At 37.4% G+C, this 72,089-nt stretch overlaps 1 long non-coding RNA gene across 1 annotated transcript; it reads right to left on the bottom strand.

The window, feature by feature from the left end:
• Positions 1 to 37,512: 37,512 nt before the first annotated feature.
• LOC145796786 (uncharacterized) lies at positions 37,513 to 42,657 on the bottom strand. Its single transcript, XR_014337298.1, has 3 exons — positions 42,348 to 42,657; positions 41,850 to 42,145; positions 37,513 to 37,833 (listed from the first exon to the last, which is right to left on the bottom strand). It is a non-coding gene; the product is annotated as an uncharacterized LOC145796786 (long non-coding RNA).
• Between the last annotated feature and the right edge of the window lie 29,432 nt (positions 42,658 to 72,089).

The following is a 72,089-nucleotide window of genomic DNA, read 5'->3' as shown; positions in this document are numbered from 1 at the left end:
TCCTCGTCGAAAGTCGAATAAATTAGGATGTCGTCCACAAAGGCAACTACAAAATGATCCAAGCATTCTCTAAAAATTCGGTTCATCAAGTCCATAAAGGAAGCCGATGCATTAGTCAGCCCAAATAGCATTACAAGGAACTCATAGTGGCCATAACGCATATGAAAGGCCATTTTCTGGATGTCCTCTTCCCGAACTCTCAACTGATGGTTCCCCAACCCCAAACCTATCTTCGAAAAGCAACAAGACCCTCTAAGTTGGTCAAACAAATCATCTATTCGGGGTAAGAGGTACTTGTTCTTAACGATAACTCGATTCAACTTACGATAATCGATATACAACTGCAACGACCCATCCTTCTTCTTTGCAAAGAGAGCTGGGCTAGGGTGAATAAAGCCCTTGTCTAAAAGCTCTTGGAGTTGAATCTTCAACTCATGCAATTCTACGGGAGCAAATCTATACGGTGCTATTCCAGGCACTAAGTCAATGGTGAACTTGATCTCCCGGTGGGGTGGCAAACTGGTAAGATCCTCAGGAAATACGTCCAAGTATTCACAAACTACCCTTGGCAACTCAACATGAGTCCTGTTACTCTCACTATCCAAGAGAGTAGCAAGAAGGCCACTGAGCTCGTTCCTACTACGAGGGTCAAATACTGGTGATAAGACCCTATCAACCCGGTCCTCCAGAAGGTAAAAATAATCACCACCCGAGGTGCACACTGTGACCCTCTGATGAAAACAATCAATCACTGCTCGATACGAAGACAACCAATCCATGCCTAGCATGACATCAAAACTCGACATGTCTAGCAACACAAAAGCAAATGGGAGTCGACGCCCGAAAACCTCTATCTCACAACCACAACACCCTCGATCTAAGTCAACTGTATCCCCAACTGGTGACTCTATTATGAGCGGAGACGTTAATCGTGCCACCTCTAATCCCAATGTAGACACAAATGTAGTAGATATGAATGAATGAGATGCACCCGTATCTATCAACACATTAGCCAAAGAATTACACACAATAAAAATACCTCTCACAACTGAGGATCCCGGCAACTGCTCTGGCGCGGTAACAGTATACACAAGCCTCTATAGCCTCTGATCGATCTATTCATCTCTCGGAGCATAGGCCTGCTACACTGACTGAGCCGAAGTGACTCCCTGATTAGCTCGCGAAGTCCGTACTGAGTGAGCCTGCTGCTGGCTCTGAGTCTGCCTCGACCTTGATGCACCAGATGCGCCTCCCAACTGCGAGCAAGCTCTCTTCATGTGCCATGACTAACCGCACTGATAGCAAGTAGGCCCCTGTCCCCTACTCTAAGACTGACTCTGAGATCGGTTAGGTGGTGGTGGTGGTAACATCTGTTGTCCTCTCCCCTTCTGTGGACATACAAAGGCCTTGTGACCCGATTGGCCACATTTGAAGCAAGAGAAGCCACTCGGTGCACTCTTTCCCGGGCCTGCGCTAAGCAAGGGAAAGGTAGATCTAGATTGTTGCGGTTGGGACTGGGATGAAAACGTGTTCCTCCTCTTCTTGTTAGGCCTATAGTCCCCTTGTGACCCTTGACCCCTCAACCTCGAACCCCGGATTCTCTCCTCTCCGGCCTCCATAGTAATCTCTACGTGTGCCGCCGCTTCAACAAGACGGTCATAATTTCGGATCATGTTCCCGGCAACCTTGAACAAGATCTTGGTTCTTAGTTTCTTCTTAAACTCAATACAACGATGCTCTTCCGATGCCACTAACTCCGGTGCAAACCGGGACAAACTAGAAAAGGCCACTTCGAACTCGGCCACAGACATGTTGAGTTGCTTAAGGTCTTGGAATTCCTGCCTCAACCTCTCCCTAGCAATGTGAGGTAGGTACTTGTCTTGGAAAGCCACCACAAATGCTTCCCACGTCGGTTTTATTCGGCCCTTGGCGTATTTCCACCATTGGCCCACGTCCCCCTTGAGGTAGTAACTTGCAAGAGTCACCCTAAGCTCACTGTCTTCGATGTGAAGCATCTTAAATGTCTTTATTGTTTGTTCAAGCCATTCATCTGCTTTTTTAGGCTCGGGGCAACCATGGAACTCATCCGGCATGGCCCGCAAAAACTCCCTCATGAGGAAACTCGCCCTCTTCTCTACGACGTTCTCCCTAGCTTGGTTCTCTGCCCTTAGTCTATTCATAGACTCCCTCAAGGCCCTCGTCATTTCTCGAGCTAAGGCCCTCATTGCAGCTTGACCCGCTTGTCCCAGTATCTCAGCTTGCCCCACTTGCTCGGCCATATTAGCTTGGCCCAACCCCTCCTCTTGCACCGGAACCTCATGGACTGGTGCCTCATGCACACCCCAGCGACCCCTACTACACCTTCCACCTCTACCACCCCGGGTTTGACCCCTTCCTGACATACTAATTTTGGAATCAAGATAAATGATTTGGCACACAATTCAAAATGTGCTCGCAACTTGCCTTACACATTAGACTACCATAATGATGTACATGATCTACCATACAAACAATTTAATTCACTCCACATAAACACTTAGTCACGTAAACACATACAGATTATCCTTCTATGATGAGATTCGTCCCACGAAAAACCAAGAATTCTTAATAGAACGAGTATTGATCAAGTACCTTTCTAAAAAGACCTCCAGGAATTTTATAGGCGCAAATAACATCCCAAAAGTCCAATCCCATTCCCATATAGCCACATAAACATGCTATCACATCATCATGAAAAACAATTCGTAATCATGCGAAATGAACCCATTGTGGCAAAACAATCACTTCCCGCGAGCCCCAAGTATTCAAACCCAGTAGCTCTGATACCAAGTTGTAACACCCCGAAATAAACCAACACCAGTGAAGTACATTAACCAACATTCATTAAGGAAAAAAGATAGATCTCCAACCTTTTCATCATTAATTAATGAAGTGTGTACAAAGTTCTACATGTGAATTATACATTCAACGGTATAAAAACACATGAATCTATAGCATGTAAAGCATCAAATCCCAAAATAAATAAAATGCCCTTAAGGGCTTACATATTCCAAGGCTTGAGCTTGGTTACACAAAAATGGTTTCACGAACCCATACATTTAAAGCCTTTGGCTAGCAAATAATTTACAACAAAATAGTCATTTACTCTTCACAAAAATATGTCCACGCCCTCAACTCGACGGGACCACCACATCTTTTCCTGCACCAAAATCCTGTAGGAGTGAGTGTAAAGCCCAGTAGAGAATCCTTACAAAGTATATACGGTTATGTAAGATTTCCAATATTAAATAAAAATGCCATGCAATGCCAATTTAAAGGGAATTTCATTTACTTGCTCTTTTTGAATTCACCATGTTCAACAACAGTTTGAAATCTCAACAATTCCGAAACTTACAATTTTTTTCAATAGGGACGGTAAATACGACTCAGGTAATCTCTAGGTTGGTGTCTGCAAGTAGGCTTATCAAGCACTACCAAAACCCCACTTTACCAGTTGCTAACCGGAAGGGAAGTGGTACCTCCTCCGCACGTATTTTTGGTCTTTCACCTTGGACACTCAGGCCAACTTAACCAATTACATCTACACCTCCTATCCGGACTTACCAACGTATTTACCCCTTAAACATTTCCATGATTTCATTTCACCATATTTCATTTTCAATGAAAGTTCCAATTCCGAATCAAAAGTCATGACATGTAAGGTTTTAGAGAAGCCAATGCAACAATTGTCTATACTATATCATATTTCTCAACTTTCAACATAATTTTAACAAATATTCTATGATGATCAAAATTTCCTTTTTCTCCTTTCAATGCCATTCCACAAATAGCCAAAAGTTTGCTACCCTTTATCAATAAATGTAACAACATGTCCACAATTCATGCACTTCCATCGTTTTCATCATTTCAAAGCTATAGCAAAATTTGGACAACAATCTCCAATCTCAATAATTCTCATGTGTAGAGAAACCCATCATCAATATATATGCATTTGTAATAAAACAAGGAAACTCTCCACTTTCTTTACTTATCAAGGTACACAGCTATGAATTTATATATATATATATATATACATAATATGACCCATAAACCCTCATCTTCTTTTATTCAAGGAAACCTCCAAAATTTCTAGGTTTTCTGCTTTACAAACAACACACACACACACACACACACACACACAAACACACTCTAAACACTTGAAAGGGACTCTCAAGAACACAACATTTTCTTGCCTAAGATAATTTCAACCCTCAAGATGCTATCTTAGAAAGATTTAAGATTTTTAAAACCCACTTTTGAAAATCTCTACTTTTTGGGTCACAAAATCAAAACCAACATAATAACTTCAAGAAAACCTTTAAATCAACATCAATATTGCAAAACATGTATATATAACTGAAAGAAGTCCCTTCCTCAAGCTTGATAAAGAGATTTGATGAAACCCTAGAATCCAAAGGTGAAGAAATTCGATCTTGCTTTGCTCACCGACGTGGAGTTCTTGCTTTGCTCACCAAGATTTGTGGGAGAAGATGGATCAAAACTCAATGGATTGAAAGAAATCAAAGGTTCTTGGAGTTTGGTGAAAGTTTTTTTAGAGAGAAGGAGGAGTAAAATGACGTTTAGAGTGAGAGAGAAATGTCCCAAAAGTGATACACACAACACAAAAGAAGAAGAAAAACAGAGGCCCTCTGACTCAGGCCGGCCGCACGTGCGACACTTGCCCCCGTACGTTCGGAGCGTCCCTCCTGCACGTGCGACATCCTCTGCACCTCCTCCTCCGCGCCTGCATATAATGTAGTGTGCGACCCTCCAAAACTCACCCTTCCTCTCACATTCGGCCTCATCCCCGCACGTACGACCCTGGCGCACCAACCCAGAATTTTTTTGGTTTGCTCCCAGGCACTCCGGACTAGGCCGTGCACCCTTCAAAACAAGTGACGCTCAACTCGGAGTTAGACAAGAACCGAAATTTGAAAGAAAGCTCTCGAACACCGCAACTCAAAGAGGACAAAAATGAAGCGACACGCAATAAAACCGGTCATCACATTTTGTCTAAAGTTACACCTTTTGTGAAATACCTTTTTTATAAAATTTACACCTTTTGTTGGAACTTACACCTTTTGTGAAAACAAAACTTACACCTTTTGTGAAAAGACTTACACCTTTTCTGAAACGTTATGCCTTTTTTTCAAAAGTTACGCCTTTTGTCAAAAGTTACACCTTTTGTTGGAACTTACACCTTTTGTGAACTTACACATTTTGTGAAAAAATTTACACCTTTTCTGAAACGTTACACCTTTTGCGAAAATTTTTCTTTCATAAAATTTACACATTTTGTTAAAACTTACACATTTTGTGAAGACTTATATCTTTTCGTGGAAATACTTACACCTTTTGTCAAAAGTTACACCTTTTGTGAAATTACTTAAAGCTTTTGTGAAAAAAAAATAAACTTTTTCTGAATAGTTACACCTTTTGTGAAATAATTTCTTTCATAAAATTTACATATTTTGTTAAAACTTATACCTTTTGTGAAGACTACACCTTTTCATGAAAAGACTTACACCATTTGTGAAATACTTTTTTTCATAAAATTTACACTTTTTTGTTAAAACAAAACTTACACCTTTTGTGAGCTTACTTGCACATTTTGTGAAAAAACTTACATCTTTTCTGAAATGTTACACCTTTTGTGAAAAATTTTCTTTCATAAAATTTACAGATTTTGTTAGAACTTACACATTTTGCGAAGACTTACACCTTTTCGTAAAAATATATACACCTTTTGTGAAAACAAAACATATATTTTTTGTGAAATTACTTACACCTTTTGAGGAAAAAATATACACATTTTTTGAAAAGTTACGCCTTTTGTGAAATAATTTTTTTTTATAAAATTTGCACATTTTGTTAAAATTTACACCTTTTCGTGAAAATACTTATACCTTTTGTCAAAAGTTACCCCTTTTGTGAAATATTTTTTTTCATAAAATTTACACTTTTTGTTGGAACTTACAACTTTTGTGATAACAAAACTTACACCTGTTGTGAACTTACTTACACCTTTTGTAAAAAAAACTTACACCTTTTCTGAAATGTTATACTTGTTGTGAAAAATTTTCTTACACAAAATTTACACATTTTGTTAAAACTTACATCTTTTCGTGAAAATATTTACACATTTTTTGAGAAGTTACACCTTTTGTGAAGTAATTTATTTCTTAAAATTTACACATTTTGTTAAAACTTACACATTTTGTGAAGACTTATACCTTTTCGTAAAAATACTTGCACCTTTTTTCAAAAGTTACACCTTTTGTGAAATACTTTTTTTTATAAAATTTACACCTTTTGTGAAATTACTTACACCTTTTGTAAAAAACTTGCACATTTTCTGAAACATTACACATTTTGTGAAAAAAATTCTTTCATAAAATTTATACCTTTTGCTAAAACTTACACCTTTTGTAAAAATTTACACATTTTCGTGAAAATACTTATATCTTTTGTCAAAAGTTGCACATTTTGTGAAATACTTTTGTTTATAAAATTTACATCTTTTGTTGGAACTTACACATTTTGTAAAAACAAAACTTACACCTTTTGTGAAATTCCTTACACCTTTTACGAAAAAACTTACACATTTTCTGAAACGTTACACCTTTTGTGAAAAAAAATTTCTTTCATAAAATTTACACATTTTATGAAAACATACACATTTTGTGAAAACTTACACATTTTTCTGAAAATATTTACATTTTTTTTGTCAAAAGTTACACTTTTGTGCAATACTTTTTTTCATAAAATTTACACATTTTATTGAAACTTACACCTTTTGTGAAATTACTTACACACCTTTTGTAAAAAAAACTTACACCTTTTGTGAAATAATTTCTTTCATAAAATTTACAGCTTTTGTTAAAAGTTACACCTTTTTGTGAAAAAACTTACACCTTAAGTTTTAAGAAAACGAGTTAGTTTTTTCACAAAAAGGTGTATGATTTCACAAAAGGTGTAAGTTTTTTTTTACAAAAGACGCAAGTTTTTTCACAAAACAATAAGCTATAACTTTTCAAAAAATGTGTAAATTTTCACAAAATGTGTAAATTTTTCCACAAAAGTTGTAAGTTTTTTCACAAAACAAAAAGCTATAACTTTTCAGAAAATGTGTAAATTTTCACAAAAGGTGTAAGTTTTTTCACAAAATGGTATAACTTCTTACAAAAGGTGTAAGTTTTAACAAAAGGTACAAAAGTTGTAAGTAATTTTACAAAAGGAGTAAGTGTTCACAAAAGGTGTAAGTAATTTTACAAAAAAACATAAGTTTTCACAAAAGGTGTAAGTAATTTCACAAAAAAACGTAAGTTTTCACAAAAAGGTGTAAGTAATTTTACAAAAAAGCGTAAGTTTTCACAAAAGGTGTAAGTGTTCACAAAAGGCGTAAGTTTTCTTGAAATTATTTACGCCTTTTTATGAGATTACTTACGCCTTTACGCCTTTTGTGAAAACTTACGTTTTCTTGTGAAATTATTTGCGCCTTTTTGTGAGAACTTACACCTTTAGTCATATAATATATTATTTTATTAATTTACCTGTAAAGTTGACCTACTTAGCTAGTCACCAATGTGTAAGTTTTAACAAAATTTGGCATAACCCAAAACATAAAAGGTGTAACTGCAAAACATAAAGGGTGTAAGTGCCTTACATATGGTATGCAAGGCACACCTAAGAAAGATCCTTGACTGTATTACGAAAGCCTCTTTAATTGACAATAACAATTCTTACCCATCATTTCCTATATGTAACTTACCTTTTGTTTTTAAGTTGACCCCAAAATTCTTTTTTTTAACGTGGCTGCTATTGTTAAAGACTAGAATTTTTTTTTTAAAAAAATTTTTGTGCTACTTTTTCTATAATACATAAACACTAGCACTAGGAGTGTAAAAACAACTAACGGAACCAAACTGAGCCTACAAATTTTGATTTTGGGTCTATTTTAACGTATGGTCTATTTTAGTATCAGAAAATTTTACATCAATACAAACTGAATTGAGCAAAATATAATTAGAAGAAAAGTGACCAATATAATATACATTTTGTGAGAAAAAACTAAAGAGGACAATATTTATAAAAACAACTTTGATAATTTTTCTTCATTTATTTGTTGGACAATCTTCAATATATTCAAAAAAAGAATTAAAGAAAATGAGAGACTGTTCGATTACAAAAATCAAAACAGTACATAAAATAAAATAACACAATAGATTCTTATTTTGTAACAAAAACAAAATCAGAATCTGAAAAAAGAAAAAAATAAAACAGAAAAGTAAATCAATTACTTACCTTATTAATTTTTGGAACAATATTTGATCAAGTCCAATGTTCAACACTCTGTCTTTAAGACAGATTCGTTCTCTCCACAGTGCTTTCAGATTGTGGACGTCTATTTCTCAGGATAAAATGATCAACAACAAACAATAACAGCACTACAAATTGTTTACGCAACGAACACACTTTGTGTTTATACACTTTCTCACAGAACATTAATACAGCAAAATGCAAACAGCAATAGGAGGAAACAAAAATGAAAATTAGAGTGCAAAATCCAAATGAGGGACTACCTTTATATAGGAGAACTTGTGGCTTTTCAGAAAATGTTTTAATAGGTAAAAAACATATTCGGACAAGTACAAGACCTATTTGGTTTGAATTGAACAGATACAAACCTATTTGGTTGAAATTAAACAAATACTAATCTGTTTGGACAGTTAAAAAACTTGTTCAAATTTAAAATTAAAAAGGGAAGGTGTATTGAACCAAATGAATTAATTTTGAATTTTTTCAAACTAAAATTCAAAAGAATTTAATTTAAATTCAAATGTTTTGGCCCAAAAAGATAAGCATTGGGCCGGATAAGCCTAACTTAATCTCACACCACACACCCGACTAGAAAAATGGCGGCGGCGGCACACGTGCGTGTGTTTATTTTGGGTCTAATGGGTCTAGCTCATTTTGCCTATAACCTCACCCTTCCACAAAACTAGTACCCCTTGCGGCCCTCCCCAAGTTGCAAACCCAAACCTTATAAACTCACACAAAGTTTGCCCACCAAACCAATGTGGGACAAACTTTAACTCAAACCTTTATGGAAATTGCATCAAAACCACCATTTCTATGGAGCTTACTTTGGCTTCAATTTCCCGTTTACCCGATAATGGTTTTGAGCAACCAAATATTCTACGTGAATCACAACGTGGCATAGAACGCGTTACCACCAATACCTGCTATAACGGTACTTGGAACCTAGTTAAATTATAGTCCAAAGTTAACAAAAAATTCTGTTTTGGTACAGAATTTTTCAACCATTCTAACAATCCCCCACATGAATGGAATTTGAAGACAATGGAAATGCAACAATATGCAGAATTTTTCAAAAGAGTATAAATCAAAAATATCTTGCATCAGGATAGGTAACTATCGGCCTAGTGATAACTTATCGGACTTATTAGCTAACCAATGGACGCGATGCCTTGAATTGTTCAGCCATTTGTATAAGCCAAGACCATAGATTTCACACAGCATATCTTCTGACACATCGTGGTTCTCACAGTTGTGTTCATTTTGACCTTGAACGCTCCTGGTTGTTCATAAGTGTTTCTAGAGAATTTAGCCTCTTCATTCTCATAGAACCGACCCCAATTCGACACTCATATAGGTGATTCTTATTATGAGTATCTCTTATACTCGCTTTGATTTTTATGCCTAAATCAAGACATAAGTAATAATTAAAAACAAAGCTTATCCTTAAACCCCTGCATACAACACATGTTGCAGATATCACTCTCACCATTGGAATGGTTAGGGAATTTTAATTCCTTGGTGATTTCTGGCGAGCCACACATAACTTAGTTGTCTCTTTGAACTTAGTTCTTTGGGATCTCAAGTCATCTAAGTAGAATTATGATGACTCTTATGTAATAGGCTTTAATCCCATTCCCTTCGATGAACTATACACTTGCTCTTTTGCCAAATCTTTTGTTAACGGATCTGTAATATTCTCTTTAGATTTTATATAATCTATTGAGATTATTCTATTTGAGAACAATTGTCTTACAGTATTATGTCGACGATGAATATGTCGTGACTTACCATTATACATATGACTTTGTGCCCTGCCTATTGCAAATTGACTATCACAATGAATGCAAATAGCTAGCACAGGTTTTTGTCACATTGGAATGTCTTCTAAGAAATGGCGAAGCCATTATGCTTCTTCTCATGCTTTGTCTAAAGTAATGAACTCAGATTTCATTGTGGATCGTGCAATGCATGTTTGTTTCGTGGATTTCCAAGAAACAGCAGCGTCTTCCAGAGTAAAGACATATCCACTAGTGGATTTTAAATCTTTAGTATCGAATATCCAATTGGCATCACAATAACCTTCTAGTACTGCAGGATATCGAGTAAAGTTCAAACCATGATCACGGGTAAATCTTAGATATGTAAGAACCTGAATGATCGCTTCCCAATGGTCTTTTCTGGGATTACTAGTGTACCTACTCAATTTACTGACAACATAAGCTATATCAGAATGAGAGCAATTCATTAGGTACATTAGGCTTCCAATAATTTTGGAGTATTTTAACTGAGACACCGCATTACCTTTATTTTTTGATAAATAAAAACTGATGTCTATAAGTGTTCTTGCTACGTTCACATCATCCATGATATATTTACTAAGAATTTTCTCAATATAATGAGATTGATATAATGCATATCCATCATATGTTTTAGTAATTTTCATTCCTAATATTATATCTGTGACCCCCATATCTTTCATATCAAATCTTTTGTTCCATATTTGCTTAATTGATTTGATCATGCTTTGGCTACTTCTAATGATAAGCATGTTATCCACATAAAGACAAATGATGACATAACCTTTGTCAGTATTTTTAACATAGACGCACTTATCACATTCGTTTATCTTAAACCCATTAGTGAGCATAGTATGATCAAATTTCCTATGCCATTGCTTAGGAGCTTGTTTTAATCCATAAAGAGATTTTACATTCGGATTGCTCCATATAGATCTATTCATTTAGATCACCACTTAAGAAAGTCGTCTTAACATCCATTTGATGTATTTCTAAATTATACAACACTGCTATAGCAATAAGCATGCGAATGGATGTTATTCTTGTCATAGGAAAATATGTGTCAAAATAGTCCAAACCTTCCTTTTGTTTGTAACTTTTTACCACAAGTCTTGCTTTATATTTGTCTATTGAATGCTTTCATTTTTCTCTTGAATATCCATTTATATCCAAGAGGTTTAGAACCGGGTGAAAGATCCACATATTCCTTAGTATGATTTTGCATAATGGATTCAATTTCATTATTAACAGCCTCTTTCCACAAAGGTGCTTCAGGACATGTTATTGGTTCCTTAAAGCTTTGAAGTTCATTTTCTAACAGGTATGTTAGAAAATCTAGACCATAGGATTTTGATGTTCTCGCTTTCTTACTTCGTCTTGGTTCATCATCAGTTAAATCCTGTTGGTCGAAACCATTACTAGCCTCTTGCGTTTGATTGTCATTAGTCTCTTGACTTTGTGTACAATCATAAGTTCTTTTCTATGAACTTAATTCCTATCCCTCTTGTAAGGAAAAACATGTCCAAAAAATACAGTATTCCTTGATTCTATAATAGTGTTCACATATATATATGTTCAAAAAATACAGGATTCCTTGATTCTATAATAGTGCTCACATATATATATCAGGTGTTTCTGATTTATAAGTCACAAACCAATATGCACTACTATTATGCGTATAACCAATAAACACATAATCCACTATTTTTGGTCCTATCATAGTTTTTTTAGAATAGGAACTTCAACCTTTGCCAAACACCCTCATACTTTTAAGTATTTGTAGACAGGTGGTCGACCTTTCCACAATTCCTAAGGAGTACTGTTAGTTTTCTTGTGGGGTATTCTGTTAAGAACATAATTAGCAAACAATATTGGTTCCCCCCACAAGTTTTGCGGTAAGCCTGAACTTAGTAACATGGCATTCATCATTTTTTTAAGGGTTTTATTCTTCCTTTCAGCAATTCCATTTTAGTATGAAGAATAGGGTGCTATAGTTTGGTGAATATTGTCATGTTGTGCACAAAATTCATTTAAAGGTGCATCATATTCACCACCCCTATCACTTCTAACCATTTTAATGGTTTTACCATGTTGATTTTCAACTTCAGTTTTGTAGAGTTTAAACATTTCTAAGGTTTCATCTTTACTTCTAAGTAAATATACATAACAATATCTTGTGGAATCATCAATAAATGTTATGAAATACTTTTTGCCTCCTCTAGTTTGAACAAATTTAAGATCAGTTATAGCGATCCCGATTTTTCCTCCATTGATTATTGTGTCCCGGACTTAGGGTCCGTGGTGTTGGTTGTTGTTTATATTTTATTTACGTCCTTCAATTCCTTATGTTTGAGTTTTAGGATGTGTTAGGCAGGTTTGTAACAGGTTGGTTATGTTTGGGAACAAATGGTTGCTGCCTAGATTTTGGTGTCTTCGCTCGAGCGGGACTTTTGTTGCTCGAGCGAGCTCTGTGTTTTAGTTCCTTCACTCGAGCGAGAGTTGGGTCTTGTGTCTGGTGGCTCGAGCGAGAAGTCTTGCGCTCGAGCTTGCGTTTGCATCGCTTTTTCACTTGATGGTTTTGATTCTTGGCTTGAGCGAGCTTTACTTCGCTCGAGCGAGCAAGCTGTATGTTTTGAGTTTCTTCGTTCGAGCGAGCTTTTCTGCGCTCGAGCGTGCTTCTGGGTTGCAAACTTGAAGCTTCGAATTGTTGGCTCGAGCGAGGCTTTCTACGCTCAAGCGAGGTATCTTTGTGTCTGGTTGCTCGAGCGACCATTCCTTCGCTCGAGCGAGCCTCTGTTATATCAGTACATAGCAGCGAGATTACACTTCATTTTTTCATCTCCTTTTTCTCTCAAACCATAGATCCGTCCTCTCTCTCTCTCTCTCTCTATACACCTTCTCTCTAAGGTTTCATCTATTTTTAGTGATCTTCTACCCTAATCTCTTTGTAAGAAAGATAGAGGGTCGCGAGGGCTTCACTTTAATCTGAAAAAGTTATGGATTTGGAGCATTTTGGGTTTTCACCATCTTCTCCTTTGGGCTTCTAATTTCGAGGTAGGGATACCCTACTCCATCTCATGAGTTTTAACTTAAATTTTAGTCATTTTGATTAAATGGTGTTGTTTGGTAATTTTGGGAAGTTAGGGTTTGATTTGAGATTATAAATTGGGGGTTTTCAAATGTTGAACTCCGTGTGTATGTGAGAGTCTGAAAAATGGAATTGTTGTTGTTGAAATGATGAAAATGAGCCTTAGTGCTAATGTTGAAAAAAATGGGGAAAAGGCCATATTTGGGTTTTATTGGGTCATTAGTGTAATTAATGACATTCGTTGTGAAAAAATGAAATTAAGATATTATGAGAATAAATGGTGGAGTTGGATTGATCAATCACTCACTTTTGAAAATGTTGATAATTTATCTGTTGATGCATTTATTATCTATTTAGAAATAATTGCTTTGGGCTATCGGTGGAGGATAGTCTTGATTGTTGTAGACACTGTATGTTGATTAGGGAAAACTAAAACTAATCATTTGGAATATGTCATTGAGTATGACGGTTGGAACAATATAGCAAATATGTGTATTGATTGATTTTTGTATATGACAAGTGTTTAATTACATTGTATATGCATATTGTTTGGGAGGAGATATGGGATGTACTTAATGGTTTGAGAGGAGATATGGGATGGACTCCATTGATACAGCAAAATATGTGTATCACTTGAAGTATAGAAGTGTTTAATATGAGTTTTTATCTCATTTGAAATGGAAGTGTTTTGATATGAGCTTTAGGCTCATTTGATTTATTGGTATTGGAAGTATTTTTATATGAGCTGTTGTCTCATGAAAATTGTTTGGCCAGGTTCTGAGCCATGTTTGTATAAATGGAAAATTGGATAAGTAGAGGAAAGTGGGACGTAACATGGACTTGATTGTTATGGAACATTATTGTGATATAAATTGGTTTATAAGTGTTAACCATCTATCAAATGCTATTGTTCTAGTCATTGCTTATATCTGGTTTAGTATATCTCTATTGGGCTTTGGCTCACTCTATATGGGACATCATTTTTAAGATCATGTGATATGCAACCTCCAAGGACATAGCTTGGAGGGTTTTGGGAGTTGAAGACTCTTTTGCTTGTTTTGTTATTTTGGTATTACATGTAACTTCAAGCCAAGGGCTTATTTTGTATAAAGAGTTAGTACTCTCTTTTTGTAACCAAGTGTTGGCTTGGAAAGTTGTAAGCCCATAGGGCATTTATTTTTGTTGTCAACATGTAATACTTTTGTAATGAATACTCTGATGAATAGAAATATACTTTAATCTCTTATGTCTATGCATGTCAAGAATGTGGGTTTATATATATTATTTTGAGGGTGTTACAACTTGGTATCAGAGCGTACCGGGTTCGAATACTTTGGGTACACAGGAAGTGGTTAGTACCACAATGGGTTTGTCTCGCTTGTTAGAGACTTATGCATGATATTATATGTTTATTTGATAACATGTTTATGTGACTGTATGGGCATGGGATTTAATTTCTAGGATGTTGATTGAATCCTTGAGTTTCTGGGAGTCTCGTTGGAAAAGTACTTGATCAATGCTATTTTTAATTGGAACTCTAGCAACGCCTCGGGACTGTCATTATTCGGAAATGAAATTCGTAAGTGCTTGTGTGATTATGTGCTTACGTGGAGTGAATTACTGTTGTCCAATGCATTAGGACGCAAGTGTTATAGTTTCGGCACATTTATGAATGTGCTAATGATCTTCGTTACCTTTATTAGGATGTCAGGACGAGGACGTGGTGGTAGGCGAGGTAGGCCTAGGAGGCAGGAGATGCCTATACCGGAAGAGATTCTGGCGCAGTAAGAGGGTATGGGCTAGGCCAATGTGGTCGAGCCAATAGGTCAGCAGGCCATGTGCGCATTAGCCCGTGAGATGGCAAGAGCATTGAGGGAATCTATAGGCATTCTCAGGGTTGAGAATCAAGCCCAGCCCCATATAGCTGAAGTAGGGCCTTCCTTTCTGAAGAGGGAGTTTTTCCGGTCTAATCCGGATGAGTTTCTGGGGGATCCAAAAGAGCCACTTAAGGTTGATGAGTGGCTTGAGTAGATGATGAAGACGTTTGAGATGCTTGGCATTGAAGATGGGGCTTTGAAGGTGACCTTGGCGTCTTTCCAGCTGAAGGAAGACACGGGTCAGTGGTGGAAGTTTGTTCGGGGCTGTATTGATGGGACTTGGGAGGCTTTCGTTGACGCCTTCCAGGAGAAGTTTTTGTCTCCCGCTGTCAGGGAGAAGTTGAGGATCAGTTCTATCAGCTCAAGCAGCTGAGTTCATCAATGGCCGAGTTTGAGGTCGCATTTACCAGTTTATCTAGGTTTGCACCTGAGCTAGTGGCGTCTAAGGAACGCCGTTGTCTAGAGTTCGAAAGGAAGTTGAGGCACGGACTCAAGGTTAGGGTTGCTAGACCCATGACTCGAGAGTATGGATGCCTTGTGGATGCTGCAGCCCATATGGAGACTATTATGCATGAGGAGGAAGAGAGGTTGAGGGGCTCCAAGAGGAGTCAAGATGGCCAGGGGGATGGCAGGAGACAGAGGGGTTCTAACCCTCAGCAGTCACAGGTGCTTTTATGAGATCTACCTTTCTAGTGTCGAGTTTAGGTTCTGGGAGAGGCAGTCAGGGAGACGTTACTTGTTACAAATGTGGTCAGTTGGGCCATAAGTCTCTAGCTTGCCTGCAGAGGGGAGGAGGTCAGAGAGCAACTTCATCTTCGGTTCGTCCTTAGAGCCAGAATCAGGGCAGAGGCCTGCCGCTCTCTTGTTACCAGTGTGGTCAGGCGGGGCACCTGAAGAGGTTTTGCCCGCAGTTGAGTGGCACATCTAGTGCATCTGGTTCGAGGCAGGCACAGAGCCATCAGCCAGCTCAGTCAGTTTAGGCCTCGAGGGCCAATCAGGGGGCCTCATCGTCCCAGTCTATGCAGCAGTCTTATGCTCCGAGAGGTGAGCAGGTAGATCAGAGACCTTCAGGGCGTGTATATGCTGTTACCGCACAAGATCTTGTACCGGCTCCATCTGTTGTAAGAGGTACCTTTTTGTTTTGCAACTTGATTGCTAATGTGTTGATTAATACGGGTGCATCCCATTCCTTTATATTTGCTGCATTTGCATCTGTTTTGGGGTTGGAGTTGGCGCAGTTAGCATCTCTTATTTGTGTTGTATCACCTGTTGGGGGTGAGTTGATTTTGAAACAAGAGTGTCAGGGCTGTGATATAGAGGTTGCTGATCGTCGGCTTCCATTTTCTTTTGTGGTTATGGCTATGTCGAGTTTTGATGTGATTTTGGGTATGAACTAGTTATCATCATACCGGGCTGTTATTGATTGCTACCGCCAGAGGGTTACCGTGTGTACCTTGAGCAGGGATTGTTTCTATTTCTTGGGGGATCGGGTTGGTAGTGTTTTGCCACCAGTGTATGATCCACGAGAGCGGAGTGAGCTTAGTAGTCTTCTCACTAGCTTTATGAGTAGTGAGTGTGATAAGATCCAAATTGAGTTACCTCGAGTGGCTTGTGAGTACTCGGACGTCTTTCCTGAGGATCTTGTTAGTTTGCCACCCCATCGAGAGGTGGAGTTTTCTATTGATTTAGTGTCCGGCACAGCGCCGATTTCTATGGCACTTTACTGTTTTGCCCCAGCCGAGTTGAGTGAGTTGAAGATTCAACTCCAAGAGTTGCTAGATAAGGGCTTCATCTGCCCTAGTACTTTGCCGTGGGGAGCACCGGCCCTCTTTGCTAAAAAGAAAGATGGGGCTTTGAGACTTTGTATCGACTACCGAAAATTGAATCAGGCTACGGTTAAGAACAAGTACCCTATGCCTCGTATTGATGATTTGTTTGACCAGTTGAAAGGGTCCCGTTGTTTCTCTAAGATGACTTGAGATTGGGTTACCATCAGTTGAGGGTCAGGAAGGAAGATATCCCGAAGACGGCATTCCGTACGCGGTATGGCCACTATGAGTTTCTGGTGATGCCTTTTGGGCTCACCAATGCACCGACAGTGTTTATGGACTTGATGAACCGAGTATTCTGGGAATTCTTAGATCGTTTTGTAGTCGTTTTCGTAGACGACATCTTGATTTATTCACCTTCGGAGGAGAAGCACGAGGAACACTTGAGAATGGTGCTTGAATTGCTTAGAGCCCATAAGCTGTATGCCAAGTTCTGGAAGTGTGAGTTTTGGCTAAAAGAGTTGAAATTCTTAGGCCATGTAGTCTCTGGGGAAAGGGTGTCTGTTGATACATCCAAGATAAAGGCAGTACAGGATTGGGCACAGCCTAAGAGTGTTTTCGAGATCCGCAGTTTTCTGGGATTAGCTGGGTATTACCGCCGGTTTGTGAAAGATTTTTCCAGGCTAGCTTCGCCTATGACTAGATTGACGCGGAAAAGGGGTCAAATTTGTATGGAGTGAGACTTGTGAAAAGTCGTTCCAAGAGCTGAAAGTTAGACTTACCACCGCTCCAATTTTGATTATTCCGGAAAGAGGCTTGGGTTATGCAGTTTATTGTGATGCTTCACGAGAAGGTTTGGGTTGTGTGTTGATGCAAAAGGGAAAAGTGGTAGCTTATGACTCGTGGCAGCTGAAAATACACAAGAGAAATTATCCTATTCATGACCTAGAGTTAGCCGCCGTGATTTTTGCCTTGAAGATTTGGAGGCATTACCTGTATGGTGAGAGCTTCCAGGTGTTCTCGGATCATAAGAGTCTGAAGTATCTGTTTACACAGAAAGACTTGAACTTGAGGCAGAGGAGGTGGATGGAATTTATTGAGGATTACGACTTCGAGTTGCATTACCAACCGGGGAAAGCCAATGTTGTGGCTGATGCCCTTAGCAGCAAATCCATTAGTGATGTAGCTTGTATAGCCATCCGGGAGTGGGAGATGTTGGGTGCACTTGGCGAGTTTGATTTGCTTCTGGGCGAATTTGTTGAGTTTGCGGCTTTGTTTTCAGTAGTTGCGCAGCCTACACTTGTGAATCGAGTGTTAGAGGCAGAGAGAGGTGATCTTGAGGTAGAATCCCTCCGGGAGAAGATTTCTAGTGGGAAGGTTGAGAAGGGTTTGACCGTGTATCCTGACCTGAGTGTGAGATACCGAGATCGTTTGTTTGTGCCAGAATCTTGCCGAGAGGAGGTACTTTGAGAGTTTCACCATCCACGCCTTGCGGTGCATTCGGGAGGCACTAAGATGTATCGTGATTTGGGTCGCCAGTTTTGGTGGCGGGGTATGTAGAAGGATGTGGCAGTTTTTGTGTCTAAGTGCATTACTTGTCAGCAAGTAAAGGCCGAGCATCAGAGGCCAGCGGGTTTGTTACAACCCTTGCCTATTGCCGAGTGGAAGTGGAAGCATGTCACGATGGACTTCGTTGTAGGTCTTTCGAGGACTTAGCGGGGTAGTGATGCTATGTGGATGGTTGTAGACCGGTTGACTAAGTCGGCGCACTTTATCCCTATACGCGTGAGAGATTCGATAGATCATCTTGCCGACTTGTATATTCGGGACATAATAAGGTTACACGGGTCCCCAATGTCGATCGTCTCAAATAGAGATCCACGTTTTACTGCTAGGTTGTGGCAGAGTTTGCAGAATGCCTTGGGCACTAGATTGACCTTTAGCACGGATTATCACCCACAGACTGACGGGCAATCCGAGCGGACTATTCAGATCCTTGAGGATATGCTTCGGGGTTGTGTCCTTGACTTTAGTGGGTCGTGGGAGAGGCACTTTCCCTTTGTGGAGTTTGCCTACAAAAATAGTTTCCAATCGAGTATTGGTATGGCACCGTTTGAGGCCTTGTATGGCCGACCGTGTAGGTCTCCAGTGTGTTGGGCCGAGGTGGGTGAAGCACCTTTGTTGGGCCCAGAGTTGGTTCGGGAAACGACGAAGAAAGTTGAGCTTATCTGTAGGAGACTCGTTACAGCGCAGAGTCGTTAAAAATGTTATGCCGACCGTAGGAGGAAGCCTTTGGTATTTGAGGTGGGTGATCATGTTTTCTTGAAAATATCACCTAGGCAAGGTTTGATGAGGTTTGAGAAGAGTGGGAAGTTATCCCCTCGGTTTATTGGCCCTTTTGAGATCCTTGAGAGGATTGGCAAGGTTGCCTACCGTTTAGCTTTGCCGCCGCAGTTGTCCGGAGTGCAAGACGTGTTTCATGTTAGTATGCATCGGAAGTATGAGCCGGATCCGTCTCATGTATTGGATTGGACCGACTTAGAGGTTGATGAGGATATCATGTATGAGGAGAGACCGGTGAGGGTTTTGGATAGGCGAGATCAAGTCTTGCGAGGCAAGACGATACCCTTGGTAAAAGTTTTGTGGAAACATCAAGGGGTTGAGGAAGCCACTTGGGAACGTGAGTTGGATGTCCGTGAGAAATATCTGGACTTGTTTGTTAATGTTTAACCATGTATTAGGAATTTTATTGTTTTGATAAACTTTAAGAGCATTAAATATGTCTTAAGTTGTAAGACATTGTATATGTTTCGGTTTATGGAGGTATTATTGTATATGCCTTGAAAATGAAAGTTTATTTTAGCATTGTATATGTTAAATGTGTTGTAGAAATGCAAATATATTATTGGCATTGAATATGTTATGGAATTGTGAACCATGTACAACGAGAATTGTTGGATCTGAAAAAGATGCATGTTGATAATGCATGTTGGAACATATATTGTAAATTGCCTCTTGAATAGAGATGGGATGACCGGTAATGGGTCAGGTTGTGGAATGTTGAATTGTAACATTGTTGAAAATTGAGAAATCTTATTTTTGAAAACTTGTGTCTAATTTCGGGGATGAAATTCTTTAAGGGGGGAGGTTATAGCGATCCCGATTTTCCCTCTATTGATTATTGTGTCCCGGACTTAGGGTCTGTGGTGTTGGTTGTTGTTTATATTTTATTTCCGTCCTTCAATTCATTATGTTTGAGTTTTAGGATGTGTTGGGCAGGTTTGTAACAGGTTGGTTGTATTTGGGAACAAATGGTTGCTGCCCAGATTTTGGTGTCTTCGCTCGAGCGAGCTCTGTGTTTTAGTTCCTTCGCTCGAGCCAGGGTTCCTTCGCTCGAGTGAGAGTTGGGTCTTCTGTCTGGTGGCTCGAGCGAGAAATATTACGCTCGAGCTTGCGTCTGCATCTCTTTTTGACCTGATGGTTTTGATTCTTGGCTCAAGCGAGCTTTTCTTCGCTCGAGCGAGCAAGCTGTATGTTTTGAGTTTCTTCGCTCGAGCAAGCTTTTCTGCGCTCAAGCGTGCTTCTGGGTTGCAGACCTAAAGCTTCGAATTGTTGGCTCGAGCGAGGCTTTCTACGTTTAAGCAAGGTATCTTTGTGTCTGGTCGCTCGAGCGACCACTCCTTCGCTCGAGCGAGCCTCTGTTATATCAGTACACAGCAGCGAGATTACACTTCACTTTTTCATCTCCTTTTTCTCTCAAACCTTAGATCCGTCATCTCTTTCTCTCTCTCTATACACCTTCTCTCTAAGGTTTCATCTATTTTTAGTGATCTTCTACCCTAATCTCTTTGTAAGAAAGATAGAGGGTCGCGAGGGCTTCATTTTAATCTAAAAAAGTTATGGATTTGGAGCACTTTGGGTTTTCACCATCTTCTCCTTTGGGCTTCTAATTTCGAGGTGGGGATACCCTACTCCATCTTATGAGTTTTAACTTAAATTTTAGTCATTTTGATTAAATGGTGTTGTTTGGTAATTTTGGGAAGTTAGGGTTTGATTTGAGATTATAAATTGGGGGTTTTCAAATGTTGAACTCCGTGTGTATGTGAGAGTCTGAAAAATGGAATTGTTGTTGTTGAAATGATGAAAATGAGCCTTAGAGCTAATGTTGAGAAAAAGGGAGGAAAATGCCATATTTGGATTTTATTGGGTCATTAGTGTAATTAATGACATTCGTTGTGAAAAAATGAAATTAAGCTATTATGAGAATAAACGGTGGAGTTGGATTGATCAATCACTCACTTTTGAAAATGTTGATAATTTATCTGTTGATGCATTTATTATCTATTTAGAAATAATTGCTTTGGGCTATCGGTGGAGGATAGTCTTGATTGTTGTAGGTATTGTATGTTGATTAGAGAAAACTAAAACTAATCATTTGGAATATGTCATTGAGTATGATGGTTGGAACAATATAGCAAATATGTGTATTGATTGATTTTTGTATATGACAAGTGTTTAATTACATTGTATATGCATATTGTTTGGGAGGAGATAGGGGATGTACTCCATGGTTTGAGAGGAGATAGGCGATGGACTCTCAAACCTATTTTGGGAGGAGATAGGGGATGGACTCCATTGATACAGCAAAATATGTGTATCACTTGAAGTATAGAAGTGTTTAATATGAGTTGTTGTCTCATTTGAAATGGAAGTGTTTGGATATGAGCTTTAGGCTCATTTGAATTTTTGATATTGGAAGTATTTTTATATGAGCTATTGTCTCATGAAAATTGTTTGGCCAGGTTCTGAGCCATGTTTGTATAAATGGAAAATTGGATAAGTAAAGGAAAGTGGGACGTAACATGGACTTGATTGTTATGGAACTTTATTGTGATATAAATTGGTTTATAAGTGTTAACCATTTATCAAATGCTATTGTTCTAGTCATTGCTTATATCTGGTTTAGTATATCTCTATTTGGTTTTGGCTCACCCTATATGGGACATCATTTTCAGGATCAGGAGATATGCAACCTCCAAGAACATAGCTTGGAAGGTTTTGGGAGTTGAAGACTCTTTTGCTTGTTTTGTTATTTTGGTATTACATGTAACTTCAAGCCATGAGCTTATTTTGTATAAAGAATTAGTACTCTCTTTTTGTAACCAAGTGTTGGCTTGGAAAGTTGTAAGCCCATAGGACATTTACTTTTGTTATCAACATGTAATACTTTTGTAATGAATATTCTGATGAATAGAAATATGCTTTAATCTCTTATGTCTATGCATGTCAAGAATGTGGGTTTATATGTATTATTTTGAGGGCGTTACAACACACATCAGTATGAATTAATTTTAAAGGTTCAGTTTTTCTTTCAACCGATTTAAATGGAGCCTGAGTTAGTTTGGTTTTTACATATATCTCACACTTGTGATTAGGATCAATTTCAAACTTTGGTATATAATCCAAACCAATTAGTCTACACAAAGTATCAAAATTCACATGTCCTAATCTACCATGCCATAAATTTGACTCAAGAATATAAGCAAAAGATGTGTTATTCTTATTCATAACAAATTTTGGTGCAACCATCATTATATTTAACTTAAAGAGACCATCGCTTATGTAACCCTTACCTACATTTATACCAATCTTTGTTAATACGAACTTATCAGATTAAAATACAAGTCTAAAACTATTTTTACTTAACAAAGAACCAGAAACTAAATTCTTTCGGATGTTTGGTACATGCAACATGTTATTGAGGGTAAGTTCTTTCCCCGATGTCATCTTCAAGATTACTTTCCCTTGTTCAGCCACAACAGAAGTAGATGAATTTCCCATGAATAGTTGCTCACCATTTGCAGCCTCATTATAAGTAGTGAACATCTTTTTGTCCGCACAAATGTGTCGAGTTGCCCCAGTGTCAACCCACCATTGCTTGGGATTTCCAACCAAATTAGCCTCAGACACCACAACAGAGAGATTGATGTCATTTACCCCATCGAAGATTTAATATAATTCTATCACATTGGCTTGATTGGTGGTCTTTTTGCTTGTACTTATAACATTTACCTTTAAACTTTTTATCTATTGTTGTCGCCTTATTTAGGACCATCTCTAGCAAACTTCCTCTTCTTGTTATGTGGTTTGGGCACTTGTTCAACCGCATTAGCCTTAGACTCAATGGGATTTTTCCCATTTCTCTTTTCAGCCTTATGGTTATCTTCTTCAATTCTCAGTCTTACAATAAGTTCATCCATGGTCATCTCTTTGCATTTATGTTTTAAATAATTTTTGAAATCTTTCCAAGCCGATGGTAATTTTTCCACTAACACAGCGACTTGGAAAGACTCGCTAAGAGACATACTTTCAGCATGAATATCATGCAAAATTAATTGAAAACTTTAAACTTAAGAAATTACCGTTTAGGAGTCTACCATAACAAAGTCCATAAATTTACCGACAACAAATTTCGTTGTGCCGGCATCTTCTGTTTTGTATTTTTTCTCCAAAGAATCCCACAACTCTTTTGCTGTTTTCAGAGGGCTATAAACATTATACAGTATGTTGTCTAGGCCATTGAGGATGTAGTTTCTGCACAGAAAATTAGAATGTTTTCAGATGTCTACAGTGGCAACAACTTGCCGATCACTTTCATCCTTTTTAAGCACTAGAGCCTCTTCACAGAGAAACCAGGCAAGATTAAGAGTTGTAAGATAGAACAATATTTTCTGCTGCCATTTCTTAAACTCAAGACCAATGTTTTAAAAACCGGACCGGTGAGTGAACCGAAAAAATGATTTGTGGATAGGTTGTACCGGAATCAAACCATGACGTCATAAATATATTAAAATTATATTTAAATAAAAATATAAGTAATAAAATTATAAATTAAAAAAATTAAATAATATTAAATATTTCTCCTAATACTTTTTTTTACTAAAAAACATAAAGATATATTTAAAATATTATTAATTTTAATTTTGGAAGAAGAAATCAAATATTCAATATTCCCTCCATATGATTTTAATTCAAATAATTTGATTGAAAGAAGAGCAAAGATTTTGGAGGGATATCAAAATTTTAAGTTTTCCTCCAATAAATTAGATTGAATCCCATATAAATTTCTTGAGTTCTTTTAGAAGAAGTCTTTTCTTATAAATAGGTAGAGACTTTCACAACAATTTGAATCTCTCAATGGGATTCCTCACAAGAGGAGACCCTTAAAAGAGAGTTTCTAGTTAAAATTATCTTATATAATATATATATATATATATATATAAAATAAGAAAGAAAGAAAGAATAAGAAGAAAAAAATATTTTGATTTTCTTGACCCGGTGAACCGCCCCCGGGTCGACCGGTTCGGCGGTTCCACTATCGGTTTTTCCGATTCTCTCCAAATAGGTTGGTTTTTTACATCGAACGGTTTATTAGGTGTATCCGGACCGAAACCCCAACCAGTCAACGGTTTAATCAATTGAACTGGTCAGTCCGGTCCAGTTTTTAAAACCTTACTCAATACCATTAAATTTTTTCAATTTTTCTCCATGATTTATTGGAACTTGAACATGGTTCTGGATAGAGACTAGAGTCATTGTAACAATCGGAATTGGAGTACCACTTTCAGTTGGCGTGGCCATAATATCTAATTACAAAATCTAGAAAAACCAAAAGCAAATCTCAAATTAATTTTCTAATTATTAAAACCAGAAAATAAATTATAACACAAAATAATTTTACTTTTCTAGTTACCAAAATCAGAAAAATAAAAAACTATACAATAATTTTCTGTAGCACTTCAAAAATTAAAATATTGAAAAACAGAAGTTTAATTAATGAAACCTCAGAAAGACTATCTGAATCGCCCTCTTTCTTTGTTTTGCTATTGGAGCCATCTGTGAGTAATAACTCTATAAAGTTATGTTTGACTTTAGTTATTTTCTGATGATATGAAATAATCAGTTTTCTAAAATGTTATGTTTTGTATGAATGAATGATTGTCCAAGTTTCTTAAATGTATTTGTGACATCCTTAGCATCATATGATATGCATCCTATTATGGTCATCGGAAATGTCTCTATGCACATGAGTCATCAGAATGCCTTATGGCTGTCCCTTTATGGGTCATCTGAATACCTTCACGGTCGTCCCTTCATGAGTCATCGGATTTGTTAACACTAATGGATGTACCATGTACTATCATATAAAATGTATGATCTGTGAAAACGAATATGATTATGTATACAAATCTATTTCTGCTTTGACATCTAATTATGTACGAGACTCTATTTCTGTATGAACATCATTCAATACAACCTTTACTCTGTTATTATTTACTGGGTTTCCGCTCACTGTTTATATTATGTACGTGAGCAGGCGCGTGACCAGACCTAAGCCGCTGCCTAAAGTGTCTATTTTGTCTATTATACTTAGGATTCTTGTATTCATTATACTTAGGATTCTTATATTCTTGTACACCTAGGTTTTTTGGTCTATATATACCGGCTTCTCCTATTATATTGATTCATTGATTATATACAATACATATATATATATATATATATTATTTTCTCTCTCTACTATTCTAACAATTTTATATTAATAAATGATTTGTTTTAAATTATCATGCTGTACATAATCTTAAATTTTGATTCTAATAAAAGTAACTATTTTGCAGTAAAAAAATCTATGTTTTATTCTTAACATACCAATTTTTTTTAATGATTAAATCACATATTTTATGTGAATTATCGTGTATTTAATTGCACACAAATAAGATAAAAGGGGGGTAAGATGGTTGAAAGGAGTAAGCGATAATGAGATAAATTGAGACTATGATAAATGATATTTCTAGAATAACGGAAGGTTTTTGATTGTGAAGGAAGATAATAATGTTGATAGAGATAATGAGTGAGGTTTTTCATTTATTTTTAATATGAAATTCTATAAAAAAAAATTTACAAAATTCTTTAAAACTTATTCAAATCTCTCATTTACACCAAAATATTAAAATTGACAAAATTGAGCAGTAGCATACAATCTATATTGGTTCTTCAACCATCAAATCTGAAAAGTTTGGCTCAATGCTAAACTTTTTCTCAACTCCAATTGAATTGAATCGTTTATCCTCTTAATTAACACTCCAATAATTGTGTTTATCTAATTCATCATTAGGGAAAAAAAATACACAACAAGTTTTATATGAGAATTTATTACAAAATAGGTATGTGAAAATTATGAAGTTATGATGCAAGCCACCGAATGCACTCAAAACGTATATTCCAACAAATTGTCCGACACTAAAAAAAATTCAATTGGTAGAATCCATATGTATAGATTAATTTTTGGACACATATATTCTCTTATTCTATATATATCAGGTAATTATCGAGTCATGACCATACAATGGACTTAAGGGATTATAATAAGACATTACTTTTTAACAATTGACATATCCCTTAATTTAAACCATTGGTTGTGCATCTTTTCATGACAAAAGCATTTGTATTTGATGAAATTCGGAGTCCATGGATCAACAAATTCTAAAATAAAGAATCTATAGGTTACTCCAGCGTTTGATTTTATTTTCTTTTCAAACAAAATCGCGTAAATGATATTTTGATATATTTTTAAGGAATTAATTTCTCTTATGATGTTATGATTGGTATTAATCATTAGCGGATGTGTGTAAGTAAAGGACAAGATAGGAAGTGAGATAAATAATTTTTGTTTGATAGTATATTCACAAGATGATTCATATCGACGTCTTCCAATAACATATTTTGTTTTTGTTAGTGTTAATTAAGAAGCTTATTTATATATTTTCACCACAGAAGCTTATAATAAACATAAAATTAATAAGTTTTGATTTCTCTTATAATGTTGTGATTAGTACTGATAATAAAGAACATGGATTAAATTAATGAGGGAATCGGGCCTCACAAACTGAGTCATCGTCCCAACAATTGTTGATTGGAGCAGATGCAGTTAAACAGCACCAACATTTATGAGAACCACAAATTCTTGGGGCACAGAATGGGATGTTTAATTTCCTGCTTCTTTTGGACACATAATTTGCACTTGATTTTGACTTTGAAAACCCATCTCCATCTCCATCTTGGCTGCTACCACCGTTCTCATTTCCTGCATTAATTGTAAAAATGCATATTAACAATAACGATTTAGCATCCCATATGCATAAATACTTTTTTTTTTTAGATTGGTAGTATGCATAGACTTGTACAGGCTAAACATATGCACGCATTGGATCTTTTGATTTTTTTTTTTTTTAAAAAAAAAAAAAAAAATCTCATGAGAGTTTTTTAGCTAAAATTGAATAGCTAACCATTTTGTTTGGCTTGGTTATATGTATTATAAATTTATAACACAAATTATTAGAATTCGACTCACGACCCACTTAAATAAACTCATTTGAGACTTGATTCAAGAGAATAAGTAAAACTAAAATTAAATATATTTTTAAGCTCAAGGGAAGCTTTAACTTTTTAAATAAAAATTTGGAAACAAAAACTTTTAAATTAAATTTTAATTACAAAAAAACAGAAACCCATAAGTTACAACTTCTTTTCCTTTCCACATTGGACATAAATCAATACATAATCACCAATAATTCCAAATTTCGTAGGTTCAATTTCTTATCCACAACTTATCTTTTTATTTTTAAGTGGACCTGAAAACCATTATTTTTTGTCATGTTAATTTATGATAAAAAAATAAATAAATAAAAAATTCCCTTTCTTTAACACACAAATAAAGACTCGAAAAGTTGCAATCTTTCCATGCCAGAAAAAACTTGATGAAATTAATTTAGAGTCCATTTACCAATAAAGGCTGAAATCAGAATCTTTAGTTCAATGCAGAGATTGATTTTCATTTTCCTCTTGATGATACAGTTCGTTTCAGGTGGAACGGGCCGGACTGATCCACACTCCTCAATTCCACGTCCAAATGACCAAGCCCACCAGAAGACGTGCACACGAGTTCAACGGGGAATGGGGAACGGGGAACAGGGAGTCCCTCAGCGAACCCTCCGACGAGCAAGTTAGAAAGAGAAGTGAAGTGTAGTGATGGATTAGAGATAGGAAGCTTAACCTTCTTTCTGTCTTCAACCTTTGCTTATATCCTCTGGTAATCATTTCGTTGTCTCTTCCGACCTGTCACCTTGGCCGAAAGTCTATACTTTAGCTTACCTTGTTCATGGTGAAGGCATTCTGTTCCGACGGAGAGGGGTTATCGCAATAAATGTTGTAAGAGGCCTCATTAATAGTGATGTATTGTGGCAATAACTTTGCAGATCTTTGTCTGCTGATGTGGCTTGCCCTTCTCTCGCCATGTGTCTTGGTGTCATTGGTTCTTATTGCTACATGGGGCTTCAGCAGTGTTGGGCTTTAGCATTTTAGTTATGTATTGGGCCCTAAATGGTGGGCTAATCTTTATGGGCTTATCCATGTCAGTAGGGTGGCCGAGATCGACCATGGGAAGGGCCGACCGCGAAGGGTGGGTGGTGCGGCACGGGGCTCGAGAGGCGACGGGGCACGTGGTGAAGTGAAGTAGAATAAACAGGAAAGGGGAAAGGGGCAGTGGATCGTGATCGTACACATGGCAGAATCTCATAGTGGGGAAGGTTAGGCGTTGGGCAGTAAGTGAAAGGATAGGTCATTATAGGGTGTTGAAAAGACAGTTTGGCGGATTTTTTGAAAATTTTCAAATTGGTGAAATTTAATTGTGGCCCTTGGAATACGGGCAAGCCTTGGGCCTTTGGTATTATTCACTTTACCTATCTTTGTGCAAAAAATCAAAACATTTCAAGTGTAGACTCCTTCGTTGCTAGCGATACACCCCTGCAGCACTTTGTGAATTTTCTTGCCCCCGCATCCGAAGCTAGTTGCAGACACACGAGAGAGATGGCCCAAGAGGAAGCAAGAGTTGATCCATTGGGTGACAATGATGCGGTAGAATTGGCAGAACAATACCGGACAGAGAGGCGAGTGGGAAACGATGGGGAGCCAGTGGGGCGAGCTCGTTCAGCCATCGGCCTTGTTTGTCGCAAGGTTGGGCCCCCAGCCGACTGGTGGAGACCTGGAACCGGCGGAATTAGAGGCGAGAATGAAGGCACAAGAGGTGGAGGATAGGACCATTCTCGAGAAGGCCAGTAAATTCAAAGAGTCACAAGTAGACCGGCCGCCGAAGCCGATCGCAAGGGAGAGGATCCAACCGCGCCCCAAACCGCTGGGGGAAAAAGACTTGGGGTGAATTTGAGCCACGACTGCCCCCAATTGATCCTTTGAAGGAAAGGGCCAACAAGGAGGTGGAGGCTGTGGCGAAGAAGAAGAGAATGGTAAGGGAGAGGGAGGAGGGGCCAGCCCTAAAGAGGAGGAAGAAGGTGGTGGTGGAGGCTACTCTAGAAGGGATGGCTGTCCCAGAGGCGCAGGGGGACAAAGTTCGAAGTGAGGGAGAAACCATGAGTGCCATGGGCCCCAAGATGCAAGTGGAAAATGGGTCAGCTGGTCCTGAAGAGGGGATAAAGCAGCAACCCAAGGGGGGTCCTACGCCCCAATGAGAGGGGGTCAGGCTGACGGCTGCCATCTATCATTCTCGCGCAGTGTCTGAGTGACTGGAGGGAGAAGAAGGCCCAGCCAGGGCGGCTGCAGATCGTCTTGTGGGGGTGGTGGACGAAGCAGCTGTGCGCTCGGTGGCCAGGTTCAATGAGGCTGAGCTATTCAGGGGGTTGTGCTCTACCCAAATGGAGGCGGCCACCTTAGCAGGGGCTCTGCTGAGAAAGGCGGCGGCTGCAAAAGGTGAAGTGAAACCTCTGAAGGCAAAGTTGGAGGAGGCGAAGGCCCAACTTACAAGTTTAAGGAGAGAGATTGCTGGATAGAGGGAGACCGCGCGAAGTGTGTGCGCTAGGGGGTTGAAAGAGGCCCAGAAGGCCAAGAAGATGCAAGTGTTGGCGATAGTGCAGGGATACTCAGCTGAGCGAGCCAATGTTGAACTGCTCGCGATCAAGTTGGAGCTGGAAGCGGAACGCCACAAGGTGGTGTCACTCGAGTTCCAATTGCGGAACAAGCAGAAGAAACTAGAAGAGGCCCAGGCTGCTTGCACCGTCGCCAACGATCAGTGGGAAGAGGCCATGACTAGCAACGAGGATCTTCGAGCTCAGTCAATCAAAGAGAAAGAAGAGTTAGATCGGAACGTTGCTAAGCTAGAGAGGACGTTGGTGGACAAGCGGGCCAAGTCAATGGAGGAGAAGGCGAGGTTAGAGAAGGAGTTAGGAGAAGAGAAGACCAAGGCAGCCTTTGAGAGGGCAGCATACCCCGACATGTGCATCGCTGCGGTGGAGCAATTCAAGGGGTCTACTAACTTCCAGATGGCGATCGATGCTGCGAATGCCAGTAACTTGGCAAGGGAGGCGTCTGGGGGGGGGGGCTAGTCCGTCGGGGGCGACCGCTGGGAGCATGAGTGAAGAAGAAGTAATCCAAAGCTTCCAACGGTCGGACTTCTACAAACACGAGATGGCTGAGTACTGGGACAGCGACTGGAAGATGTTCAGGCGTAAAGCAGAAGAGCTGTTCCTAGACTTAGACTTCAGTAGGGTCAAGATTGATGAAGACGACGTGGCCCAGACCCCCCTAGACGAGGGCGTTGAAGAAGAAGATCTCGCATCAAGTGAAGAGGAGTGAGTGGTGTGGAGAAAGTTTGTATTTAGGATTTTGGTTGTTTTGTGTTTTGTTTGTTTGTTTGTTTGTTTGTTTGTTTGTTTTTTGAATTGCTGTAATAAACTAATGTACAAGTTTGTGAATGAATAAAATTATGACTTGTGTTTGGCATACTATTGTTTTTATGTTTGTGATTCTGCAATGAACCTCAACTTATGTTTGTGTAAATCATTGTGGAGTGTGAGATGTAAGAAAACCTCAACGCAGAGTGAAGTTGAAAATGTAAGAAAGCCTCAACGCAGAGTGAAGTTTGAAATGTAAGAAAACCTCAATGCAAAGTGAAATTTAAAATGTAAGAAAACCTCAATGCAGAGTGAAGTTTAAAATGTAAGAAAACCTCAATGCAGAGTGAAGTTGTGAATCATGACCTAGCAAGGAGCCAGTCTGACTTAGAAAATGTTGAACCGGAATTTGACTAAGTATGGCAACTCTGCCACGATCAGAAAGTTGTAATGGTGGCTCAGACTGGTGGAGGCTTTAGGTAACTCGGTCTAGCCGAGCTCTTCATGCTCAGTCTGGCTGAGGTTTTAAGTAACTTGGTCTGGCTGAGCTCTTCATGCTCAGTCTGGCTGAGGCTTCAATCAAGGCGTTATTGAAATACCACGCAAATAACTGAGATAGAAGCTTGTTGTCATACAAAGTGCAGCCCATTTGATCATAAATTTACACCATATGAGGAGAGAATGAGAGCATCCAAGTGCGTAGATTGTCAAAAAGAAAATACAGCGATTGATCAATACAAAAATGCAACTTTTATTGAAAATAACGCTTCAAATGCTCAGCGTTCCAAGGATGGGGGAGGTCTCGACCTTCCATATTCTGAAGTCGGTAAGTACCCGGACGAGGTCTGGCTTTCATAATGTAAGGTCCTTCCTACTTGGCTGTCAGTTTATCCATAGTCGGATTTTTTGTGGCAAGAGTTGCTTCTCGCAAAACAAGATCCCCCACTGCGAATTCCCTCGGTCTGACTTTGCGGTTGTAGTGGGTTCTCATTTTCTGTTGGTATGAGGCCCGTCTGACTGCAGTGGTTTCTCAGAGCTCTTCAATTAGGTCCAGGTCTGCCCAACGCAGCTCTTCAATTAGCTCTGGATTCGGATGTAGAACCCTTGGGGTAAGAAGACCGATTTTCACTGGGATGACCGCCTCAACGCCGTATGTTAAGCAAAAAGGGGTCTCCCTAGTGGGAGTTCGAGCGGTAGTGCGGGAGGCCCAGAGTACATTCGGTAGTTCCTCAGTCCAGAGTCCTTTAGCAGCTTCCAACTTGGTTTTGATGATTTTCAGAAAAGAACAGTTGGTGACTTCAACTTGGCCATTGGCTTGGGGATGACCTGGGGAAGAGAAACATGGCTGGATTCGAAACTCTACACAGAATTTCCTGAAGTTGGCACTGTCGAATTGTTTGCTGTTGTCGGAGATGATAGCTTGAGGGATGCCAAATCTGCAGACGATCGACTGGCAGATGAATCTGGTTGTGTTCCGCTGGGTAATTGTGGCAAGGGGCTCTGCCTCAACCCATTTAGTGAAGTAATCAATGGCGGCGATGGCGAATTTGGTTTGGCCTCAGCTAGTGGGCGATGGGCCAACTAGGTCGATCCCCCATTTGGCGAATGGGTAGGGGCTGCACAGTGTGATCAATTCCGTAAGAGAAGCATGGGGGATGTTGGCAAAACGTTAGCACTTATCACATTTGAGCCCAAAGTCAGCTGCATCGTGATTCAGAGTAGGCCAGAAATAACCAGTGCGAAGTATTTTGTGGGCTAGGGACCGGGCGCTCGAATGATTACCACAGATACCCTCATGGACTTTCCTTATCACGTAGGTTGCTTGAGCTGGATTAAGGCATCGCAGATACGGGCATGAAAAGCCGCATTTATACAAGAGGCCGCTGTCAAGAATGTAGTTGGACGACCGGGCCCTCACTTTGGCAGCTTGCTGTTTGTCGGCTGGTAGTTCCCCTGTTGTCAGAAATAAAAAGATGTCGGCCACCCAAGGATGGGTTCATTTTGGAGGAAATAGACTTGCTGCTAGTTTGGGGAAATGGCTGGGTGAGTCAGGTACTCGAGGTGGACACCGTGGCTAAGGTCTGACTAGTCTGCTGAAGCCAACTGAGCCATTTTATCTGCCTTGGAGTTATCGGTCCGAGGGATGTACTTGATATGGAACCTGGTGAAGAGGCGAGCGAGAGGAAGTGTAATATCCCGATAAGCCCATATTGTGTCTTCTTTGGCATCGAATTCTCCCGTGATTTGACCGACAATGAGCTGGGAATTGCTGAACACTTGGATATGGCTAACACCAATGTCTCTGGCGAGGCGGAGACCTGCAATCAACGCCTCATATTCGGCTTCATTATTGCTTGCATCGAACAAGAAACAGAGGGCACATTTGAAATAACCACCCTCAGGGGTGGTGAGGATGAGACCAGTCCCACTGCCTTTCTTGCGGGATGATCCGTCGACATTGAGGGTCCAGGAGTGGGGGTTCTCTAGTTTGGTAGGGGGTGGTGGGGGTGGAGGAGCTGTGGTTAGGATGAGATTCGTGAATTCCAGGATGAAATCGGCAATAGCCTACCCCTTAATGGCTGTACAAGGCCGGTAGGAGATATCAAACTGGCTGAGTTCGACCAAGCATTGCATAAGTCTGCCGGAGAGCTCTGGCTGTTGCATGATCTTTTTCAATGATTGGTCAGTGAGGACCACTATGAAGTGGGCTTGGAAGTAAGGACGGAGTCGTCTGGAGGCGGTGACCAAGGCCAAGGACATTTTTTTCAACAATGGGTAATTCTGTTCCGCTCCCCTGAGAGCCCGACTGATGTAGTAGACCAGCCGTTGGATGGAGCTGTCTTCCCTGATGAGAGCTGCACTGACTGCGGTGTTTGACACGGCTAAATAGAGGAAGAGGGGTTCTCCCGTGATTGCCTGAGAAAGGAGGGGGGGTTGGCCATGCACTGTTTCAATTGTTGGAAGGCCTCCTCGGACTCGGTCGTCCACTCAAAAGTTTGCCGAAGTACTTTGAAGAAGGGGAGGTACTTGTCCGTTGCGCGAGAAATGAAGCGGTTGAGGGCGGTAACTCGACCAGTAAGTCTCTGAACCTTCTTAATCGTTCTGGATGACTGCATTTCAATCAGGGCCTTGATTTTTTAGGGGTTAGCTTCAATGCCCCGCTGACTGACCATGAAACCCAGAAACTTCCCAGATTCTACGCCGAAGGCGCATTTCTCCAGATTGAGCGTCATTTGGTACTTTCGTAGGATAGCGAAGGTCTCTTGTAGGTCGGCCAAATGATCAGTGGAGAGCTTGCTCTTGACTAGCATGTCGTCGACATATACTTCCATGTTCCGACCTATCTGATGATGAAAGACAGCATTGACCAACCGTTGGTAGGTGGCCCCAGCATTCTTCAACCCAAATGGAATCACACGGTAATGGTAGGTACCACGGTCGGTGATGTAGGATGTGTGTTCCCGATCAGACGAGTGCATCAAAATTTAGTTATACCCAGAGAAGGCATCCATCAAGCTGAGCATTTGATGACCAACCGTGGCGTCAACCAGCAGATCTATGCGAGGAAGGGGATAGCTGTCTTTAGGGTAAGCTCGATTAAGGTCGGAGTAGTCAACACAGAGTCGCCATTTACCGTTGTTCTTACGGACCAGGACCACGTTTGACAACCATCTAGGGTAGTTCACGTTCTTGATGAATTGTGCCTCAAGGAGCTTATCTACTTCCGCGGCAATGAGAGTGTTGCGCTCTAGATGAAAGATGCGTTGCTTCTGGTGGAAGGGTCGGAAATGAGGTTCAATGCTGAGGCGATGGATTATGAAGGAGGGGTCGATACCCGGCACATCGGAGTGGGTCCAGTCAAATACATCTTTGTGCTCGATCAGGAGGGCGGTAAGGTCGGTTTTTGCCTGGGTGGATAGTTGGCTGCCGATCTTGGCAGTTTTTGTTGGGTTGGTGGGATCGATGAGGACCTCGACAAGCTCTTCCACTGGTTCCCTCCTAACCGGCTCGTCCTCGTCTCTGACATCGAGTCCTTCAATGATCATAGCTTCCTTCAGCTTGACTTCTTTAAGTGAGGCGACATAACATTCTCTGGCTATGGTCTGCTCTCCCCTAACTGCCCCGACCCCAAGATCGGTAGGGAACTTGATAGCAAGGTGGTAAGTGGATGTGATAGCTTGGAAGGCATTTAGGGAGGTGCGGCCAAGGATGATGTTGTAGGCAGAGGGACAGTCAACAATAAGGAAGTTGAGTAACTTGGTGGTCTGACGCGAGTACTTGCCAATTGTGATGGGAAGATTGATGGAGCCGATGGAGATCACCCGGTCGCCAGTAAAACCAACCAAAGGGGTTTGGAGAGGAGATAGACTTTCTTCCCCGATCTTGAGCTGGCGGAAACAATTGAGGAAGATGATGTCTGAAGAACTGCCGTTGTCGACGAGAACCCGTCTGACCTTGTAATTGGAGAGGAGAACGGAAATGACGAGAGGGTCGTCATGGGGGTAACGGATGCTTGTGCAGTCGATGTCTGTAAAAGTGATAGGCTCGATCCACTGCCGGGGCTGTTTGGGGGGTCGGTCCAATGTGGCAACTTCTTTGTCTGAGCCCTACCTTATTTTCCTGAGTTCTGCCCGCTGAACCGAGCGGGATGGTCCTCCACAAGCACGCCCATCGGAAATAACTCCGATTTCTCCAACAGGTGGGGCGGGGTTGCCTTGTGCCCGAGGTTGTTGCGGAGAGCGATCATGACCTTGGTTAGGTTATGCTGGTTGTCGGGGAGGGCTGCGTCGGCAGTTATTTCTGATAGGTTCATTCCGTTACCTCTGCTGAGGGCGAGTATCCGTAAATCGACTAAGACGTCCTTGACGAATCAACCCCTCGACCTAATCTTTGAGGTTAACACACTCCTCGGTATTATGGCCGTGGTCCTGGTGAAAACAGAAATATTTGAACTGGTCTCTCCGACTGGAAGGAGTCCGTGATGGTTGGCGCCATTTTAAAGGGTAGTCTTGCTGAATTTGATTGAGGACTTGTTCCATGGGGAAATTGAGGGGTGTGTACCGCTCGAACCGCCCGGGCAGTCGAACTGGTGCCGACCGGTTGGCTCGAGAGGGTCGGTCAGTATACTGACTTGTTGGGTTATTGTACTGGGTATGTCTGGTTTCTGAGTCTTTTTGCTTTTCCTGGGGGGTCGGGTTTTTTGCTGTAGAGTCTTGGCGAGCGGCTAGGGAATCTTTGGCATTCATGTATTTTCGGGCTTTGGAGAATAGGGTTGCCATAGAGGTCGGGGGGTTTTTAGAGAAGGAGAAAAGGAAGTCAGACGATCGTAGACCGGCCATAAAAGCCGTAAGGATGATCTTGGCACTGTTTTCCGCTACCTGCAAGGCTTCGGAATTGAAGCGGGTATCGAAACTGCACAGCGACTCCTCCTCGGTTTGACGGATGTTGAGGAGTTGGGTAGCCGGACACCGTTGGCGCTGGGCTCCAATGAAATGGTTGAGGAAGGAGTCGATGAGGTGCTGGAAAGTGGAGACAGAGTCTGCTGGCAATTGACTAAACCAAAGTCGAGTTAACCCCTTAAGTGTCACGGGAAAAGCCCGACACATGATTTCGTTAGGGAATGCATGGAGGATCATGAGGGTTCTGTAGGTCTCCAAGTGGTCGACTGGATCCGTCGTACCGTCAAAAGAGTCGATGGTGGGCATTTTGAACTTGGGGGGTAGAGGTTTATCTCGGATGGAGGCAACGAATGATGAGTTGGCTGTAGTGGAGGGTTTATGCTGTATGTTCTGCATGACTCCTTAGAGTTGGAGCTTCATGGCTCAGAGTTCTGCATCCCAGAGAGGAATGTTGTCACCACCGGAGGGCAGCGGGGGTTGGACGCTGCTGGCCTCTTCTTCAGGGGTCAGTGCCAGGACTAATGGATATGGGGCTCGGGGTGGTGGATTTATATGTGGGTGAGGGGGTCGCAAGCCTTCCAAGTTGGGTGGATTAGGCTATTGGATAGTATGGCTTGGGGCTCGCTCTTGGTTGGGTGAGATATCTGGAGGTGGTGGAGGGGGCATAAGAAGGTTTCTTTGGAGTAGAGCATTAATCAGGGCTTGGTTTCGCTCGGTCAGGCGGTTAATGCTGTTGGTGAGCTCGGTGAAATACTGTGGTGGGTTGTTTGGATTGGGAGGGTCGGCTTGGTGGTCAGGAACATTGGGGTGGGAAGCCATGGAGCTAGTTGTGACCATTCACCTTTGTAGGTGGTAGGAAGGGGTTATTGGGAAAGGGCCTCTGGCGACAATGAGCACAACTGGCGCGCGAAGTAAGAGAGTTCCCACAGACGGCGCCAACTGATCTACAAAAAAATTGTCATGTAGTAGCGGCCAAAACTGTCGCTAAAAGTAACAAAAACCGTCACTAAAACCTTGCACACTTTTACCTACGGTTTGAATAGCGACGGCCAAGGCGCTGCTATAGAGCCGTCAGCATAGGTTTATTGTGACACTTTTATCAAGCGCTGGTATAAATATTTCTCTTGCGACGGTTAGTGTAACGATGGTTATAAACGTCGCTATATCTCAAATTTTACCCATTGCTTGATACCTTTATAGCGACGGTCTGACTACTGCTACAACCTGTGCTTTTGCGACATTTTGTCAACTGCTATTACATTTTAACTCTATTCCATCAGTTTTACACCGTCGCTATAACCATTTATTTTTTTTTGAATTTTATTTGTAGCGATGGTTATTAACTGCGATTATAAGCTACGTTTTACTATTCAATTACCAATAATATATAGTTTCAAATTTTTAATGGTTTATCTCTGCTTACATAATCACCATTATATATATAAAAGCACTATGTTATTCTAATGGCTCCGTAGTCAATAAATGTAAAAGATAAAAGAGTGCATTTTCATAATCTCAAAATATCCAAAACACCTAAATTAAAAGGTTCATTACATAAGCTTGTCATATCAAAATAAATCAAATGTTTCTAGCAAACTAATAGTTACACCATAATCCAAAAGGTACATATAAACTTGTCACATGAGAATAGTACTCAAAAGTATTACTCATAACGCCATTTTATAAAGACCTCCATGAAACATGTTCAAATCAAGAAACGACATCCATTTTGATGCTTTCATATTGTCCTAGGTTCTGCAATAAAAACGACTTTGATGTTGATGCTTTCATATTGTCCTGTTTCCTGCAACAAAAATGATTAAATGAGCATAAGTATCATTTTCAATTTGAAAATCTATAAATCACATAATACAACATAGACGAGTGATTATTTGGTGGTTTTGGAGCATTACTCCATATCTCTTATCACTTGACACTCATCAAGTTCTCCAAACTTTTAATAAACCCTATTGAATCTCACAATTTTAACCAATAAATATTATGTATGTGAGTATGCCTATAAAAAAGTATGTCTATTTGAAAACTAAATTCCCAAGTCCAATTGGTTCAAAGAAAATGGAGCGACAAAAAATAAGTGATAATATAATGTTTGGTATTGTTTATCATTTGTGGTTCTTAAGAATGCTAGAAACTCCAAAGAAAGTAGCTTACAACATCATTGATAGACAGAAGGGATATAAACACAGGATTTTTATATTCCACAACCATGAAGGGGACAACTAGGAAATTCTTTTGAGTGTACACCATCTTCTCTAATCCAATTCACCCTTATATCTCTTTTAATTATTCAAAGTATGTCTAACATGTTTCTTCAATAAAATAACCAACATTCAAACCCCCAACAAACAATTTAGAACAGTTTTTTTGAAGTAACCCAACAATTTCGATTTCCAAAAATGCATAGAGAATTGCTAATTGAATAAATAATTATGCCACAATAACAACTAATCAGTTTTCAATATTGACTCATATTTCTCATTCAACAAACAGCCCAAAAATTTAGATATAAAATTTCACATGCATGCATGTTTGTCCTCCATTTGTATATATATGTATGTATTTGTGTCCAACTCCTTGGGATGACATAATAAAAGTTTGTTTGATTTCCACTAGCTTCCTTTCAAGATAAATGTTATCATACTATGCTACTTATACTTGTATGTTTCAAACACAACTCATTATAAATCAGACAATCTATTGGTTAGATACTAAAGCTAATATAGAATATAACAAATAAGCATTAGTCACTGAACCTTCATCATCAGTGACAGAGGGGCCCATGTTCTGCTGTTTTGCCCTATGGTGTGGAAAGTTTGGGCTAACATATTGAAGTATTGGAGGATGGTTTGGGTAATGCTAGGTTTAGTAGAGGGGCTTCTTCAATGGTGGGTAGGCACCAAATTCAAAAAGTTGGTTCTCAAAATTTGGAAACTAGTTACCTTAGCAGTGCTGTGGTCAATTTGGGGGGCTTGAAATGACTGCCTATTCAATGTTAAGCAAGTAGATTGTGATAAAATAAAAGAGTAACATGTGTGTGGGCATCATTTGATACTTAGTAGTTGCAGGGAAGGGGCTGAAGATGTAGCTTGAAGATTGCTTTGGATGTTGTTGTGTGACTGCATCAACAGCAAGTCAAGACAAGAAAGGGGTTGATGGTGTGGTTTGGTGGTTATTTTGGTTGCAACCATCATTCAAACCCCTTTTAATTAACAAGAGAAAAACATACCCTAGCCTAGTAAACCCCCCTAATTAATAGAGAAAACAACAATAAGTATTTGAATCAGCCAATAAGTCCAAACATTAATTAGTAGCAGCCACTAATCAAGCAACCAACAACAACATCCAATGGTCTATTCTTTTGATCTCACATTAGAGTTTGATACGCTGCTAATATTAAAATTTGTAATGATTTGAAACATGAAAATAACATTAAAAAAGAGGACTTATAGTTTGTATCTCAACTAAAAATCTGATAATACCGGTACTTTGCATTTCTTCTTCCCTTAACTAGTCCTTATCTAAGTCATCTTCAAACTGAGGGTTAGCCTCTAATTCTTAAGGTTGAGGATGTGGAACCTGTGATGGAGCATGTGAGAGATGTGACCAACTAGAGTATGATGAGCCATTCGATCGACTAGGCTATGAAGTTTTATTTAGCAAGTTAAGTTGTGAAGAGTTATTTGCTAGGCTAGGTTGTGAAGGGCCATTTGATCGCTTGTGTTGTGACTCATTCTCAATACTGCAAGTTGGAAATCGTTTCTTTGCCATATCTACTAGACAAACAATAGATGTAATTAATCAAGAACTAACATATTAATCAAATTAAATGAGCATTCTTTTTATTTTTATTTTTATTTTTATATCAGCAAAAGAAAAGGACCTTTATTGATGAATCATAAACTTACAATTGCAACGACAATATATCAATGAAAGATGGGCGCAAGCCAAATCAAGTCTGCCCAAATACAGCAGTGTACAAAATAAAAGCAGGCCTCTGTTTCTCCTCTGCTCCAGGAACTAATGCAGTCACAAAAAATTCCACTGCAACACTTCTCACCTTTAAAAAGAGCAGCAGTCCAAACTGCAGATGCTTTACTACCTCCTAAAGCTAGCTTACCCAAGACATAATCTAGTTTGATGAAGTTTATAGACAAAGCCACTTACACAATGGTGGATTGGGTATAAATTCAACTCACTCACACAATGGTGGATTGGGTATCAGTTTGTCTAGTTATTAGCAGCAAAGGCTGAAAATTGGAACCCTTGTTTTGACATTGAGCAAGTCTCTAGCAAAACTTACTAGATTCAATTTACAAGGATTTTCTACATAGGATGATCTACCCATAATATTTTTGGCTTAGTCGAATCAACCTTCTTCTTCGATCTACATATACAAATTTAAATCACAGAAAGTTTAAAATTATGGATAGTATAATTTATTATTACCTTTGATTCCTTTCATCTACTATTTTATTATTGTTACCTTTTTAGCTATAGGATAAATTCCACTTTACCCTCTTAAATTTTTACTAAATATCACTTCAAAAAAAGGTAACTTTTAAAGAATTGTTACATAAATAGATAAGAAATTGAGATATCATGTAAAAGCCACATGTATGTTTTTGCAAATTAAGTCTTGAAAAGCATTAAACCTGAGGCAACATACATGCTACTATATAACAAACTCCAAGTGCATGATTTGATCAACCACAAAACAGTGTTCAAGAAAGGAATTATATAATCACGTGATGAACAATATTTTTCTATAAAGTTGCGCTATATTCAGAGATTTAGATTATGTTTGGTACAATTTTGGAGTTATTTATTTATTTTGAGAATACATATAATAATGTTTGGTGTACCTTTTACTTATAATTTATGAGATAAAACTAAACATAAATAAATTAAAAGAACAAAGGAAGCAACCTATTTTACAACTAATATGAAAACAAATATTTGCTAGAGAAGAAAACTATGACAAACTGTGAGTTCTTTACAACTTTAAAGCAAAAACTACATGCTTTGCTATTTGTTTTTCTACATGTTTTGTGGGATTGTATTGATGTGGTTATGTGAGCATACATTTGAGGGGTTTATAATAATAAATAAATAGAAATGGAAAAGAAAAAAAAAAATAGGAGCAACAAAAAGTGTGCCTGTGGCTTGGTATACAAGAGAGGCAATTGAATATAGGAGCCCACAGCCCATTATAATCTCCAGTATAATATACTATTTTTTGGATTTGTCCCTATGATATTGATGGTTTGGTTGTTGGTGATTTGAGATTGGTTTCAATGATATGAAGATATGTATTTGGGCATTTGTTTCATAGTTGCTAAACTAGTTAAAAAGGTGGAATGTTTCAAAGTTTTTATGTTGATAATAAATATTCTTTAATTATGTCTTTAGATTCAAAAAAAAAATGGTGTACATAATTGTTGAATTTCCTCTAATGACATTATTAAGCCAACAAAACATTACAAGATATGCATTAAATTCATGGACAACAATTTTCTTAACAAAAAAATAAAATAAATAAATAAATAAAAACATAACAAACCAATAAAGAAAAAGGTAGGCACTATTACTCCATTGTGACATTTTATCAAATACCTAACATACATACATAATAGATAGAGATGACCCACCTCTAGCCCTACTCAAACACAACAAAATGCAAAACAAATCAAAAGCTAAGTTTGACTTGATCTGTTATGTGCAACAGAGAGAGAAACAATGAAACAAATAGGCCAATCTCAAAACAAATAGATGAAATAGAGGCTAGAAACCTTAGATCACCTGGTTCTTGCGATGCCATCCTTGGTTTCATCACAAGCCAACATATTTCAAACCCAACTAAAACAACAGCCCGTCGGAGCCCCTGGCCTCTCTCCACAATCGACAAACTTCGATGGCTTATGGAATCCACCGACGACTCCTCTAACTCGAACGTGCGACCGCCGAAGAAGAGGATCCGCCGGCGCAAGCTGATCTCATTTGCCGCACGAAACATCAAACCCTCCTATCCTACGGTGATGATGGTTTCGGATTTGATGGTTTTAGCCCAATTGGGAAACAGTTTTATCATTTGTAGCCTATTTGTACATAACAGATCAAGTCAAACTAATGAGATTGGCATGCGTACAAAATGTACATTCTTTTATTCAAAAACAAAAACATAGGAAAAGAGGGGAAGGAAACAGAGACTAGTAGAAAGCAAAGAGGGGTAGAGAGAGAAACTGATAGACCAGAAGAAAGAGAGGGGTAAAGAAAGAGAAACAGAGAGAGCAGACTAACCTTTAAATCACAGTGGTGCTGTAGCGTGACGTCGTCGATACACCGGTAGAGGAAGAACAAAGGCTCAATGATGAAGTGTTGAGACTAGGGCACACAATCTAGGCTTTAAGGAGTTGAACGGTTTTGTTGGGGACTGATTCTGATATGTTATTCACCCAAAAAAAAGAAAAAGAAAAAATCAAATTTGAGTGCGAAATGAGATTTTTTTTTGGCGCCCCTTTATTTTTGCTTGGCTAATTGTAGCGGGTGAGTACAAACCGTCACCATAAAAAAATATATAGCAACGCTTTAAGGAAAAACTGTGACTAAAACTTGATTTTTTAGCAGCGGCCAACAACCGTCATGATAGTCCATTTCTAGCAGCATTTTTCGGGCTGCTGCAATAAAAAATGCTGGTAAAACTCGATTACAGTTCGTTCCAGGCGGAACGGGTCGGACTGATCCACACTCCTCAATCCCACATCCGAATGACCAAGCCCACCGAAAGACCTGCATACGAGTTCAACAGGAAACGGGGAGTCTCCCAACGAACCCTCTGACGAGCAAGTTAGAAAGAGAAGTGGAGTATAGTGATGGATTAGAGATAGGAAGCTTAACCTTCTTTTTGTCTTCGACCTTTGCTTATATCATCTGGTAATCATTTCGTTGTCCCTTCCGACCTGTCACCTTGGCCGAAAGTCTATGCTCTAGCTTACCTTGTTCATGGTGAAGGCGTTCTGTTCCGACAGAGAGGGGTCATCGCAATAAATGCTGTAAAGGGCTTCATTAATGGTGATGTGTCGTGTCAATAACTTTGCAGATCTTTGTCTGCTGATGTGGCTTGCCCTTCTCTCGCCATGTGTCTTGGTGTCATTGGTTCTTATTGCTACATGGGACTTCAGCAGTGCTGGGCTTTAGCATTTGAGTTATGTATTGGGTCCTGAATGGTGGGCTATAATCTTTATGGGTTTATCCATGTCACCTCTCGAACAAAATCACGTAAATGATATATATTTTGAAAAAAAAAAAAAAAAAAAATCAAGGAATTGATTCCTCTCCTATTGTTATGTTTTGTATTGATCAATGCATGTACATTAGTAAGGTTCTTGGAAGAGATGATTCATCACCACAATGCTCTGTGGCCATAATATTTTTTAAAATATATTTAGTTTCACGAAAAAGGGTTAATAAGCATAAAATTAACAAGTTTTGTGTTCTTGCCTATATGGTCTCTCATCTTTGTAATCGCATTACCCTCCGTCTTTGCTTTTGATGATGCCAATATTATGGCCTGTACATACAAAATAAGAAAATTATATAATAAATAAATGAAAATTTGAAGTACACAAAATTCGAGACAACTCTCTCGCATGCAGATGAGGCTTATGTGAAAGAATTGTGTCAAGTTTTATAAATGAATTTTGTGCATGTTAAAGAACTAGTAGATAATTACACCAATAGTTATAAAAAAATTTTGGTTGATAACTGGGAAAAAAAAAATGCATACATTCTTTAATTCTTACATTCATGACTGACCAGGATGGTAAGGAAGAAAAAGCAAAAGAAAACAAATTGACCCATGTGAGTAGTTGTTATTGAGAGAATTTTGAATAATACTTTCGATTGGAACACAAAAGGCTTTTATAGGCCGAAGTTAAAAATCTTAATTTTGTCTGTGCCTCTCTGTAACCATTACAATTTTAATTTGAAAAATGATATAAAATTCTACTTTTTAAATCTACATTCTAGACTCAATGATATGCTAATAAGATGATTAATTAATAATTAAAAAATATTGAATTATCAACCAACTATTTTCTTAACATATCATTGGGTTTAAAAAAATGGGTCTAACTTTCAGATCAGAATAGCAATGCTCTTTTAATTTTATGAAATATATAGCCATTGCTATAATCAATATCAATTAATTCTAGTTACCTATGAAGAAAGAGTAATACTGCTAGAGATTCTAAAAATTCTACCAAAAATTTTACCAAATGTCACGCATGGGTGTGGGACCCACATATGGGTCCCACATCCATGTGAGACATTTGGTAGAATTTTTGATTAAATTTTTAGGTCTCTAGCATTTTTGATTAAGAAAAGATGACAATAATTTTGAATTTAAAAATTAGCAAGGTTAGAGATGCAAAATTAATTAGGGTAAATTACACTTTGTCGATTCATGTTTTATCACTTTCCCATTATGGTCTTTAATGTTTTTTTTTTTACTTTACTCCTAAAACTAATTTTTGTTCAAAATTAGACAAAAAAAATGTCATAATAACTGTTACGTAACATAAAAAAATATATTATATTATATTAGAGTTTAAGTTTATGTTAAAAATGTGAATTATGTATAATAAAATATTTTTATATCGCGTGACTATTAATGTGTCATTTTATGTTTAATATTTTGAACAAAAATTAATTTTAGGAATAAATTGGGAAAAACTTAAAACATGAAGGGTCAAAGTGAGAAAAAAAAAAAAAAACTTTAAAGGTCAAAGTGAGAAAATGGCCAAACATAAAAAGCACAAAATGTAATTTATCCAATAAATTATAAAATATTTTAGACAATACTTACATCGCTATTAGACCCATGCCATATGAAATCCACATAGGTGCCTTACGAGAATTTAGTAAAAAATTTAATAATTTATTTAAAATCTCTAGTATTTTTGTTTAGAAATTTAAGACATTATGGTAATTAATGTCATTTATGCCTAAAATACAAATCCTTCTTTAATTGTTACCAACAATTCAAAATTTCATGCATTTCATTACCTATACACAACTTACCTTTTATTTTTAATTTAAGAATTATTTTTAATTCTTGAATAAGATGCTTGCCATTCTCAAATGGGACCAATTCCATGTATCTATTTCAAATTAAGATATTTTTATTACCATTATTATTATTATTATTATTATTATTATTATTATTATTATTATTATTATTATTATTATTATTATTATTATTATTTATTTCTATATATCATGAAGCACATTGATGGCAACAGATAGGATATGATCGGGGTCTCCTTACCTCACCCCCATTTTTGCTCCCAAACACCATCTTGATCTATAACACAATAATAAATTTAATAATAATATTAAAACTTAATAATTAAAATTTAAAAATGATATTTAAAATTAAAAATATATTCTATATAGTATAGATATTAAAATTATATCATATTATATAATATAAGAAAAAAACTTGGAGGCATCTTTGAGGTTAAAAATCTCAATATAATTTTCTCATATTTTTAAAATTTTTTAACACTTAAAATACACATTTTGTAATTATTCTAAAATATAATTTACATAAATTAAGTTAATTTTTAAATCCTCTTAATCATTGCCAATAATATATTAGTATTATTTTCTTAAATTTTGTCATTTCAAAACCTGCAATAATGTAATTACTATTTTTAGTTTAATGGTTTTAGTATGAAAGATATATATCTATATCTATACTTCTATCTATAATATTATATAAAAATATTATTGGTTAATTTTTAAATCTTCTTAATCATTGCCAATAATATATTAGCCTTATTTCCTTAAATTTTGTGATTTTAAAACATGCAATGATGTAATTATTATTTTTAGTTTCAATAATTATGGTATGAAATCTATATCTATATCTGTACTTCTATCGATTCTATTATATAAAAATATTATTGGATCAATAAATTTAAAACTTCTAATCCAATTTTTTAAAATATTTTTTTAAATAATAAAATAAAAAAATACATGTGTCATAAATTCATTGGTTATTTCACTTGAATTATAATTATTATGGTAATATATTTCAAATTTCATAATAATCATCTTTCAAATTGTTAAATGTATGGTTCTTTTATGATATTGATATGAAAAATAAATCAAAATTTTAAATTATAATAACAATAGAACACTATTTCACCAAATTTAGTTTGTTTATTATAGTATAATAGTAAACATAAATCCATGACATATTAATCATGACCTATCAATATTAATTTTAAATTTTATTATACAGAGTTCTATTTTTATTTTTTTTTTGTTCAAATTCTAAATTTATTTATTTATTTATTTTTAAATCTTACGAAGTTTATATATATATATATATATATATAATTTTAAAAGCGAAGAAATATATTTGGCATAAAACTATTTGCACATCAAGCTATATATCTAATTTTAGATCTTTTAAATGAAAAATCCAAAACAAGATTTTATAAGCCACATGTTATTTGAAATTTGAAAATTTGAAAAATTTAAATTTAAAATATGAAATTTAGTAAAGTTATGGTGATCCTATTTGGTAGTATCTGATGTAACGTTATAAAGATAATAATTACATGTGTCATGTGACTCACATCAAAGATGTGAGGCACTACAATACATGGTACCAAAATTTGATATCAAAATATGGTCACATAATATTACTCATTTTAAAAATCGACATATTAAGTGTGAAAACTTTCCTTAAGGTAAATCATAATAAATTCCATCATCTAATGTTATCCATAGTTGAATAAAGGGCAAATTACAAACACTCCCCTCGAGATATGGTAAAAATACAGATTCCTCTCTGAGGTTTGAGAAATTACAAATTGCTCCCTGAGGGTCAAATTTTCATAACAAATTAGGAAAAATTAGGGGGGGAATCTGTATGAAAATAAAAACCTCAGGGGGCAATTTGTTATGAAAATATAAACCTCAGGGGACGGGATGTAATTTCTCAAACCTCAGGGGAGAATCTATATCTTCACCAAACCTCGAGGGGAGTGTTTTTAATTTGCCCTTGAATAAACTATGGAATCTAAATAATTTGGTCAAAAAATAAAAAAATAACCCTTGACTAGAGTTTCTTCAATAGACTTCATCACCTAATGTGGGCTAACTCATTTACATTATTTGATATGCAAATATGTTTTATTTATTTATTTAATAGATTAATTTTAAAAGTGACATATAATTTAAATAATGAGAATTGTTTTTGTGGGTATACACTAAGAAAAATTATTTTAGTGGGTATAGACTAAATAGTTGAAGAGATATTAATTTGTTATAATATGAAAACTAAATATGTATTAAGAAAATATTGGTTTTAATGGTGGAGAATGGTTTTGGGGTTGGCTAAGTGCTAGATTAGCCTAGCTCAAATTTGAGCTGTTACTTTTATTTTTAATGGTTGACTCAATTATAATTGATTCATTTGAGGAGAGATCTTGTACGTTGTAGTTATGCTTAACAAGGTAAGAATTAAAGAACTATTCCCTTTGTTTTCTTTGTTATTTTATTCTATAAATTAATTTTAATGTTAACTATTTTTATTAAGTTTCACGGAGAAGATAAAGAATAAAAGTTAATTGACACATTTGATTTGCCAAATTATTGGATGAATATAAAATAAGTTACAATTACAAAATTTAATGACATAATTTATTATATTTTACCGTAAGTAAAATTTTTATAATTTATTCTATTTTTTTTCCTTTATGTTTTACTATTTATATTATAACACATTTTTGTTTTTAAGAGGTAGAATATACCATTGATGATAAGACTAAAATAATAATAATTGTAAATATTATGAAAATAATTCAAATTTATTTGATTTTAAATCTCTTTTATCCCTACATTTTAAAATTTTTTTAATTACTATTTAATATTAATATTATTTTTTAATTATAGGTGTGATGCGGTGCATAGTATGGATGTAATGCTAGTTGGTGGTGTTTGAGAAGTTTGTGTCTTGGGTTTTTTATTTTTATTTTTTTATTAAAAGACAAACTTTTTGTAAAATAAAAAAAACAAATTCAAATAAAATATCACATCCAATCCCATAATTATTTCACTTTTTCTCTCACAAACATCACATCTAATCACAAAAAAACCTAACTATCTTCCCAAACACCAAAAAAAATTTCTCCAATAAAATCCTACAACTAAAAAAACCTATATAAAAACTCACTTTCCAAACACCCACAACATAATAGAAATTCAACAATACATTTTATAATATATATATATATATATATTATAAAATCTCAACAATATATTATGCACATATTACATATAAAATTATTGTTTATTTATTATTATATTGGGGGGTCAGATAGGATAGGGGTAAAAAAATATTCAATTCAGCTCTGACTCGAACCTAATCAGTATTTTTGGTTTCAATTTTCTGAATTCAGTTTTTTGAAAATTGTGTTTTTTGTTTTTCATGTTTTTAGTTTTTCATATTTTTTGTTTTTAGTGAATATTTTATAAATTTTAAGTAATTTTTTTACTTTTTTAGATGCACCTTACTTAAATGTATGTAAATAGTAAAATATTTGTGAAAATATATTTTAAAAAATTAATAAATATACAAAATACAAAAAAATGTACTGAATTTTGGTGTTTTTTTTTTGTATTTTTTGATATTTAGTGTATTTTTAAAATATTTTTTCATAAATATTATACTTTTTAAGTGTATTTATATTAGGTGTGTCTAAAAATTAAAAAAATTACTTAAAATGTTAAAAAACAATTCATTGAAAACATTAAAATATGAAAAATAAAAAAGTAAAATTTTCTAAAAATTATTCCTGAAAACCAGAACCAAACAAACTGAATTAAATTGTTCAAAAATTTCCCAAAACTGGATGCTATGTTATTCAACCATCCCAAACCCAACCCATTAGGGTGGAAAAAAATTGAGAACCCAATGAGTCGAGCTATTTTGACCTATTTAGGAAGAGTTAAAGTGGCTAAACAAGTACAAAAAGACAAAATAGACTAATTTAGTTAATAAGACAAAATGTCACATCTAAATTATAATCATTTTATTTTTTCTCTCACAATCATCGCATCTAAATTAAAAAAAAAAAAAACTAAATGAGCTAAAAAGTCAAAAAGTTTGGCTAAATTAGTTTTTCCCAAATGAAGGCTTTGTCATCCTTACATGGTCTATGAAAATCAACAATGATACATTTCCTAATTTATCACCTTTAAATGACCCCTAATAATGTAGTATTGAAAGTAAGACCTCACATGATGAAATGTTTGACAAATTAAAACTTGTCACTTGTTAAACACACTATTAAAGATAATTTTGAAGAATAATAACTTTGGTCTCTCAAATATTTTTCTTATAAAAATAATCAAAAAATATGTATATATATTTTGAAATAATTTTTATTTTATTACGGGTGGTGTTGGTGATTGTTGTCGGTTTATAACAATTCCAAGTTAACCATAATGGTTAAGATGTTTTTTCTTCTAAAGCCCAATCTGACAGAGCACCAAATCGAACCCCGCTTGGGACGCTTAGTGCTCTGCTTTCCTTCGGTCCATGAACTATCTTCCAAATTATTTGGTATTTTAAATATAAAACATTATATCACTGCTTTCCTTTGGTCCATGAATGCCGTTTGTTTGTTTGTTTTGTTTTGTTTTTTTTTTTTTTTTTTTGGTCATAAATTTATTATAAAATTCAATTTTCTTGCCATGCTATTATAGATAAATTTTAAGTCTTAAATTGTGAGTTACTAACATTCTTTTTATATGGTCGGATTATTTATGATTGTCATAAATATTGAAAATGTGATTTTAAAGATTCACAAACAAATGGTATTGGATAGTACATGTGTGCCAATTAGTTAGAGGCATGTGTATTTCACAACCTTAAAATGGGACATATATAAATAAATATTTATTATTATTATTATTATTATTAGGATAAAAAGTAACATAATTAGCATCATCATGGATTAATTACTCGGATTAATAACTATGGAAGGAAGCTGATGTGGGTAGCGGGACTCACATTGTGAGTCACCGAAAAAACAACGACCAGTAGTTTCACAACACCAACATTTTATACTTCCACAATATTGTGGAAAGCAGAAGGGGAGAACTATTTTCCTACCTAATTTGGACACATAATTATTAGCACTTGATTTTGAAAACTCATCTGCATCCCCTCCTTTTATCAACATCCCATCTCCATCTTGGTTGTGTTGATTTTTTTGACTTTCGAAAGTTAGAAATGTAATTTGTACATGTCAGTGAGGATCAATAAATCCTCACAAAAGTCAATAAATGCCAACTAATTAGTCAGACAATTACTTCAAAACTCTTTAGTTACAATGAAAAGGACTTTACTGTTGGAAAAATGGTTTTTTATAGGGATGTACATGGTCCGGATTGGTTCGGTTCTGAGAAAATCCAAGAACCGAACCAATCCTAACGGTTCTGTGATTTTGAGAACCAGACCAGACCGTTACACTTGTAAAACCGGACCAGAACCAAACCGAAAAAACGGTTCGGTTTCGGTTTGGTTTACGGTTCCAAAAATTTCTATTTACAAAAACAAATTGTTAATATTAGCAAAATAATTACTCAAACTAATTACATTTAACTCATGATAAAAACTAATAATATTAAGGCATTACTTAATATTACATATCTATATCATCCTAATATCATTAAAATTACAAAAAACCAATTAATAAAAATAAAACTTGATATTATATATATATATCTTTTAAAATTCGGTTCGGTTCGGTTCGAACCGCGGTTTTTTCATAAAATCCATTAACCGAACCGTTTTTACGGTTCTCATATTTCTTAATCCGAAACCGAACCAATTCTTAATAGAACCGAACCAAACCGTACGATTCGGTCTGGTTCGGTCCGGATTACCGGTTTGAACGGATTTTTGAACAGCCCTAGTTTTTTATATGGCTTATTTTGGGCCAACTTTGAGGCCAATTTTGAGTGGGCCCCAAACATTGTTTGGGATGGGTCCGAAGAGGTGAAGACGGAACGTCAAAACCATTTAGGAGTGAATGGGAGTTGACGTCGTTTTCGGGTCTAACATTAATTTTTATTAGATAAAATTCATTTGAATTTTTTCAATAAAAAATTATTGTGGGAATTTAATTTAATTCTAAATTCAAGTTTTGGGTTCCTAAGTGGTTTCCTAAAGTTTGTAATTATGGAAATTTAATTCTAAATTCAAATTTTGGATTCCTAAGTAGTTTCCTAAAGTTTGTACCTCTTCTTTTATTTATTAAACTATTCAAATAAATATATATATATATATATATATATTCTAATTGTTTAAATATATATATATATTTACCAAATAGTTTAATAATAAAATTTCCCAACAGTTGGTATAAAACTTTTCCACTGAAACGGTTGGTTTTTATTAAACTATTTAAATGGTTTAATAAGTTTAGTCCAAACGGTTTGAATTTTTGTTCTGCAATGGTCAGATTCAATTTTTTCAATTAGCACCTGTTCGGCTTCCTCACTTGTTCGGGTCTAATTTTTTGGCTATTTATACAACCATTTTCCAGCAGTTCGGATGATGAAATATCAGTCTGAAAATTCTGTCCTAAATTCTGTACTTATGCATTATTCTTCATATTAGATTTAGAATAAAATTCAGAGAGTTAGAACACAAGTTTAGTTCGTCGAACAAATTGTTTGGAGTGCTACTACAATTTGTGAAGATCATTGTATCCTGGGAGATAGACGCCGCTCAACCGTAAGCACCGTAGCGGGGCGAATCTGTCTTAAGGACAGAGTGCCACACACTCGACTAGGTCTTAATTTTATTTCAGTTCGATAAATAAATCCGGTATGTTATTTATTTATTTTGTTTGAATTTATTTCGAGTTATTTTATTTACACAGAAGATTGTTCCAACAATCTTAAGACAGATTCGAATTATTCTGTTTACAGAATTTTTCATTTGTTTTCCTTTTTCATTCTTCATAAATAATTTCGGAAGAAAATTATTTTCTGTGGATTTACAAAATAATATTCTGGTTGGAAAAATAAATAGTGATTATATGCTATTTGACAGATAGTAGTAATATACTGTTTCTTTTCTTTGACAGCAACTAGTAGTACGATACTGGTGTCATTAACAATTCAGAATATATTTTTGTGGAATTTTTTCAGAAATTAATTTTGGGTTTTCGAAATTATTTTCTGAGTTTTCATTAATTAAAATTTTGTTTCAGTATTTTAATTATTGAAGTGTTACTGAAATTAATTTTCTTGTGTGGAATTAATTTGGTTAAATAAAATTTTATTTTATTTCCAAATTAATTGAAAAATAAAAGTTATAGTTTTTATTTCTTTTATTTTACAGAATTTAATTTCTTGTGTGGAATTAATTTGGTTAAATAAAATTTTATTTTATTTCCAAATTAATTGAAAAATAAAAGTTATAGTTTTTATTTCTTTTATTTTACAGAATTTAATTTTCTGTGTGGAATTAATTTGTTTAAATAAAATTTTATTTTATTTTCAAATTAATTGAAAAATAAAAGTTATATTCTTGTTTCTTTTATTTTTACAGAATTTAATTCTGTGAATTTGGTTTAATTTTCTGTGTAGTGTAAATTCTAATTATAATTTTGTTTTATATATTAGAATTGATGGCTACTGAAACAAATGTCCAAACAAGTACTACTGTGGTGGCTGCAATGACGCCAACCCCCTCTCCTGTTGTAACAGTACCGGTAAATCACGGTGAAAAGCCAGAGAAGTTCTTAGAAACTGACTTTAAAAGATGGCAACAGAAAATGTTGTTCTATCTTACAACTCTAAACCTAGCTCGTTTCCTCCGTGAAGATGCTCCTATCCTGAAAGAGGATGAAACCGATCGGCAAGTGGTTGCTGCGGTTGATGCTTGGAAACATGCCGATTTCCTTTGCCGGAATTATGTCTTGAACGGACTTGACAACACATTATACAACGTCTACAGTCCAATCAAGACAGCAAAGGAACTTTGGGAATCGTTGGAGAAAAAGTACAAAACGGAAGATGCCGGCTCAAAGAAATTTGTGGTTGGCAGATTTTTAGATTTTGTAATGGTTGATTCAAAAACTGTGATCAGCCAAGCTCAAGATTTCCAACTTATCCTGCATGACATTCACGTAGAAGGTATGTCTTTCAGTGAATCCTTTCAAGTTGCAACCTTAATTGAAAAATTACCAAAAGGCTGGAAGGAATTCAAGAACTACCTCAAACACAAGTGCAAAGAAATTTCTATGGACGAGTTAATTGTGCGTTTGAGGATTGAGGAGGACAACCGCAATTCTGAAAAGCGGGCTGGTAAGCTTCCTATGAAGTCTAAGGCAAATGTGGTAGAACATGCTTCAAAATCCAAGAAACGAAAGTCTTTTGGAAAAAGTTCATCACAAGGCTCTAAAGGGGGGGAAAATAAAAAGTACTAGTTTAATGGCAAATGTTACATCTGTGACAAAGAGGGACATCGGGCCAAAGATTGCCGTAGCAAAGGCAAAAGTAAGAAAAGAACAAGCAAGAAGCCTATTCAAGCCCATATGACCGAAGTGGACAATATTTCCAATGGTGTCGATGACATCAATCTTTCTGCAGTTGTTTCCGAGGCAAATCTTGTCGGAAATCCTAAAGAATGGTGGGTGGACACTGGTGCTACTCGCCATATTTGTGCCGACAAAAAGATGTTCACATCTTATTCTCTAGTGGACAATGGTGAACAACTGTTTATGGGCAACTCCTCAACTTCCAAAGTTGAAGGACAAGGAAAGATTGTACTCAAGATGACATCTGGAAAGGAACTCACTCTCAACAATGTGCTGCATGTACCGGACATTCGCAAGAATTTAGTTTCCGGATCTTTGTTGAGTAAGAATGGGTTTAGGCTAGTTTTTGAAAGTGACAAGTTTGTACTTACCAAAAACGGGATGTATGTAGGAAAAGGTTACATGTCTGATGGCCTTTTCAAGTTAAATGTAATGACCGTTGTACCCTCAGTTATTAATAATACTACATCTTCTTCTTACTTGCTTGAGTCTTCAAATTTATGGCATGGTAGACTAGGACATGTTAATTATAGATCTTTGCGTAGATTAATTAATATGGAATGTTTACCTAAATTTGACATTGATTCAAATCATAAATGTGAAATTTGTGTTGAGGCAAAATTATCTAAAACTCCTTTTCATTCAATTGAAAGAAGTACGGAACCACTTGAATTAATTCATAGTGACATTTGTGATTTTAAATCAATTCAAACCAGAGGTGGAAAAAAGTATGTAATCACTTTTATAGATGACTATACTAGATATAGTTATATTTATTTAATTCGAACCAAGGATGAAGCTTTGAAAACTTTCATTCAATATAAGAATGAAATTGAAAATCAACTTGGTAAGAAAATCAAGAAACTTAGAAGTGATAGAGGTGGTGAATATAAATCACCTTTTGGTGAGTTTTGTAAAGAATATGGAATAATTCATCAAACCACCGCTCCTTACTCACCTCAGCAAAATGGAATTGCTGAAAGGAAAAATAGGACTTTAAAAGAAATGATGAATGCCATGTTAATTAGTTCTGGATTACCTCAGAACTTGTGGGGGGAAGCAATACTTTCTGCAAATTATATTTTAAATAAAGTACCCCGAAAGAAAATAAATCAAACACCTTATGAATTGTGGCATGGAAGAGTACTATCCTACAAATACTTAAAAGTGTGGGGGTGTTTGGCTAAAGTGGCTATTCCTAATCCTAAAAAGACTAAGATAGGTCCTAAGACCATTGATTGCATTTTCATTGGTTATGCCAAGAATAGTAGTGCATATCGGTTTTTGATTCATAAATCTGAACATTCCGAAATGCATGTAAATACTATTATTGAATCTAGGAATGTATCATTCTTTGAACATGTATTTCCAAGGAAGATTGGACAAGAGACTAGTACTAATAAAAGATCTTTTGATGCTATTACTAGTCAGGATCAAGAACATGATCAAGAACAAGAGTTAGATCAAAATGAGAAAGAAGAACCTAGACGTAGTAAACGTGCTAAAACTTCAAAATCTTTTGGTCCAGATTTTCTAACATTTTTGTTAGAAAATGAGCCTTTAACTTTTAAAGAGGCTATGTCCAGTCCTGAAGCTCCTTTATGGAAAGAAGCTGTCAACAGTGAAGTTGAATCCATCTTGCAAAATCACACTTAGGAATTAGTGGACTTGCCACCAGGTTGTAAACCTCTTGGGTACAAGTGGATTTTCAAAAAGAAATTGAAAGCGGATGGATCAATAGACAAATACAAGGCAAGACTTGTAGTCAAAGGTTTTAGACAAAAAGAAGGTCTAGATTACTTTGACACATACTCACCAGTTACTAGAATAACATCCATTAGAATGCTAATTGCCATTGCATCTCTATACAATCTAGAAATTTATCAAATGGATGTTAAAACCGCTTTCTTAAATGGTGAGTTAAATGAAGAAATTTACATAGAACAACCAGAAGGGTTTTCTGTTCCAAGAAAAGAAAAGAAAGTGTGTAAATTGGTTAAATCATTATATGGTTTAAATCAAGCGCCAAAGCAATGGCATGAGAAATTTGACAAGGCAATGATATCAAATGGATTTAAAATTAATGAGTGTGACAAATGTGTTTATATTAAAAACACAGACAAAGGTTATGCCATTGTATGTCTTTATGTAGATGATATGCTCATCACAGGTAGTAATAATGATATGATTAAAACTACCAAGAAAATGTTGAATAAACATTTTGACATGAAGGACATGGGCATTGCTGATGTAATTCTTGGTATGAAAATTACCAAAACATCAGAAGGATATACTTTGTCACAATCTCATTACATTGAGAAAATACTTGACAAATTCAGCAAAGATGATGATCATCTTGCTAGAAGTCCTGTAGATGTTAATTTGTATCTTTCTAAAAATGTACAGGAAAGTATTTCTCAATTAGAGTATGCCCAAATTATTGGAAGCTTAATGTACTTGATGAACTGCACCCGCCCAGATATAGCTTATGCAGTAAGTAAATTAAGTAGATATACGAGTAATCCGGGAGTAGAACACTGGAAAGCAATGATAAGGGTTCTAAGATATCTCCGATTTACTCGTAACATTGGGCTTAACTATACTAGATATCCAGCAGTACTTGAAGGATACTGTGATGCAAATTGGATATCGGATACTAGAGACTCGAAGTCCACCAGTGAGTATGTCTTTACTCTTGGTGGGGCGGCTGTATCTTAGAAATCTTCCAAACAGACTTGTATTGCTAGGTCTACTATGGAATCTGAATTTATAGCCTTAGACAAAGCAGGGGAAGAAGCAGAATGGCTTCGCCACTTCCTTGAAGATATTCCAATATGGCCAAAACCGGTGCCTGCTATATGCATACATTGTGATAGTCAATCTGCAATAGGTAGAGCACAGAGTCATATGTATAACGGTAAGTCACGACACATTCGTCGTCGACATAACACCGTAAGACAACTACTCTCTAATGGAATTATTTCTATAGAATATGTTAAGTCTAAAGGCAACATAGCGGATCCACTAACCAAAGGGTTAGCAAGAGAGTTAGTTGAGAATTCATCGCGGGGAATGGGACTTAAGCCTATTAAGTAAGAGTTATCACAACGGCAACTCAACCTAGTTGACTGGAGATCCCAAGATCTAAGTTCAAAGGGACAATCGAGTTGTGATTGACTCAGAAGGATCACTGTGGAGTCCACCTCCTACCCATTTCTATGATGAAATAAGTGATGTCTGCAGCTATTTAGGTTAAGTAATACTTTTAATGATTCTTATATCTAGGTAAACCTAGTGGAGTATGGCAGGATACTTTTCATAAGAATCACCTATATGAGTGTGAACTGGGCCGGTTCTATGAGATTTGTGAAGGGCTACAATTCTCTAAAGCACTCATGAAGACCAGGTTGTTCAGGGCCAAAATGAACACAATAGTGAGAACTAAACTGTGTCTAGAGATATACTGTGTGAGTTCTATTGTCTTGGTTTACACAAACGGCTGAACAGTTCAAGACATCATGTTCACTGGTTAGCTAGTAAATCCGATAGTGTCTCACAAGGGAAGGTTCAAAGCCAAAAGCTATCTATCCTTTGCAGAATATTTTCAATTTTTGTACTCTCTGTATTTAGATCATGTTGTTGCATTTTCTCTCCGTCAAATTCCATTCATGTGGGGGATTGTTGGAAAAATGGTTTTTTATATGGCTTATTTTGGGCCAACTTTGAGGCCAATTTTGAGTGGGCCCCAAACGTTGTTTGGGGTGGGTCCGAAAAGGTGAAGACGGAACGTCAAAATCATTTATGAGTGAATGGGAGTTGACGTCGTTTTCGGGTCTAACATTAATTTTTATTAGATAAAATTCATTTGAATTTTTTCAATAAAAAATTATTGTGGGAATTTAATTTAATTCTAAATTCAAGTTTTGGGTTCCTAAGTGGTTTCCTAAAGTTTGTAATTATGGGAATTTAATTCTAAATTCAAATTTTGGATTCCTAAGTAATTTCCTAAAGTTTGTACCTCTTCTTTTATTTATTAAACTATTCATATATATATATATATATATATATTCTAATTGTTTAAATATATATATATATTTACCAAATAGTTTAATAATAAAATTTCCCAACAGTTGGTAGAAAACTTTTCCACTGAAAAGGTTGGTTTTTATTAAACTATTTAAATGGTTTAATAAGTTTAGTCCAAACGGTTTGAATTTTTGTTCTGCAACGGTCAGATTCAATTTTTCAATTAGCACCTGTTCGGCTTCCTCACTTGTTCGGGTCTAATTTTTTGGCTATTTATACAACCATTTTCCAGCAGTTCGGATGATGAAATATCAGTCTGAAAATTCTGTCCTAAATTCTGCACTTATGTATTATTCTTCATATTAGATTTAGAATAAAATTCAGAGAGTTAGAACACAAGTTTAGTTCGCCGAACAAATTGTTTGGAGTGCTACTACAATTTGTGAAGATCATTGTATCCTGGGAGATAGACGCCGCTCAACCGTAAGCACCGTAGCGGGGCAAATCTGTCTTAAGGACAGAGTGTCACACACTCGACTTGGTCTTAATTTTATTTCAGTTCGATAAATAAATCCGGTATGTTATTTATTTATTTTGTTTGAATTTATTTCGAGTTATTTTATTTACACAGAAGATTGTTCCAACATTTACTGGTGGCTTGCTTTTTTAAGAGAAAATTGTGATGACTTATTAAAATAGGAAAAGAGAACAACAGTGCCAAAAATAAATCTTTTATTAAGTAAATAAGAACTTACAAGGGTATCTTCACACTTTCACAGCTTCGAAGAGGATTATAGTGACAGACTAACTTAGAATTACTCTTAGGAATTTGAAGTGCAGTTCAGGAATGTAAAGATTGAAATTTAAAGGATTGCAAAATATAAAGTAAGTGCGGCTTGTGGTTTTGATCAGCTTGCTTCCCACTATTCTTCCACTCTTCATGGTTGTGCTTTCCTCCTGAATTTGAACTTAAATTATGGACAACCGTTTGGCCACGTTACCTTGGATATCTTGACTATTCTCATGCCTCACGGATCTATTGCTATTACTGCAAGTTGCCACGCGTCTGTTGATGGTTGGAGATCTTTACTGATTCCGCAATTTACCCCTTATAATCTACGTGTCAAGCTGCAATAAGTCTGTACAAAATATATAGCCAACACTATCCCCAACACTAATATAACCAATACTTGGTAATATTAGTGGATCAGTGCACTTTGCCCATGTCCTAGGATGTACATGTACTCTATTTATCTTGAAAGTGCAACCGTCTTCAAGCAATGAAGCACTGAACTTCATTAAACTCTCCCTTGTGTTCGAACATTACCTCCATTATCTGTGTAAACGAAGGGATTGATACATCCTCAATGGCTAATCAAGCTCCCTCTTTTATTGATCGAGCATACGAGGAGGTTTTGGACAATGATGACCGATCTCAAAAGAACCTTCATGCATTTATTAGCTATATTTATTCTCCTTCATTTATACAAGTTATGGTGGCTTTCGCAGAATATGAGCATTTAGACCAATCACTTGCCAAAATGGATCTTGGAAGCTCTTCATCTGTTCCAAAACCTTCTACATGGGATGAAGCTGCATCCTCTTGTATTGGAAATACTGGCTAGAATGCTTGGCCAACACCAACCTAACTACAAACAAGGGAGCGGATTCCCATTTTGGGCTAATCTTACAAATTCAAGTTCAGGTAGTACGACCCTACATTTGTTTCGTGCCCTTTTGAATCTGGAAATGAATTGAGCAGCCTTTCCATTAGGCCTCTGGCTTAACCTTGCTAAGTCTACCATAAATACATAGGAGTCTGACCCCCCCCCCCCCCCCCGCGCCATGGGTCCACAAATTTCTCTAACAATATCAGCAATTTGGTCCCTAGGAACCATGTTTTGTGCTGGTTAGGCCATTACTGGAGGAACAAACACAGGATTTGGAGGAGCTCCATGTGCTTGAGGCCCTTTTGGTCGATGGAAAGGCACATTTGGGACTGGTTGTCCCTGTTGTGCTGGTTGATGTTAAAGGTATGGTTGCCCTCTTGAAGCAGGCATCTACCCCGCGAAAGGTACTGTGAAGGGGACTATAGGAGGAAGCACAGGTGTTGTTTCTCCTCCAACCATAGAAATTCCTTCCAACCCCCCAGGTGTGAATTCGAACGTGGGATTGATAAACACCCGTGTGCTAGAGATGAGTTCAAACATAGGATTTGAACACACTCGCATGCCATTCCCTTGTGTCAGCCCAGGCCCACCAATATGTATGGTTTCGCTTGTAGGCATTGGTGTATTTTGACTTGTCAGTGGTCTAGGAGGAGCCTTGTACCATGATTGTGGTGCAGGTGATGGTTTTTCATGGTTCTGATTATTAGCTTGACCACTAGTTTATCCATTATTTTGCATAGGCTGTTCATCCCGAGCCAATCTATACTAGTGAGGACTCATGTCCTCAACTTGCCTTGTGATAGGTGGTTGATGAGAATTCATTCGATTCAAAAAAAATGTTGCCCATTGTAGCAACCCTAATTTGTCGTAGGCCATTATTTATTTATTATTACCTTATTTTATTTTTGACTCTATTAATTGCGTGGTTACATGAGAATTTAATGTGTTGTTTAATTAATTTAATGTGTTATTTAATAATAGGTAATTAATCCAAATATTGATATATTTATATTGTTCATAAAAATAAAAATAAAAAAGGTGTTTATATATTGATAAAATATATATCATATTTATATATATATATATATATATTGTATTATGTTGTATTTATGTTGTATTTTTATAATATATTAGACTTATGTTATAATCATAAGGTGTGTTGAAGAATTTCCAAGAGAGAGCGTTGTGCGCTGTGCGACGGGGAGGGGGAGAGAGAGAGAGAGAGAGAGAGAGAGAGAGATTAATCAAAGAAAAATCAGAGTGTAGCCGAGAGAGAAAGAGAGGAGAGGAAAGAAAAAGAAAGGATTAGAGTTTTATTTTCGTGGCTTCATTAATTGTCTAAGTAATTCTTTGATCTTCAGAAATAATTGTAAGTGCAAAACCCACTTCCTTTTATTTATGTTTAATTCGTTGTTTTTATTTATTTATTTATTTTTATTTATATAATGTTGGTTTGATTTTGTATTTGCATGTAGATAATTGATTGATTTTAATTATTTTGATTAGTTATATATGCCATGTTTAGGATTTTTATATGGATTTATTTTATGATTGTAATCACACTCATGAATATATGAAATTAAAATAAATTAGGAACCCATAGATAAATTCATTATATTCCACCATGGCTCCATGGATTGTTGTTTTATTTGAATGATGGTGAAAAAGAGTGTATAAGTAAATAGTGAGGATTATGAGATTTATTTGAATGCCTTAGGCTTGGCATTGTTATGTTTGTTCTCGTGAGTGAGATGTTTTGTATATGTATATTGTTGTCTCGTTCCATGAGTAGACGAGTGCTTTGATTTACGCGGGTACGTATATGCTAATCGTTTGGAGATTGTGGATCAAACTCGGGACGATATCCCCATGCAAGTTTGGCTTCGGAGCGGTGTTAGGTATACGGGAAGCACATAGGATATATGTGTAGGCCGGAAGTGGAGGCCGAAGTGATAGAGTAAAGCTACAAAGAATTAAATATGAGTTTATTGTTATAGTGAAAATTATATTGATTTGTACATCTTGAAAAATAATAAACGACCTTGATAAATTATGAAATTTGAGTAGAGACATGTATACGTGATTTTAGGCAACTTTTGTATTTTAACTTTTTATTAAAAAGATCGAGTAGAACTTGTAATCGGATGATCTTGGTTACAAAAGTTTTTATTCATTTTAGCAGGACAAACTGTAGATGTTATTTTAACCCACGAAACGAGCTCATTTTTATTGGTTTTGTGTAACTAAAGTAAAAAATTATTCTACACACTTTTATTTTTTTGAACTTTTCCGAAAAAAATCATCTTAGGGCAATTTCTGTTCGTTTTTAACTTCAGATTTTTCATTTGAATTCCGTCTAGGTTCTTCTATCAAGTTTTTCTCTCAACCTGTTCAGTTTCTACAAAATTCATCTGCCCTACCTTTTAGAAAATTTGATTCTGTACAACTTTTATTCTTTGAGTTTTGGTCAATTCGAATTATTTAAGCAAGAAACAATGCATTTTTATATTGCTTCAGCAATTTACTTATGATTAAATTATACTTTTTTTTTTTTTTTTTTTTGCAGAATGGTGGGTTTTACTAACTATTTATGCAAGGCTGACCCACTATAATTTTTATGTTTATTTTGTTTATTCTATACTCAATTTATATTTAGTTGTGTACGGGTAAAAAACTAAATGCAACCGTATCTTAGAAAACTATCCTTCGTCTCAGTGCAGATGGAACTACTTTTCTTGTCTCGTAACAAGAACTAAATATACTTTTGTTTGTTTCTGGTCCACATGGGTGTCAAATATTTGTACTCATGCTAGTATACTTGAATACTGACCAGTTTTGTCTTTTAGCAACTTGGGTGCGTTCTGTTTAAGTGCAGCCGAGCTTCCTTTGTAGGATTAGTCGGGACTACAGTGGTGACGAGAAATAACTATAATTATTGGACATATCGTGTAGACTTCTTGTGTTTTTTTGAGCTTATGGTTGATACTAGTTTATGTATTTATTTTTTTTATGACCTTAGTATTATGATAGTTTGGCATTGTGGGTTATTTTCCAACGTTACATTATTTAAATTGTTTTGACTAGTTGTTGATACTTTAATGTTGAAGGTATTTGATAGTTATGAAATTATGGTGGATGGTTTGGTTGGTGTTTCGTTAGTTTTTTTTAAATCCCTTGTTATCTTTTGAGCATGGAAATTTACTTAAACCCTTTGGAGACGTGAACGTTTAGATTTTGTTTCAATCCTAGGATTTGGATGATGGAATATTGATTGGGGTTTAGTCCTAATTTGATATTTAATTGTCCAAATTTTGGGGCGTGACAGTTTGGAACTACTTGTCTTGCCTCCGTAACAAGAATTAAATGTACTTTTGTTTGTGTCTGGTGCACGTGGGTGTCAAATATCTGTACTCAAACCAGTATACTTGTATACTAACCCGTTTTGTCTCTTGGAACTCAAGTGCGTTTTGATTGAGCGTAGCTGAGCTTCCTTTGCAGGATTAGTTGGGGCTACGGTAGTGACAAGAAATAACTATAGTTGTTGGACATGTCGTTTGGACTTCTTTTGTTTTCTTGAGCTTAGGGTTGATATTAGTTTATGTATTTATTTTTTTTATGACCTTAGTATTATGATAGTTTGGCATTGTGAGTTATTTTCCAACTTTATATTATTTAAGTTGTTTTGACTAGTTGTTGATACTTTAATGTTGGAGGTATTTGATAGTTATGAAAATATGGTGGATGGTTTGGTTGGCGTTTTATTAGTTTTTTTTTTTTTTTTTTTTTTTTTAAATCCCTTGTTATCTTTTGAACATGGAAATTTACCTAAATCCTTTGAAGACGTGAACGTTTAGATTATATTTCACCCCTAGGATTTGGATGATGGAATATTGATTAGGGTTTAGTCCTAATTTGATATTTAATTGTCCAAATTTTGGGGCGTGACAGTTTGGCATCAGAGCTCTAGGTTACCCTAGACTTGGGAGAGTTTAGGTGATCCTTGAATTGTGGAAACATGGGTTAGCTGGTTTAGTTTAGTGGCTAAGTTTATTCTAAGTATTTATGAATGAATTCTTTTTTATGTGTTTAACTTGAGGTAATGGCTGGAAGGTATAATTTGAGAAATGCTGAGCCCAATGGCATAGGGGAAGACAAAACTGCTAACGCGACGGCAGCAACGACAGCAACAGCGGCGATTGCTATCAAGGCAACCAATACAGTGCAGGTTAACGTGGTGGAGATGATGGCTCAGTTACTTCAGGTTGTGTAGAACAATAATCAAGGTCAGTAGGGAGATCCCTTTGCGAAGAGAAACAAAGATTTTTGTTCTTTGGGAGGTCAGAAATTCTCTGAAGATGGAGGACCTATTGTAGCTGACGCTTGGGTTTAAAAATGTGAGATAGTGTTTGGTCGTATGCAACTCACCGAGGTCCAAAAACAGGAGTTGGCTACACATCAGCTTAAAGGAGCAGCCCTATTTTGGTGGAACTCGTGGAAGGAGCGCCTAGATTTGACAACTTTGACTTAGGAAGATTTTAAGACTTGTTTTGACCGGTAGTTTGTTCCTGCTGCTATTCGATCTCAACTGAGTGATGAATTTTTGAAGCTGACCCAAGAGGGTATAACAATGATCGAGTCTGTCACCAAGTTTAATGAGTTGTCTCGTTATGCCCCTTACTTGGTTGACACACAAGAGAACAAGAATAAGAAGTTTATTAAGGGATTAAATCATTGCCTGTCTAAGTCCCTTATTTCCTTTAATGCTGAACCGTTTGACAGAGTTCTTGACTTGACGCTGAAGTATGAGGAAAAAGAGATGCAATTTAAAGAAGGGAAGGCCAGGGTCGAAGAGACTTCCAAAGGGAGTCACTTCTAGCACCGTGATGGGAACAAATACCGACCCGACAATCAAAGGCATAGAGGTTAGCCGTTTCAGAGTCCACAGTGTAGACATCCCCGAACGTCCCGGGAAAATCCCGTTTTGTTCATTGGGCTTACTACAGTTCGGACTCAATGTCATGGTTCTTAATTTGATCTCGCAAAGTGCAATAAGAGATTGATAAATCACCAAAGAGTCCAAATCCGGCAAATCATTTTGAAAAACTGATTTTTAGAAAGAAGTGCCAAACATGGACTGCTTTTTCAGATACAGAGTCACCACTTAAATGTTTTATTTTGGGGGAATTTAGGAAACCCTGACTCGTGCCTAAGGCCACGTGTCCGTCATCACCGAAGTTGCATCGGCTTAAGAACTTGGGTACAATTGGGGAAGGTCATGAAATGAGCACCCCCGCTCGCCCGATCAAAGATTGGCCACTACTAAACATGATATCTTGTTTTTGAAAACATATGTGCTCTTATTCCGGTTTATTAGCCTAGAACTGCTGCGTGATGCGCACAGCATACAAGTATAGACTGGATCGTCTAAGTTGGAGCAAATCATCTCATGTTTGTTTTTTAAAGCGGTTTACTACTTGCAAGTAGGCTAAAATGCGGGTTTTGCCACCCTCAAGTAGGCTTAGAAAACATGGTGATTTGCCACTCTCAAGTGAGCTTAAAACTCGCAATCGATGAATTGTTCCAATTTAAATAATCCAACCTTCACCCATAGGCATTCAGGCAGGTATATCACATAAGCAGTTAACCTCATGGCAAGCATGCTATCATGGCAGTCACTTACACATATGCAAGGATGCTAAAGCATAAACACTCACCAAGTACTCCAAGTCAAAACAGAAACTAGTTAGTAATCAATGCATGATCCTAGTTCATGTTAAGATGGCTAATGCAACACATGCAAAATGCAACTAAGATAGGCTCGGCTATTCTAAGATGGCATATGAGATGCTACAGATAACATATATTCAACTCAGAATTAAAATCCAATGCAGTTAGTATGATGCGCCGAGCCCGGTGCATGCACGACAGATGAATAAAGGCACACATGCGAAGCATAAGGATGCTAATTGAAACATGCCTAAAGCTAACCATCGTAAGCTGGTGAATAAAAGGGAGAAAGAAATGAGGGTTGGAAGACACGTATCACGCAAACGCACACTTATTTCAATATTTGCCCTCTCGACGGAGGGTCGGAATAAATAATACAACACCAACTAGCTAATCTAAGCTAATCTAATTAAGCTAGTTATTACACGGCCAAAATGAATAATAAATTACAGCTAATTATTACACAACTCTAATTAATTAACAAACTAACTAAGTAAGCAATTAAACTAGCATGCAAACTACATGAATGTGGACTGCCTTAGCTCTGCCTTAAGTGATAAAGGATGCATGCATGCTCGAGTCGCCTTGTCAGGAAATCCATCGCGATGCCCCTGCTTGCCTTTGTTTGCAATTGACCTCAGAACATTGCACAAGGCTCCAGAAGGCTGAAACTCTACCCTGGGAACCTGTGGGAAGGCTGCTGACCAGCTATTGGCCTTAGAGGCCACCCGCCGACCACCTTTTGTGGGAGAAACCAAAAAGGGTGGTCGGCCTGCCAGAAAAGCTGGTCGGCAGACCAGTTTCTGCCTCTGGTTTCTAGTTTTTTGCAACAAGGAGCAAGAGAGAGGCATGGCAAGGTATTTTCAACATATGTGTGCATGACCACTCTCCCCATCATTGTACAAGTTCAAAGGAGTGTAGGTCTCGATCCTCGGGCCACCAATCACGCATCTCGATGCATGATGACCAAGGAACCGATTTGCACAACTTAATATAGAATGAATGCACTTATGGACACATAAATGCCTAAACTCCATCATGTGTAGTCAAGAGTGTCGGCGATCGGGAATCGAGGCACGTTTCGTCACTTTGAGTATGAGACATCCCTCGTTTCCCGTGTTCGGACTAACTCCTATTCCGAACACAATGCAACACACATGGCATGCACAAATGTAACTTTAGCATGCAATCCTAATGCTATGCAACTAAGTAATGCAAACATGCAAAGGATGACATGCAAACATGCAACTAGCTTACACAATGCTATGAACTAACAGTGGCATACTCAATGCACGAAGTACTTAGCATACACAATGCACCTAAGAACTAACATACACAATGAGATAAACAAGGCATTCACAATGCAATGATCAATCATGTGACAATGTGGCATACTCAATGCTATGGAATACAATGGCATACTCAATGCAAAAATGGACTTAAACCAAAATGAATGGGCCTCAGTCACACCCAAATCAGTGGCCAAACATGATGAAAACAAGACTCCAAAACTCATGCTATCATACACAACGCAAGGACCTAAGCCCAAGGGCACAAAATACAACTCTACAAAATCATTGAAAGGATGAAGTATGGCATACAATGACACATGTTCCAGCTCTGAAATGGCTCCAAATCATGTAAACAACTCACACAATGCATGTTGAAAGGCTCAAGTACCGAAGCTAGTGAAGTGCATTACACTATAGGCATGCAAAACGATGCTCAAATGATGAAACCAACCCTAAATAGACCCTATGCAGGCCCAAAACAGTAGCAAAATGAGCCAAGATGGTGGCTTGAAAGGCATAAGAATGAAGCTCAATGCAAAGGCTCATAAATAGGGTATAATGATGAAACTCTCAAACACATTGAAAGAGTGACAAACAGGAGAATATGGCCAAGAAATAAACTCTGAAATATCATGCTCAATGATGCTAAAACATGCAAATACCTCAAGTTAAGCATGCAAGGGGATTCAAAACTCAAGGCCAAGCAAGGCTATTACACTACAACCATACATGGCAAACATCATTCGACCAAGGGACCTCAAACAGAGCTAAGACAACTCAAAATATGAACAAAATCAGTTTGAAGTATGGCCAAAATATGCTAGAATAGAGGGCCAAAACAACATGCATTATGAGCTTGTGAACATGAGTTACACTACAAGCATATGAAGCATGTGAAGGACTACCAAACCAAGCAAAAACAGAGTCATGGCATGCCAAATAGTGGCCAAAAACCCATTGAAACAAGACCAATACAAGCAACAATGACATGCTCCTTTGATAAGCCATGAAAGGGATTACTCTACACATGCAAGAAGCAAGCAAAAGGCGACCAAACCAGCCATGGTCAGAGCCTATTCAGGTCCTAGAAGTCACCAAAAAGTGCCTGAACTAGGCCTCCAAATGGTATAAACATATGTTCCTTTGGTAGGCCAAAAATGCTAGTAAACAAGACAACAAGAGAGAGGGTCACCCCTCTCTGATCTAGGCCCTCAAAGCCACATTCTCACCACTAAAAATCCACTGGATTTCATTGGTAGGAAGGCCAAGCAAAGACTAGCTCAAATGCCTTATGGCATGGCACAAAACAAGGCTAAATAGAGCATGCAAGAGGGTAGATGACCCTCAACACCAAAAGAGCCTTAAACAAACATGAAAAAGAATTAAATATGAAGCTTTTTTTAGTTTACAACAAAGCTTAAATAAGCATGCAAATGAGGCTTAGAGAAGGATCAAAACAATGCTTAAAAAGAGGGAAAAGGAGTTACCCTTGAAGCTCAGCAAAACCAGCAACTTTTCTAAACAAAAACCCAACTTTTGAGACCTCTCAAGACCCTCCAGCAACTCAGTAACAATGGTGGAGGTGTATGGTTATGAGGTGGTGTGCAATAGGCCAAGAACAAAGCACTTTCTAAGCCTAAAATATAGAGACAAATGATGGGAGTGAATGTCAAAGCCCAGAGACGACCCATTTTTGACAAGGCCGAAGACTTAGACAAAGCATACAAGCTACAAATAAAGGTATGTGCCCGAGGGCAGGGGCAAAATACAAGACAATGCACCAAGCCGAGCATAACTAATGATCATGCAAAGAAACATAGGGACGTATCCCGGTGTTTCGGAAAGGTATAAGCATTGGAACATATTCCAGATGCTCTCAACCAAAGGGGGAGAAACATAGGGACATATCCCGGTGTTTCGAAACGAAGGAGAACATAGGGATGTATCCCGGTGTTTCGGAAGGAAAGAGAAACATAGGGACGTATCCCGAAGTTTCGGAACGAAAGAGAAACATAGGGACGTATCCCGGAGTTTCGGAAGGAATGAGAAACATAGGGACATATCCCGGAGTTTCGGAAAGAAAGAAAAGCATAGGGATGTATCCCAGTGTTCCAGAGTGGTTCAAGCACCAGAACGTATTCCAAATGCTCTTAACCAAAGAGGGAGAAACATAGGGACATATCCCGGTGTTTCGGAATGGTGTAAGCATTGGAACGTATTCCGAATGCTTTTAACCGAAGAGGGAGAAACATAGGGACGTGTCCCGGGAATTAGGGACGTATCCCAAGGATTAGGGACGTATCCCGAAGGTTAGGGACGTATCCCAAAGGATTAGGGACGTATCCCAAGGATTAGGGACGTATCCCAAAGGTTAAGGACGTATCCCAAGGATTAGGGACGTATCCCAAAGGTTAGGGACGTATCCCAAGGATTAGGGACGTATCCCAAAGGTTAGGGACGTATCCCAGTGTTACGAACAAGGAGGAGAAACATAGGGACGTATCCCGGTGTTTCGACAAAGGAGAAGAAACATAGGGACGTATCCCAGTGTTTCGGAGAGGAGGAGAAACATAGGGACATATCCCGTTGTTTCGGAATGGAAAGAGAAACATAGGGACGTATCCCGTTGTTTCGGAATGGAAAGAGAAACATAGGGACGTATCCCGTTGCTTCGGAGAGAAGGAAGAAACATAGGGACATATCCCGTTGTTTCATAAAGGAAAGAGAAACATAGGGACGTATCCCATTGTTTCGGAATGGAAAGAGAAACATAGGGATGTATCCCAGTGTTTCGGAGAGAAGGAAGAAACATAGGGACGTATCCCGCTGTTTCAGAATGGAAGAAGAAACATAGGGACGCATCTCGGAGCTTCGGAAAGGTAGGAGAAACATAGGGACGTATCCCGGTGTTTCAGAAAGAAGAGAAAAGAAACGTAGGGACGTATCCCGGTATTTCAGAAAGAAGAGAAAAGAAACGTGGAGACGTATCCCGGTGTTTCGAAAAGAGAGAAGAAACGTAGGGACGTATCCCGGTGTTTCGAAAAGAGAGAGAAACATAGGGACGTATCCCGGTGTTTCGAAAAGAGAGAGAAACATAGGGACGTATCCCGGCGTTTCGGAAAGAGAGAGAAACGTAGGGACGTATCCCGGTGTTTCAGAAAGGAAAAGAAACGTAGGGACGTATCCCGGTGTTTCGAAAAGAGAGAAGAAACGTGGGGACGTATCCCGGTGTTTCGGAAGGAATGAGAAACATAGGGACGTATCCCGATGTTTCAGAAAGGAAAAGAAACGTAGGGACGTATCCCGGTGTTTCGAAAAGAGAGAAGAAACGTGGGGATGTATCCCGGTGTTTCAGAAGGAATGAGAAACATAAGGATGTATCCCAGAGTTTCGGAAGGAAAGAGAAACATAGGGACGTATCCCGGAGTTTCGGAAAGAGAGAAGAAACGTGGGGATGTATCCCGGTGTTTCGAAAGGAATGAGAAACATAGGGACGTATCCCAATGTTTCAGAAAGAAGGGAAAACATAAGGACGTATCCCAATGTTTCCGAATAAAAGAGCGTGCAAAACAATGCAATGTAGGTGCACAAGACAGTGCGATAAAATGCACTTTCTATGCAAGTATGGGGGCATTTTCTATGCAACATTGAAAGCACATTCTATGCAGAAACATAACGATGCGCGGCACGCATGCAACCGAAGTGTATATGAAAGTTCACATTCTATGCAATGGAAGGGCATCAAACACGTACTCTGGTGCCTTCGATTTACCTTTCGGAGGACTTGGCAACACAACTTTGCTCGAAAAAGGGACACCCTGTTTGCATTGGCGAGAGATAACATCTGCTGCTGCTTTAATTGCCATTCTGACTTGAAGCAGGCTTAAGCTTGGAGTAGAGGCACACTCATTCTTCGGAGCACTGACAAGGCCTGAAGTACATCCGGAGCACAATCACGGAGTTTTCCGAAGTTGAAGCACACTCAGATACCCGATATTTTCCTCTTTTGCTTTTGTTTTGTAGTCTGGAACCCATATAGCTTCAAATAGGTCCTGGTTTTACTGTTCTGACATGACTTGGGTTGAACCCTGCAGTTTTCGAAAGAACAAATTCCCTTTTTTGCACAAATATGGAGAATGGCACAGCACTCTGAGCACACAATAAATTATTTTTTGAAATTGAGAAAATGAGTTATTAACCGGGTATTGAGCCTACGACTGAACACAGCGCACTACGACCCAACAACGGAAAACAAAAGGTAAACAACCTAAACACATCGAGATATGCTCGGAACGACTCAAAGCAAGAATCGAGACAAACAAAACAAAAGACACGACACACAGACGTGCACAGGGAGCCTGTTTCACCAGGTATTGTTTCCCACCCTTTCTCATTTGTGATTCTCACATCACTCGGCCCTCAAGCTCTGTTTTTCTGAAAAAGCCCTCTTCTCACTTTTCCTCTCATCGCACATCTCTCTATTCTTCAATCTCTCATTTTTCATCCCTCCCCTGGGTGGTTGATGGATAAACAGCAAATTGTGGGCTCTTGCCCCTAGCATTCCGCTAGATTCTTTTTCTTCTGTATGCAGCTAGTGAGTTTCTCCCACAGAGGGGCTGCGCTACAATTGGGTGTGTAGCAAATCTGCAGCTGACATCGGTTGACAATGCTCTGCTGGGGAGTTTGGACGTGGTCAGATCTGTCCAGATAAGGGAGTGGAATGTCTTGTCCCATTCCAGTTCATGCTTCGCACTTAGCTTGATACCTCGTTGCTTGGAGGATGAAAGAGCTTTTAGCCCTTTGTTGATAGCTTCAGTGGTGCCCTTTTCTGGCATGTATGTGTAGGCGCGCCCGCGGAGGACCGCTACAGTTCGGACTCGATTTGTGTCACGGTTCTTAATCTGAACCAAAGAGTCCAAATCTGGCAAATCGTTTTGAGAAACAGATTTTTGAAAAAGTAGTGCCAAACATGGACTGCTTTGCCAGATACAGAGTCGCCACCTAAATATTTTTAAAATGGGGAAATTTAGGAAACCCTGACTCGGTGCCGAAGGCCACATGTCCGTCATCACCGGAGTTATCTCGGCTCGGGAGTTTGGGTACGATCGGGGAAGGTCAGCTATGAGCACCCCCTCTCGCCCGGTCTGAAGACCGGCCTCTACTAACCGTGATACCCAATTTTGAAAGCGTTACGTGTTCTCAAACCGGTTATTAGCCTAGAATTACTATGTTGTGCGCGCAGCAAACAAGTATAGACCAAATCGCCCAATTTGGAATAAAACATTTTATGTTTGTTTTGAAATTGGTTTGCTACTCGCAAGTAGGCTAAAATGCGGATTTTGCCACCCTCAAGTGGGCTTTTAGAAAAGATGATTTTGCCACTATCTAGTGGGCTTAAAACTCACAGTTTTAATGCATTACTCCAATTTAGGTAATTCAACCTCCATCCACAGGCATTCAAGCAGTTATATCGCATAAGCAACTAGCCTCATGGTAATCATGCTATCATGGCAACATTCACACGCATGCGATATGCTAAAGTATAAAAGCTTACCTAGTACTCCGTGCCAAAACAGTAAACTAGTTAGCAAAATGTGCGTGTCCTAGTTCATGTTAAATTGCCTAATGCAACACATACAAGATGCAATTTAGATAGGCTCGGTTAACCTAAGCATGGCATATGTAACGCGA

The sequence above is a fragment of the Camellia sinensis genome, chromosome 8, assembly GCF_055761805.1.
Source record: "Camellia sinensis isolate YWXY chromosome 8, ASM5576180v1, whole genome shotgun sequence".
Lineage (NCBI taxonomy): Eukaryota > Viridiplantae > Streptophyta > Magnoliopsida > Ericales > Theaceae > Camellia > Camellia sinensis.
Note: the sequence above shows the minus strand (reverse complement) of the source record. Positions and strands in the feature narration are given on the sequence as shown.